Below are 72,089 nucleotides of genomic sequence, written 5' to 3'. Positions count from 1 at the left end.
TTATAACATTTAAAAAATATAAAACAACATATCGTATTTTGATATTACTAACAAATACTCTTGTAGCACCACATTTGTTAATTCTCATTAACTGAAATTCATCATTTAAACCAACTATTCCTTAAACTGTCAATTACCGTTTGTGTTTTACTGGAACACTCCTCAAGAAGCTGCAAAGCAAAATACTGAGTGTCCATTGAGTCAAATAAAAATGAATATGAAAGCCACCTTGTAGTACAGTAGCGTGTCTGCAGAATTATGCCGCAAGAAATCGGGTTTTAATACTCGAAGTGGGCCGAGCCCAGATAGCTTTGTGCTTAAACACAAACAAATTTTCAAGAAATTTAATATCAGTAATACAATGTCTTTTATAAACCACCGAAAGTAAATAATATTAAGTACTATAGAAGGACAGTGATTATGCAAAATAAATATAAAAAAGTGTTTGTCAACAAAAATAAATTATATTGTTTGTTTTTAAGTTTTGTGCAACGTTACACATAGGTCATCTACGCTAGCAGTCCCTAATTTAGCAGTGCAAGACCAGAGGGAAAGCAACTAATCATCACCATCCACCATTTACTCTTGGTCTACTCCTTTACCAACGAATAGTGGGATTGTCCGTCACATTGTAACGCACCTGCAGTTGAAAGGGAAAGAATGTTTGGTGTGACGGGGATTGGAATCCGCGACTTTCATTATATTACGAGATGAGTGCCCTCACCATTTGACCATGCTGGGCCTAATTATATGTTTCGACTGCTATATAGAACGTTCCAAATTACACCATAAATGATGTGAGTGACGTTAAATCTCCTAGTTAGACAAAAAAATCAATCTTTCATTTTTCAAACATAAATAATAATTCCTGTATTGTTCTGTGCTGTTGGTTTGTTGTTACATCGTTTTCAGATATAAAAGGCAGTTTGGTATAAGTAGTATTCATTTATTTATTTTGTGCGATTTTTTTTTCATAATCAGAATTAAAAGCAGACGATCGTTGGAAGTTGTTTGTGAGTTACTGATCTAAATTTTAACTGCCTAGTGAGAGCGAGATATAAAAAGGCTACTACCAAGCGAGTGAGCGGGAAGAGAGCAAAAAGTAAAGTTAGTTAACTGAAAGATAGTTTCGTTCAGAGGAAGGTTAGAAAAAGTAAATTAAACGTCGTAGGAACGAATAGCCAAACGGTTAATATGTTAAAGGGAGATTAACAATTTTATTCCATTTTGAGAGAATAACTTGTATCGTCAAAATGTTTTCTAAGACCACTGAACCTGCCTTTCGTAAAAACAGAAGACGTGCATCAAAAGTGAGAATACGGTTATGATAAAAGGAACCACATAAAGGTAAAAGAAATAAGAGTTATACACTGTTATTGTTTAAATTAAAAATAATGAAAGATAGTTCAGCTTTTCACCTGGATTCTAAAGCAGTTTGTTGACAACAAAGAGAGAACTCTATAGTGTAGGATTTAAAATACAACTATGATACACAGTTTAAATTATTTTTGTACATCTAACTATACACTATTTTAAAATAAGCAACGTGCGTACTGTTCATTTATTGCCAAATTTACTACCACTAACAAATTAGAAACTTTGTCCATCACACCTATATATTTCACTGCATTTCTGTAAACTTCTAGACAAAAAAATGCTTGACAAGCATAAATTGAGTTAATCACTATAAAAATATAAATTTTAAACAAGTAACCCTGACAATTAATTTATGCGATAACCACCAATAAATAAATCGTGTAATCGTGTTTAAATCAAAGTTTTCTTCAATTGGCTAAAGGATTATCGGTAAAATTCCAATATTAGGCGATTTGAAATAAAATCTTACCTTTAATTCCTCGAGTATGAAAACACATAATTCAAGACATATGAATGTCGTGAATACCCAAAAGATGATCTTAATGTGTCTTGAGTACTCGGAAAGGGTATCCACGACTGAGCATTGATGGTGGTAGCTCTCAAGATAACTGATAAAATAAAGCGATTCAAGGATGTCAAATTTGTAATGTGTTCGTAACAAGTTGAATAACTTATTATTTTAGTATACATACCAACAATAGACATACACATCTTTACAAACATCCGTAGGACCAACAACTGATTTACATTAGCGTAAATATACTGTAAATGAGTAATTCTGGGCCCGGCATGGCCAAGAGTGTTAAGGTGTGCGACTCGTAATCTGAGGGTCGCGGGTTCGCATCCCGGTCGCGCCAAACATGCTCGCCCTTTCAGCCGTGGGGGGCGTTATAATGTTTCAGTCAATCCCACTATTCGTTGGTAAAAGAGTAGCCCAAAAGATGGCGGTGGGTGGTGATAACTACCTGCCTTCCCTCTAGTCTTACACTGCTAAATTAGGGACGGCTAGCACAGATAGCCCTCGAGTAGCTTTGTGCGAAATTTAAAAACAAACAAACAGTAATTGCGAATTATACAAATTAACACCAAAGGTGTGCCTCAATAATTATTTATTGAAAAACAAATTTAAGGATATTACTTCAGAATTACGGATTAAATTCACTAAAGAGAGACAATATAATCTTTGTTGCTTTAATTCCACGTTTTTCGCAATCAAATACTTTTTTACATGAACTAACCAAGCCAATGGTTTAAAATGAAACTCATCACTTACACAAACTTGTTAATGTTTGAAATATAAATAACACCACCACCAATTCCTACAGCAACCATCAACAACAGATTGATCGTAATGAAAAACTTGTCAGATTTTATCAAAAGCGAAAAGATTTTCTTAAAACAGATTACTTAATAAACTTTTTAACGCACCGTTTGTATTTTACATCGATTATAGCTATTTTTTTTAGTTTCTAAGGCTTTACCCTTAGTAACGTGACGTGCCTACAATATCAGATAGATAATTGTTGTATGAAGAAAGTTCTATTTTCTATTTTAATGGCAATAACAACAATATATAGCTCTCGATGTCGAGAAAACCCACTTGTAGAGAAATATATATGCAAAAACGGCTTATTTGGGTTGAGAAAATATAATATATAGCTCTACACTAAACTTGTGACAATATATTACAATTTACAACTTCGAAAATTCAATTCAAAACGAAGCTATTACGAAAGAATATTTTAAAGACATATAGTTAAAGCCGACCAAAATATATTAAACGAAAGATCGAACAATCGCCGACATTTCACACACTATACATGCAGTTCTTATCATTATATGCATGCGCCTTTGTTGAAAACTGTAAGATCTGACGAAGCTCGCGAGACCGAAACATCACCTTTCTTTTAAAATAAAAATGTATAGAAATTTAGCAATTGTTCAACCTTTTATTTAATTTTCAAAGTATTGGTTTGTTTTGAAATTCGCGCCAAGCTACACGAGAGTTATCTGCGCTAGCCGTCCCTCATTTAGCAGTGTAAGACTAGAGGGAAGGCAGCTAAATTGGGCTACTCTTTTACCAACTTACAGTAGAATTGACCGTAACATTATAACGCCCTCACTGCTGAAAAGGCGAGCATGTTTGGTGTGATGGGGATTCGCACCCGTGACCCTCGGATTTGGGGTCGAGTGCCTTTACCACCTGTTTATGCCGGGTCTTTACGAATTATAGTTGAAAGCAGAAACATAAGTTTTGAAAGTTGCAAACTTGTGTTAAAGCATTCGTGAGAATAAAAATCGTAATCAGAGTAATGACTGACCTCTAATCACACAAACAGTTTTGTTTGTTTGTTTGAAGTTAAGCACAAAGCTTAACACAAAGATATGTTACCCACAAATTACACTACATTTAGGATGTAAGTCAGCATTTAAAATTAAAAGCGTGTTGAAAACCAGAGACACCATATCCATCTCAATGCGCTCATGGGGCATATGCAGATACATTTGTGGTAACTGTAGTAACCAGAATTGTTAAAACTTACACATCAGATGAACAGCCATGCAAAACAGTGAATTTTTATATTTACTGATATTATTTTTGTTGTGTTTCATTAGGATGATACGTTTAAAGTAAAACAAAATAGCATAGCAAAATAATAATAATTTATACCATACCTTTAACAGTTCAGAGGCTGTGTATTATTTATCTAGATCACTTCTAAACATTTGTCTTGGAAATCTTGGAAGACTGTAAACATATTATTGCTTTTCTTTAATGTCTGTCTTTCCATTTGTTATTGTAAGATACAATGCTTGAAAAAGAAGTGTAAATTGGTGACTAAATAATTCTGATAATATAAAAAATACATAAGTATTAAACAATGTAGCCAATACTGTCACTAACATTACCATTACAGAGATAACATACCTTATGTAAAAAATATACAAACTGTCTACTTCATGTACTATTACTGGATTCCTGCCCTTGATAACCATGATATCAGTATGTACAAACATTTGGGAAGCTCACACAAATAATCTTTAAATTGTTCCAAAATTCCATTGCAAAAATAATTAATCCCATAATCTACAGCAAGAACTGTGAACTTACAGCAAATTTGAACAAACAGTGCTCAAAATACGGTAGGAGAAACTCATTTGTGGCAAAAAGAAAAGAAACCTTACAAGCTTTGTTCTCAATTCCTTCTAATGATGAACAAATACAAGTGTGTATAAAATGCTGAATGTAGTAAACACTGTAACATAGCTTATAATTTTTCAGCAAGCTATATTGAAGATGGTAAAATATTAGACATAAAAATTTATAAAACTCAAACATTTAAGAAAAAATTAAGTTACACATAAAACAGATGGAGTCAGTTTATAAAAGCAAACAGAAATGATAGGATAATGCAAAGATTGTAACAATTTCAGACCATATGTAATTGTAGCAAAGCTATGTTATATTTAAAGTTGTGGGTTCATTTATAAAATTTTGAACTTGATAAACTTCTATACCTAATATTTTACACTATTCAGTATAGTTTGGTGAAGGTGAAATATATACTTTTGTAAACTTCAAGAATTAAATGTTTGTTGCTATAAACACACTGGACAAATATTGATTTTTGCTGCCATTGTTCATCAATATTTTCAATACATCTATATGTATGAATATTATACAAAGCCTTCTTTTTATATTTATTATAGCTTTACCCTATAGTTGCTGGAAACCATTTTAGGTGAAGCATACAACTGTGTATTCAAGTAAAAAATATAGCTTTTAAGAATCTGGGTATTGTCAAACAATGATAACGTTTATGAGCAATATTAATGTAGAACCATTTTTCTTTATAAAGCAAGGCAAATAAATATCTTGAAGTTGCTGAAATTTTATCCACAGGAAAATTCCATTAGATTTATTAATCAATTTTGATTTTATTTTTGCCCCAGATTTTATAATCTTGTTTCTAATTCAATGGTTTTATAAATTTTAAAACCTAAACATTTACAAAAAAGAAAAGGTGAGACATTCAAATAAGGAGAAAGTTGAAATTCTATTTACTCCTACTCTTTGGCTGTAATACTGTTGGCAACACCTACACTGAGAGGATTATCATTGCCACAAATCTGTTCATGTTTGTTACTTAGTTCCAATGTAAATAGTTTGTAATCAAATGTTTTTTAAAGTTGCTGGTGTTAAAAAAATGTAAAATTCACTGATATACACAATTTATTTTGTAATTTCCAAATATCTGAAGTCATCAGTCATAAATACAGTTTGAGAGTGGCATTATTTTCTTTTTGCTGTGAAACTTCCTTTCTTCCTCGTATTGATTATACATTTCAACCAGAATTAATTCTTGTTCATACACTTCAAATAATCTATAATAATTTATTTCAACAAAGTGTGCTGGTAAGACATTTGGCATGTGATTGTATTTTTGCTAATAAGCATATGTAAAACCTGGTTTTTATGTCAAGTTATAACAGTACAATACATAGCTATGTGATGTAATTGGTTTTACTTCATTGCATATCATAAGTTTACCACAAAATAATCAATTCAAGATTAAACAATACTCAATGTTTTACACAAATAAAAAAGAGCTTACTTTTCATTGATATTTAAAAATTTAATATTCCAGTAAAAATGAAGAAATAAACAACAACAGCATAAAATAAAAATAGTAAATATAACAGCAACTATTTAAATAAATAAAAGAAAAACATGGATATATTCCAGCCAAACTGATGAGAGACAAAGTTTCTATTAAAGATTATCTACACATGTAATTCAATAATTTAAATGTTGTAGGCCACTGAGGTACTGTGAGTTAAACATTGATATAAAACAAGTAAATTGCAGATTTGGAACTACACATGTGTACAAAGTCATGTCTCAAAACTTAATTTAACATTACCACCCATTTCAAGTAAAATAAAGTAGAAACACTGAAAATCTGGAATTCATTATATTAATGAAAACATGGAGTTTGTATTATTTAATGTTTAGAAACCATTAAAAATGGAGAGGCTTTCTCAAAAGTAATGTGTTCATAATCTGTAGTCCTGGGTTGAGAACTTTAAAGGTTCCTAAAGGTATGAGGTGTGTGGTTGTTCCAAACGTGGAGTTGGATACAACTGTGAATTAGGTGGATTATTAGCTTATATCTGCTTCTTGCTGATATTTTCATGTGCTCATGTGCCACTTATCTCTATATATGGAAATATGCCATCATCACAAAACAAAAAGCTACAGAATAATGCATATTATTTTGTTTTTACTGCATTGTTCTTTTTATTATTTTTGAATTTTAACATTACTTATGTGTATGAACACTGTAGTTTTATTTTGTATGGAAACAGTTTTAATTTTATCTTATCTAAGCCTAAATGAACTGAAAGAATGTTCATTGCCATAATAAATAATTTAGCATTACAAATGAATCATTGAAATTTTTTGTGCATGTTTTTATTTCTAAATTAAATGTGTAATTCAACTTTTATACAAACTTCAATAGTAGTTAATAATAATTTGGTGACCTTTTAGTTACAAACACCAGATTTTATAAGTTAGGTAAATAAAGTTTGTTTGTTTTTTATGATACAATGAAATGGGCCCTATCTAAGGTAAATGTTCAATTTGTGAAAGAAAGTTGTTGCTTAATCATTATTTACATAGCTACACAAACGGCTATCTGTGCTTTACTCACTCCATCTATCAAAACCCAGTTTCTAGCAGTATAAGTCCACAGAACGTATCACTATCAGGCACGAATGAAAGCAAGCATTTTTTACTTGTTTTGGGGCTGTAACAGGGTATATATTTGTGTTCAAAATTCGTGTGTAATGTTTATTTACTTTAGCTTAATGAATGTGGCATATGATTTGATAATGAGACAGTGTGTTTGTTTTATTATAATCATTGAAAAGATCCATGTCCATAAGTGAAAATTTAAATTATTATTATAAAATAGTAATGCAAATGTGTTTTATAAGAAGACAAATTGTTAACAAATTGAAATATTTAATAATGATCAGTTGTTCTTCATCACTTGGCTTAAGATTAACTATATTGAATTTAAAAGCATACAGTATGGGTCTAAAAATGACTTTTATTTATGCACTTCCTTACAGTATGTATCTCAAGATTAAAAGTATTGTTACTGGTGCTTAAAAAGAATAAATTCTGACAATTCTCAAATTATGTTTCGTCCTGTTAGTTTATCATTGAACTGTTTCCATAGATAGTGTAGTATTATCTTAACAAATATTTCAGAAATAACTTTTACCAGAGATATGAATGGTTGTTGATAACAATATTATCAAACGTGCAGTCATTAAGTGTTAGAAACAGATTCACATTTGAAAGATTGGAGAGTACATCAGATGAAATCAGAGACAAAATACAATTTGGTTATGAAAGGTTATCACATGCAGACTTTAATAAATGATGAACACATTCTGCAGTTTCCTTACATATATTTGCAACACTTGAAGATACCTTTTTCAAGCCTCTCTGTCCTCTATAAGTACTAAAGCTTTTCTTTCTTTATTAGACAATGTGTACACACAACACGAGCTTTCTATTTTTTTGCTGACCATACAAACTTTATACTCTGCAATATAGAACACTGATATCTCCTTGTAAAAATACAGTTTATTAAATTTGGTACTTAGCATAATCATACCCAGTTATGACTGACTTTTAATAAAGTAGGTCATATTTTTTGATGACTGAAATATTTGAAGGTGCAGTGACAGTAAGAGATTCAGCTACAACATCAAGTAACACAGTAAAAATGTTTGTGTTGTTGAGAGTATAATTGCCCAAGTCTGCTACTATACTGTGATGCAAAAGTGGTCTTTTGTATGCAGCCATGAACTGTTGTTGATCAGTGGGATTGTTGTTGAAGCCAACTTTAACAAGAATAGCTGAAAAGAATGGCTCAAGGTAAGCCTGACCCATTTTATAGGTCGATAAATACCTTATATATTGACTTGAATCTCCCACAAGATCACAAAACACATCATGAATACTTTCAAGACAAATGAGGACACCAATTTTAACTGCTTTACTTAATTTACCTTCCAGAGAAATGATGTAATTCTCAGTTTCCTTAAGTTCTCCCATCCTGTTGTTATTAGTACAAACGACAGATCAAAGTTAAATGCTCATGTCAGTATTTTGATGTTAAGTCATCAAAATATCTAACCAGTCTTCTAATAAGAAATCGTATGATTAATGTTACATGCTCGAAAAGAATTGAATTTTAAAAGCAGCTAAAACAATTATGAAAGAAGTTATATCGAACAAGTTTTTTGATTCATTACTTATTAATCAACTATATCTTGGAGAAAACTTAACCTAGAATCAGTAAATTTTAAAATAAAGCACATTAAAATCATTACAAGAAGGCAACGTATAGCATTGTTTTGTATATTATATGAGTGGTTTAATTAAAAGTTTTTTTTCTCCTACACTAACCTCTTATTTACACTGAGTATTTAAAAATACACGTATAATACACGTCCAATTAATTCTTGTGTATAATTTAGGAAGATAAGATGTCCAAATTAAAAAACTGACATGCAGCCAAGTTTGTCATCCATTTTAAGAGTTGAAGAGTTTAAGAGTTGAAGGAATTTTAATATTGGAGATAAAATATCGTGAAAATTTATTCTGTAACAACAATTAAATCTCTATAAAGAAATATATTGAACATTGTTTTTTAATCTCATTAGGATTTTAATCTTGTATAGTTAGTTATCGATGTTTTATTAGCCTCCCAGTAGCACAGCGGCTTGTCTGCGCACTTATGTCACTAGTTACCGCGTTTCGAAACTAGCCTTTAAGGCTAGTAGGGGTGGTTTGAAAAATTCAGGAAAAGAAGTGGCATACATAGTGTGGTGAGACATAGGGAGGGTGCTAGTTCTAACAAAGACACTGCTGATAAATTTGTTAGGGAATTTAAGGACTTTGTAGAAGCTGAGGGTTTTATTCCCCCCAACAAGTGTTCAACTATGATGAGACAGGTCTCTTTTGGAAGAAAATGCCAAAGAGGATCTACATCACCAAGGAGAAGTCACTGCTAGGACACAAGCCAATGAAGGACGGGCTAACTCTATTGTTATGTAGTAATGCAAGTGGGGACTTAAAACTTAAGCCTTCGCTTGTGTACTATTCTGAGAACCCGAGAGTTTTTAAGAAAAATAATGTCCTGAAAAGTAAACTAAATGTCATGTGGAGGGCTAATAGTAAAGCATGGGTAACCAGGCAATTTTTATGAAGTGTTTGCCCCAAGTGTAAAGAAGTACCTCACAGAAGAACAGTTGCAACTCAAGGCCCTCCTTGTGATGAACAATGTACCTGCTCACCACCAGGCTTAGAGGATGGGTTGGTGGTGGAGTACAGTTTCATTATGGTGAAGCTCTTGCCCCCTAACACGACTCCCCTCATTCAGCCCATAGACCAGCACGTCATATCGAACTTTAAGAAACTCTACACCAAAGCACTGTTTCAAAGGTGCTTTGAAGTGACCTCTGACACAGAGTTAACTCTCAGAGAGTTTTGGAAAAATCACTTTAATATCCTCCATTGCTTAAGGATCATAGACAAAGCCTGAAGGGAACTGTCTTTGAGGACCATGAACTCAGCCTGGAATAAATTGTGGCCAGACTCAGTAGCAGATAGAGATTTTGAAGGCTTTGAGGCTGAGCCTGTTGCCGAAGAAATTGTCTCACAAGGCAAGTGTTAAGAATATTGAGATAAGTGCTGCCACCTGTAGTTAGGAATAACTTTTTTTTCTGTACATGTGCTCTCAATGAATAAACACGTATCAACAGGTTATGGGCCCAGGAATCCTCTAATAGTGCTTAAACAGATAAAATTGTTTTAAAATTGTTAGTACAAGTAATCCATGAGATACTGAGGATTACTGTGGAACAGTTTTGGATGGCAATTTTTGTTGGATGGCACAGGATTTACATGGATGCTTATCACAAGTGCTACGTGATTCGTTTCCTTTGCCTAGAAGTCATTGTAAAATACCCAGATAAACTGTAAGTAAAATATTGATTGACACTCTATTTTTCAAGCCATATAAAGGGAGAAATAGATCTAAATCAAAGAAAGGAATATTACTGTTGTGGTTGAAATAGTTTGACAATGGAAGATAAAATATCAATTGATAAGTTGAGAGAAAATAATTGGGCCATGTGGAAATTTTAAATGAAACATTTATTGAGAGGAAAAGGCCTATAGGGCCATGTGATTGAAACAGAGGTATTGGCAGAGACAGCCAATGTTCAAACAAGGGCAGATTTCAACAGGAAAAGCAAAAGAACATTTTCAACAATTGTTCTGAATATTCAAGGTGCACAACTCTATCTTGTCATCTCATGCACAACTCCTAAGGAAGCATAGAATGGAATGTACTGCGTGCTCACTTTGATAGGAACATACTAGCCAGTAAATTATTCCTGAAAAAGAAATATTTTCGATGTGAGATGAAAGAAAGCATGACGGTCCAGGAACATTTGAAACAAATGAAGGAATTAGCGAATCAGTTTGCTGCAGTTGGGGCGGAAATAGCAGAAGATCAGATTGTTTGTTACCTTACTTGGTAGTCTGCCAGCTAGCTATGATACAATTGTAACAATCCTGGAAACCAAAATTAATGATATCTCATTAGAATTTGTGCAACAGGCACTGATTAATGAACAACAAAAGAAGAAAAAGACCACATCGAATGAAACATCATCAACTGCATTAGCCACTCGTAGCAACTTCAAACCACATGGAACACAAGAAACAAAGAAAAGAGGTAACAGCTTCAAGTGTTACAAGTGTGGCAGAGAGGGATATATAAAACGCAATTGTCCAACACTGAAGGAAATGGTCCACAAAGCTAAGAATGTGGATATTAATGTGGGGGAAGATTATACTGATGGAAACAATGGTGTTGTCTTTGTCACAAACCAGGATAAAGGAAGAGGAAATGGGGAATGGTTGGTGGATTCTGGTGCGTCTAGGCATATGACACACCAGAGGAATATATTATCAAATTATCACAATTTTAGCACACCTCAGCAAGTTAGGATTGGTGATGGAAGAACTGTTGAAGCTCTTGGAGTTGGAAACTGTAAACTAGAAATAACATTTAAAGCTAGTAATTTAAAGCATGTCACAGTGCAGAGTGTCCTTCATATATCAAAATTAGCTAACAATCTATTTTCAGTAGGAACTGCTACTGAAAAAGGAAATATTGTGCAGTTTGGAGTTAATCGCTGTTACATCCGAGGTAAATCAGGACAACACCATGGCATGGGTACAAGAAAGGATGATGGTCTATACCAACTGGACTGTAAGACCAGTGTTATTGAGAATGCCTCAGTAGCCTTAAACAGCAGCATGAATGGCTTGGATATATGGCATCAACGGTCTAGGACATGTCAGTGTTTCACAGTTACAGAAGCTTCTCAGGAGTGGAAATGTAAGTGGAATCAAATTCCAGAAGTCTGATGAAGCCAGCTTCTGTGAGGGATGCACTGAAGGTAAAATGCACAGGAAGCCATTTAAGTCAGTGGGAGAAATCAGATCAAAGAGAAGACTGCAACTGGTACACAGTGATGTCTGTGGTCCTATGCAAACTCCATCTATTGGAGGTAGCAAGTACTTTGTTGCATTTATTGATGATTACTCAAGATGCTGCAGAGTGTATGTCTTGAAACAGAAGTCAGAAGTCTTTGAGAAATTCAAGGAATTTGAGAAGTTGTACTCAAATGAATCTGGAGAGCGCATAAAAACCCTGTGCACAGATAATGGCGGAGAATATACATCAAATGAGTTACAGCAATATTTGAAGTAAAGAGGCATTCATCATGAGATGTCAGTAGCATATTGTCCAGAACAAAATGGTGTTGCTGAGAGAAGGAACAAACTCTTGTGGAATCAGCAAGAAGCATGCTGTTACATGCTAAATTACCAAGAATGTACTGGGCGGAAGCTGTAGCTACTGCAGCGTATGTGGGTAAAAGAATATCCACATCGGCAATAAAAGATGGTAGTACGCCATATGAGAGATGGTATGGGAAGAAACCAGATGTAGAACACAAGAAAGTGTTCGGATGTCTTGCATATGCACATGTGCCAGATGCGTCAAGACAGAAATTAGACATGAAGTTTATGGAGGATATAATAACTGCACCAAGGGATATCGACTGTATGATGAAAAATCCAGGAAGATTTTCATACGGCGAGATGTTGTCTTTAATGAAACAGAATTTGGTCAAAAGCCTGTGACAAATGAGTATATCTCATCAAGTGAACAAATAGTGGACCAAGAAACAGAAGTTAAAGCTAAAGATAAAGCTAAACGACCAGCAAGAAACAGGAAACCCCCATCCGCTATGGACATGATAAGTATGCTGATATGGCAGCAGCTAATGAATCAGTTTGTCACACTGCAAACTTATGCAGTATGTTAGAGCCAAGCACATTAAGTGAAGCAATGTCAAGTGACAATGCAAAGGAGTGGAAGCCAGCCACAGATCTGGAATTTGAGTATTTACAAGAAAATGACACCTGGGATCTGGTGGAATTACCAGCTGGAAGAAAACCTATAGGTTGTAAGTGGGTGTTCAAAGTTAAGTATGGAAATACTGGAAATTTAGAGCGGTTCAAGAGTAGGCTGGTGGCCAAAGGTTACTCACAGATTTATGGTCTGGATTATAAGGAAACCTTCTCCTCAGTGGTGCGCTATGCATCAATTCGCTCCTTGATTGCATTTGCTGTGAAGAACAACTTGAAAATTCACCAGATGGATGTCATAACTGCATTTCTGAATGGAAATCTGGATGAAGAGATGTACATGGAACAACCGGAAGGCTACGCTGTTCCAGGGAAGGAAAACCTTGTGTATAAACTGAAACAAAATCACTGTATGGATTAAAACAGTCACCACGCTGTTGGAACAAATCATTTCATGAGCATATGATGGAACTGGAATTTGTTCAGAGTTCAGCAAATCCATGTGTTTACATATGGAAGGTTAAAAATATAGCAATAGTTGCAGTATATGTGGATGACATTATTTTGGTTGCTGAAAGTGATCATGAAATAATCACTATAAAGGAAGCACTGAAGGAAAAATTCCGCATGAAAGACCTTGGAAAGATCCATTACATTCTTGGACTCAGTGTTGTTCAGGATGAAAAGAATGGCTGTGTATGGTTGAATCAGAGACAGTATAATCAAACTATGCTGGTGACATTTGGAATGACTGAGTGTAAGACAGTTGCAACACCATCAGATGTAAAAGTGAAACTGCTAAAGGATGATGGTGTTAGCACTCAGGTTGACCGCAGTTTGTACCAGTCGTTGGTAGGCAGTCTTCTGTATGCTGCAATGGGAAAAAGACCAGATATTGCATATGCAGTGGAAGTAATATCGAAATATTGTGCTCAGCCCAACACAGCACATTTGACAGCAGCAAAGAGAATCCTACATTATTTGAAAGAAACAGCTGATCTTAGTCTTAAGTTTGAAAAGGTACCAGGAAACGTCATTACTGGTTGCTCAGATGTAGATTTTGCTGGAGACCTGGATGATAGGAAGTCCACATCAGGAAATATCTTCATTCAAGCAGGAGCAGCTGTAAGTTGGATTAGCAAAAGCAATCCATGGTGGCCCTGTCCACCTCAGAGGCAGAATATATAGCCTTGAGTCTTGCAGCACAGGAAACAGTATGGTTGAGAAGACTACTGCAATAAATAGGTTCCGAAGTTGATGACTCTGTTCGTATCATGGAAGATAACCAAGGAACAATCGCCATTGCACAGAATCCAGTGGGTCATGCAAGAACAAAACAAATTGATATTCGTTACCACTTCATTCGCCAATGTGTGCAGAACGGATCAGTAAAACTGGAGTATTGTCCCCCAAACAGTATGACTGCTGACATTCTTACAAAGCCACTTGCTAGAAATGCATTTGAACGGTTCAGAGATAATGTTGGACTGGCACCAATGGATAAATGAACTAGATAAAGTGACGATTGTAATAACAGATTGACAGGAATTGTAAGTTTGTGTAAAACTTAAAATTAAGTGGGAGTGTTAAGATTATTGAGATAAGTGCTGCCACCTGTAGTTAGGAATAACTTTTATCTGTACATGTGCTCTCAATGAATAAACACGTATCAACAGCAAGTGTATTGGCTTGAATGTGAGTGGTGATGATGTGGAGGAGTTGGTGGAAGACCGCAACAACTGAGCTCACTACGGAAGAATTTCAAGGTTTTCGGAAGGAGCAGCAACAGAAGGCAACTGAGGAAGTGTCTTCAGATGAAGAGGAGGGAAGGGAGGATGTTCCTAGTTCACTAATCAAGGAAATGTGTGGAAAAATGGGGAGAGTTACAAAGTTTTGTGGAAAATCTTCACCCTAACAGAGCTGTAGCAAACCACAGCATAAACCTTTTCAATGACAATGCCATATCTTACTTCAGAAACATTTTAAACTGCAGGCAGAAACAAACCTCATCAGAAATGTTTTTAGTGAGAAATAGGTCCAGTGAGTCTCAAGCAAGTTGTAGCGGTACAAAGAGACAGAAGAGAGAAAGAACCTCAGAAGGAGAGTTACTTGACGTTTTTATGGAAGGTGACTCCCCTTCCAAAAATAATAATCCTCCTACTCTCCACGTTTCTCACCACCTTTCACTTACGCCATCAACTCTCCTCAGCACAGGTAAAGTGCAGTTAAATTTTCATTTATTGTTTTTTATTGTGTTTATAGTTTTTGTGGTTGACTTTATGCATGTAAGTATTATTATACAGGTACAAATAAACAATATTTTTACTTAAAATGCTTCATAATGCGTAATTTTTGGAGGTCGGTAGCGGATTAATTTAATTTACAGTATTTCTTATGGGAAAAATTGATTCCGTTTTCGAATAGCCTTCTGGAACGGAATAAGTTCGAGAACCGAGGTGCCACTGTATATGTATAATAAAGGGACTAAAGAATCTGATTATTCTACCTAAGATCACAGATGGAGAATATAATTGATAGAGCAGAGCATTGAGTAAAGAGACCTGGCAGAGATTCAGTTTTTGTGATGCATGTAGGGAAAGACAGGTCAGAGAAGATAAATGACAGGTTTAGGTTAGTATTATATATGAACAGATTTGAGTGTTTGGACTTTTGGTTTCAATTTAGTCGATAGAAGCTTCATGAAGTGGATGGGGGTCATCTTGTTTATTAAGGCTATTAACTCTTCTGTAATGGAAGTTTTAACTTAGTCCTGGACAGTGATGGGGGCCAGGAAAAACTAAATGCAAAAAGAATAAGAACCAGAGAAACGTTTAGTTAAAGAAATGAGTACAGTAGCAGTTACAATGGTAAGCTTAATTGTTAATACTGCAATGCTACAAATATAATAAATAAAATAGATAACTTTAGAGCACTGGAAGGAATGAAATATTTTGATAAAATGGGAATAATTGAAACATAGTTAATTATAGATAACTCTTATGAGAGAAATTTATTACAAAAAGGGAGGAATGGCTTAACACGTAAAATATGTGTTACATTCTGTTGAAGTTGAGCATATAAAAGATGATAACAAGGAGACTGAATCCATTTTGGGTTTCTATTAGTAGATATAAAGGGAAAAGACTTTTAGTGGGAAATTATTTCAGACCACCAAATGGTATTAATGAAATTAGTGAGAACTTTTACAATGAGATTAAGATTTCAGTTATTTGTGAAGTTATGATTGTGGGTTTTTTAATTTCAGCCATTTAGATTAGGAAATGCCTGAGTCAAATCATTAGAGAGTACGATTTTTGGAATCTGTTCAAGAAGACTTCCTTCATCAATTAGTTAGGGAACCTGCAGGAAACAATGCTAATTCAAATTTATTGTTAACTTCTAATATATGAATGACAGAGGGTGGATATTTGGGAACCTCTGTATGCAAGTGATCATTACTGTATTAGGTTTAATGTTTTTCTGCATGTGAAGAGATATTTGGAATACAAATTTGAAATAAGTAAATTTTTAAAAGTTGTGACAAGAATTATCTGTTGTGAATTGGACAGCTAGATAATTTTGAGATATTAATAAAATGTTGAAAAATTAAATATTCAATATTCCTTATAGAAAGAAAATGGAAGCAGCATGTAAAAACTAGGTTGACTCACAAAAAGTGTAAGAGCTAGAATTATAAAAAAGGAATCATAACTTTAAGAAATTTAAATTAACTGGCATGACAGAAGATTTGAAAGATCCAGATAATTAGTGAAACATCATATTAAGACATAAGAAAGGATGTAAGAGAAAATGTTCGCTAAAAATGTAAATATTAACAGTAACGATTTCTTTAAGTATTTTAAAGAGTAAAAGAAATGTTAGGACTGTTGTAGAATCATTGAGGGACAATGATGGGAGGTTTTGATATGGCGATTATGAGGTGATTATGTTGTCAAATTTTGCATTATCTTTGTTATTATTGTGCAACAAGTGATAGAAAATTGTTGCTTTGTGTAGCTACTGCACAGAGTTTTGCATTAAATAAGTATGCAGTGAAAATGGCAAAGCTAAGTGTGTTTGTGTGTTTTTCTTATAATAAAGCCATGAACCCCTGAATTTAGCATTGTAAATCCATAGACTTACAACAGTCCTAGTGGGGTATGGCATAGCTAAGACTAATATTGAGTTAATCAGAGCTAGGCAATAAATTGATATAACCTAGAGGTAGGGATTACTTTGACTCATGTTTCAAAAACTAATCTAGTAATGTCAGAGAAATAATAAGGTGAAATAAATTGGTGTTTCTGATTATTACTATTTTCATTTATTTCAATAATCAAGTAATAAGAATTGTTTTTACAATGATTTCTTCAAAAATATTCATAATATTGAAATTAACTGTTTTGGTTGTTACTGTTTATAATTATTCCAACAACTGACTTTTATGAGACAAACTTTAGAAAGAGGTATACTGTTTACTAATATTATTTCTCTTTTACAAGTATCATTACAAATAACAATAACTTTAAGTTTAATGCAAAAATTTAAATCATTTATTTCTATTTCATTTTTCGTATTAATCACCTTAATAGAAATAAGGATATAAGCTTTGAAACTGTTGTATTGTAACTTGGTTGAGTTAATCATTTATAGAACATATTAAAATTATTTATTAAAACCTTTTTTGCAAAAACGAAAGTCAACCTTACATGTTAATTCTCAATATGTACCAACAAGCTTTACTCAATAATATTTTGTAATTATCTGACTTTGTAGTGTGATTCATTAAAAAAAAGTTCATTTGAATATTTCCACAGCTGCATACCTTTTTCCTATAAACAAAACAACCTGCCTTTTGATCTTTAAAGACATTTTTTTTCTGCTAATCACAAACAATAACTTTTTTTTTAAAAGAAACTACCACCCCTTGAGAACATATTATTCATGCACTAATCATTTCTTCATTTTACAATAGTTTTTATACAGGTTGACTGAAACTGTGTTATAATGACAAGTCATTTGTTCATTTACTAATGAAACCTGCTCTGAAATTCTTTATTGAATTTAACTGTGAATGGGTACAGCTTTAATTATTGGAGTTATAACTGTGTATTTTGTTATTAAAATTTAACCAGAAGTAAGCCCTATTTGTGTCTAGACCATATCATTACCAAAAAGCCCACACTTATCACTTCCAGAGTGTTGTTAAAACTAAAACCACAAGTAGAACTACTATACATGTTTGTTATGCATTGTTCACTTAATGTATGCAGTACTTTATTATGGTATTTGGCGACATAATATCTAAAAACTGAATAATTAAAGTAATGATTCTTTTGTTCTTTAACTTTTTTTTTCATTAATAGGTTGTGCACTTAGAAGATGCAACTGAACCCACTGTTTCGTCCATTTAGTGAGAAAAAAATTGTTACCATGATCCAGGCCAGTAAATGGTAGACCATTTCAACAGCAAGTATGTTAGATATAAATTTTATATTGTGTACATGACTACATCTCGGATTCACCAATAAATACTGAAACACTGTGAAGCAACTCTGATTGGGGATTTTCTGCAAATACTTCTAGATTTTCTGTTTGACCATCAAACAATAAACATTGGTACCAGCAAGTAGTCTTTTAACTGAAAAGAGACATTTCATTTGCTAGTTGAAGTTTCCATGGCCTTTATATAATTTTGTATATTGCTTTGTAAGTTAACTTTAAGCATTATAAACATAAAATGGAACAAAAATAGTAATGTGTATTTTGTTTGTGAAAAATACATAACTTGCACAAAACTGGAAATTTGGTTAAAACATTTTGGATATAAGTATAGCTGGTTTCTATAGTCACATTTATTTGTAACCACTCTCTTAAAGCCATTGAGAACCTTGACATCATACAATAATAGGATACTGTTAGTTGATGACAAGCTGTGCTTCATGACAAAGTCTAGTTGTAATATATGGGAAAATGTCCAGAAGTATAATTTTAAATTAAATCAAATAAAAATATTTGTTATAAAGTTTCATACAGTAACATTCATTTTTTTATTTTAAAATTAAAAAGAATTAATAAAATTATTTCTTCAACGGTTAGATGACATCACTTAACCAGATAATATCAGCTGAATACTAGTGAAAGAGTCGTTTATTTAGATTTCTAAAAATTCCAGTTCTTTTATACAATTATCACATTTTGTTGTACAAGACTATCAAATCTATTGATTTTTATCAAGAAAGATAGCCATTTAAAGATTATATTTTGTGTTAGTCTGTCATGTCTTAGGTTACAGATTAAACCTGAAGTACTGAACACCTGCTGTGGTACGACAACTTTTGCCTAGTTGAAAAGGAAAATCTCTACAAGGGAAGATAACAGTGGTTACCCTGTCCAATAGTTTTCTCACAAAAACTACAGAGTTGCTCTGAGCATCCTCATTAGGGAAGCTTTTTATGTGCTGCTCATCATGTTCAGATGCTCTGATATGGTTTGTTTTCTGGTGATATAACGTATTTTAGCCAATACTTTCTGTCCTCTGGTTTTTCAGCTATTTTATTTTTGGGCATTATTCTGTTTAGTAAGATTGTAAGAACAAATATTGTATGTTTGTTTTTTTAGATTCTCCACAACCATCTTTGCCTTCAGTAGGCTATATACATAGAAAAAGTTTTGCATTTGATTGTGATGTTTTTGGTCTTTATCCTCAGCTGATAGTGTATAGGTTTTAGGTTTATATGCAAGTCAGAAGCAGATTTCAGTTGCTTTTCAAAATTGTTTTTGTAATTTTAATAAGATTCAAGATAAGTAAGAGAGCTTTTTATCTATGTAATTTCAATCCTATAGTTTCTTTTTTCTGTTCTGAAAAACTGTCTATGTTTTTCACTGCCAAAGAGTCTGTTTCACAGCACTAGCTTCACCAAGTATGTTATATGTTGTTTACCTAAGTTAATATGTAGAATTATATATAACTTTTCTTTATGTGAAAATGTTTTTTACTTCTAAGCTATTGGACCACTTACAAGACCCTTCAGTAAAAAACAATATATTAAGCATTAAATATTTGTTTATCTGTGGAACACTGCTTTAAAATAGATATCTAGGCAACAATTGTAACAGTAACTGACATTTGGTATTACAGTTATTAAAGAAATAAAAAATATTTTAACTTGGAGAAATGTCTCTGTCTAAATCTACGTAGAGTTATTAAACTCTTAATCTCAATAACTAACACACCTATAAAAAATATTTCATTTTGTATTATTTCAAATATAGCAGTGGCAGTCTTTCTTGTTTTCTTTATTGTCATTGACAAGACTTACATATATGGTTTGTTGTTGTACTAGAAGTCTTTCATCAACCATTAAGTGGTTTGTTACACATTGTATGCTCATCATGTATAGTGTGATGATTAGAGAGATTCAAGGATGTCAACAGTAATTTATGAAATGAAAACCCTTTGTTGCTTGGGTAGTCTGAAGTATGATGAAAACAAGGAATTTAAGTGTATTATGTAAATGCTGTTTTATTACTTGATGTATTGTAATTTGTGACAGCTGTCATGAAATCGCAGAACAAATTACAGTGTTCTAGCATGTCCAAAAATCCCTCCTCATTAATGCCATTATCTGTCTAACCTTTGACATCAGTAAAGAAACCCACTTGATATTTCTCCAGATGATTTAATATTGCTGCTTCTATTTTTTGATTTGTCTTTCAGTTGCTTTTCTGTAACTCAATATTAGCAGCAAGGTTTCCATGCATATCACTTGAAAACCAAAGTAATACAGTAATGTGCTGGAAACTTTTTTACAATGATATTTAAAACTGAATGTGTTTGAAACTGACAAATTATAAATGAAAGCAATCAGAATGTTTTGCTTTTCTGAATATCTTGTCTGTTGAATGACTCTTGTAATTAAAGAACAATGTTGATCCTGGTGTTAGAATATTTTTCATCTAGATAAGTTAAATAGATTATATGCAAAGTTATATTTACAAAAGCAAATACACCTGATTAACCCTCTTTTATACACAGGTGTTGTTAGTATTTGAAATATTTTTTTATTTATTTTAAATAGACAGCTTAGAACACAAAGTATTAACACACAACATAAAAATTATTTTCGAAAACTCTACTTCAATTATACAGGGTGGCCCATAAGTCCCTACCCATCCACATATCTTATGTATCCAGTGTATCTGTGTGCTGTCCCTCATTCTTGCTGCATAATATTATGCGACGCCATGTTCTGTGAGACATTTTCAAGTATAAATGGGCTTACATAGGCCATATTTCTCTGAAAAAAAAGAAACAAATTTATAATACATGCATAATTAAATATAATAAATAAAAATTAAATATAATAACATATGGATGGGTAGGGACTTACGGGCCACCCTGTATGGTGTGAGTGGTTTTTAGAAGTTGATTATAAATAGTTATAACTGTCTTAAACTGTTATGTTCGACCTATTGTATTTTTACACTACCTTGTTTATCTGTTCCCTTAGAAATTTTCAAGAATTTGAAGAGTGAATAATACTAATATTTCAGTAGTGATTCACCAGCTTGTAAAAAGCATTAACACTATTACAGTTACTGTTACAACAGATGGACTATGTAAATAGTGTTCCAACCACTACTGTATTCCTTGTATCTCAACCAGTCTAAAGTGTCCTAGATTGAACAAAACTCATCGTCGGCAGTGGGTATGACGAGTAATTAAAAATGTCTTATTTATAAATATAATATGTTTAACATAATACATTGTTACAAGTATAATAAATTTTAGTTGAAACAGAAGGTGGTATCTCATACTACAACAAAATACTTGACATTTCCCACATTGCATCATTTTATACGTGTTGTAAAACTGAATTTACATTCAGCTTAGTTCCTAGTCAATCACACCACAATTTATTTAGTGTAACTCAATTATGATTCCATAATTATAGTTCTTAAACCTTCTATACTATCTACCATAGATCAGAAGAGGTCGAAATCAACCAGTAATTAATATATCCCTCATTAGAACTACATATATAATGATTTTTGAATGATGGGAAATCAATACAATTTGAAAAGGTTGACTATGTAACAGATAGGATTTAAAATGTGTGATTTATTACGGAACACTGGGTATTGGTGACCAGAGAAAGATAAGATACTTACTAATGATCTGGAGAAGATGAATACCAGCTTTTGACGGAAGAAAGAACATCTGCAAATGCCAAGCTAAGATTTAATGTTATCTTTCCTCTAGCTAATGATTGAATACCTTAGAATAAAAATGGATGGATAACAGATACCAAAAAATTATTGGTAGGATATAAAGATAGAAAAATGAAGAATTGTACATCTGTCAATGACATAAAAGACGTTAAATATTAAACACAGAAAGGATGTAAACTAATCATAAAGAAGTAAATGATATTCATCATTATTTTGTGAAAATAGAAATTTTATGTATTAACGAGAAAGCACTTAACTATCCTCCTGTTATGACAAACAGAAGGATATCACCCAGTACTCAAGACTATTAAACGTTGGCTAATAGCTATCTTCAGTTTCATGTACATACTATTGATCTAAGAAAGCCAAGTTTTGTGTATCAGCCACTAATAAAATATAAGTAATTGTTTTTTTTCAATTGTTACGAAAGCTACAGAATGGATATTTCTGTTCTGCATCCCAGGAGCATCGAAACCTGGTGTTTAATGTCATGAGACTGAATACTTACTACTGACTGAACCACCTGTGATGGGAGTAAAATATGTTTTTGTTCGTTTGTTTGCTTTTTATAGACAATAATTAAAATGATGTTTAACACAAGGCAGTGTTTAAAATGATAGAATGCACCCATTGAATAACGTGTTTTAAATTAGTTTTAAACTAACTAATTATATATACGGTATTTTAAGTTGTTTTTTATGGCTCAACAAAATAAATGTATACTAATGTACGTTTTCCATATGACACATTTTGAATGTGTAAATTTCTTGAGTTTAGGTGAACAGCATGTACCTCAACCACCTCTGACAACTTTCTTTTCATATATTTTGTTACATTTGAAGGGCTAGAAAAGAACCATGTGACTATTAATTTCTTTTTTTGGAAAATAGATTTCTATTCCGTATAAGAACATTTCTAGTTTTTGTTTCCTTGTAATAAAGCACACAGCTACATAATGGGCTGTTTTCGGCCACCCACAACATGTATCTAAACCTGGATTCTTGTGTTGGAAATTCGCAGACATATCTTTGTGCCACTAAGGCAAGAGAACTTTCTAGAGACATTATGTTCTTAACATAAACTCCATGCCTCGCAACAGAAACACACAACTGAATATTGTAAAATGTTCTCTCAAGGTGTTACTCGTGCTGGAAAGGAAGTTTGACGTTTTTTCTCTAAATATTATTTTCTTTGTTTGTTTGGAAATTCTTTCAAACGATACCAGTGCATAGTTGCCTTTAATGTTGAACCTATATTCTTGGTCTACTTGTTTTTGTTGTTACTCTATTAATGTATCGATGGTCTCAAAGTGTTAATAGCATGTTTGTAACAATCCTAGAGAACAGGTGCACATTTTCATTTTATGTACCCTGAAGATAGTTTCTCATAAACAATAACACAAATAAAATATTTTTAAACGTATAAAATTTAGACTCTTGGTTTATTGTTGGACTTCTTATTGCTTGACAATAGTCTGTCTGTGCTCTGTTGCTTTATAAAAGTAACAGTTAATTTCGTCATTCGGACAAAGACTCAAACAAATATTTGGTAACAACGGATGATTCTGGCTAGCTGCTCTCACTCTGGTCTGTAGTCAAAAATTAGAAGCAAACCCTACCTAAATCTTAAGTGACCTTTGAGGATATTTAATTATACAGGGTGGCCCGTAAGTCCCTACCCATCTATATATCTTATGTATCCCTGTGGTGTCACCAATATTCTTGCGCTCATGTACCCACGTACTTGTCACAATACGCTCTTCAAGTGTAAATGGGCTTACATCGGCCATATTTCTCTGAAAAAAAAAACAGAAACAAATTTATAATACATGCGTATTTGAATATAACATAATAATGTATGGATGGGTAAGGACTTACGGGCCACCCTGTATGTAACTTGGGATCTTTTTTTTATGTAATTTTTTCTGAGATATATTTTGTCAATATAAATCATATATCTTTAAAATTAGGTAATCAATACTTTATTTAAATATCGATCATAAATGTACTAAAAAGTGTTTGATTTTAATCAGTGATGACGAGAAAACCCACTTGTAGAGAAAAATATATATGTAAAAACAACTGGTTTGGGTTGAGAAAATTTTTATGTAGCGAACAAAGAAAGAAGAAAGAGATAGCTGACCACATGTTTGAAGTGGGTTGTGTAACTAAGTGTAGGAATGTATAGGGTGTGCTTACTGAGATTATATTCATTAATACAGGTAGAAAGATGTTCCTTTGTATTGGCTTATTTTGGGCTTGAGTTATTGTGTAAGTAAGGCTTCTTTAATTTTGCATTTGTTTATGTTTGTTTCTTGATTTAGTATTTGGGTGTTTTCTATGTTATGTTGTGTTTATTTGATTTGCAGTGCTCGGAAACGTGGGAAGGTGACTTTTCGTGTTCTTTGAATCTGGTTTCCATTTTTCTACTTGTTTATCCTATATAGGAGTCGTGGCAGTTATCACATTATATTTTATAAATAATGTTCGTGTGGTGTTTGTCAGTGTAGTTTTTACATAGTATAGACCTCAGTTTGGTGCCTTGTTTTTGAATAAATTTAGTATTAACTGGAATGTCATATTTTGTTACTAGTTTTTGCCTAATGTTGGTTGTTTTTCTGCTGTTGTCGGGAATACATGGTATGCAGCAGTATATGGTTTTGTGATTTTTTAATTCGTGGGATATTTAATTTTGCAAGTTGATTTTGCTTTTTGTCTAGGTGTGTGCGTATAATGTTTTCTACGGTTTGTGGAGGAAACTTATTGATGTTGATGAAATTGTTTTATTTTGTCTAATTCGTTGTTAATTTTATCTGGTGAGCATAGTTTAATGGCTGTGTTTATTTGGTTTCTTAGTATGTAATTCGTGGGATATTTAATTTAGCAAGTTGATTTTGCTTTTTGTCAACTAACAAATTTCCAGCGTTTTGTAGCTAGTCTTGTAAGTATTAAGAAACTGCAAATACTTTAATAAATTTTGTAATCGTGCGAGTGAAAAGGGGATTGGGATCATAGGATGCTGAAAAGAATATTCCCATCTATCCTGGTGGAAGCTAAAGGTCAAAGGTTAGTATATATAAGGAATACTGTACCATTTTTGAGAAGGTCGATGATAAGTCAGGAAACATCAGATGGTAGTCTTTTTCTTGGACTGGTTTTTCTTCATCGGAATAAAAATGTTAAGAACACGGGACAGTACTGAAAGATTCTGTCGAACACAGCATCAGTACTGTCACTGTAGGGTAACTGAGACTGTCTCGATGAGGAATCTTCAAAAGTCATCAACAGGTTGTATCTTTTTCTCGGTTCTTCAGGCTGTACTGGAGATGTGTGTCTAGGTTTCAACGTGTTCATTTGGAATAAAGCAGTCGATGTATTAGAGTGCTTTAGTGATGGTTAAGTTTTGATTGTATCCTTCTTTCTATGGATGGTCTGTAAAAATTTATCTATTGACTTGGATAGTTTGTAGACTTATGTAGTCTCCGTGAACATGTCTTGTAAAATTTGCTTCTGGTTGTCAGTGTTTTTTTGGCAAGAGTGGCTTGAATGGTGACGGCAGGTGTTTCTCAGGTTATCTTCGTTACTTTGTTGATGTGATGGATCCTCTGGAGATTTGACTGGAAGAACTATAGAAGGTTGAGTGCGTAGTCTTGATTTTCCTGGTGTAAAGTGGAAAAGCCAAGAGTGAGAATACGTTCAGTTGTACATTTGGGAGCTGTTACTACCTTGAATTAGCTGATCGGTTGTACGGTGTTTCTGACGTTTACGAAATGATCTGTGTGAATGAAGCAATCTGGTGTAGTTTGTAAAACAGAGTATATACCTGTAGGTCTCCTGTCACTAAGACAGTGGTAAGTCTACGGATTTACACGCTAAAATTAGGGGTTCGATTTCCCTTGTGGGAAACAACAAATAGCTCATTGTGGTTTTGCTATAAGAAAAAAAAAACGGACACAAGTATAGCTTCAGAAGAAATCTACTCTGACCGGCATGGCCAGGTGGTTAAGGCACTCGACTCGTAATCTGAAGGTCACGGGTTCGAATCCCCCGTCACACAAAACATTCTCGCCCTTTCAACTGTGGTGGCGTTATAATGTTACAATCAATCTCACTATTTGTTGGTCAATAAGTAGCCCAAGAGATAGCGGTGGGTTGTATGACTAGCTGCCTTCCCTTTCGTCTTACACTGCTAAATTAGGGATGACTAGCGCAGATAGCCCCCGTGGAGCTTTATGTGAAATTTTAAACAAAATCCTTGAGGAATAGAGATATGTGGAATCTTTTGGAGTAAGAAGTTAAATACAAATTCTACCCTTTCGTAAAAGTCTTGTTTTGGTTGGGTCGATGATGGTGTGTTTGTATTTTCGTAAAAAGACGTTGATCTGGTCATCGGAGAAGCCTTTAATGATCCCGTTGATGATCACGTGTGAAACCGTCGATAAAACTTGAGAGAGTTGTCTTCCTACGGGTAGACTAACCACTTGATGACGGATCTTTGAAAAAAAAAACATCTTCGTGCTCTGAGTATAAACAAGGATTTTTATGACACCTTTTAAAATACTGCTAGTTATTTTGATTTAAAGGCTTCTTTTGGAAGACAACCATGGGTGGTCGGAAACACTTTCTGTTTTCCTTATTTCCACTCAATGATAAGGCGAAGACATGGTTGGATCTGATGTCTAACAAACGGCTTTTCAGGACAGCATGGATTTATAAATCCTATATAAAGAATTTCATGTGGATTGAGAGACATGAGTACCCAAGAAAGCCCACTTTTATTGGTAAAGTTCCGATCCATTACAAGCGCCCGGTTAACGTGAAGAAGTAATGTGGAATTAGTCAGAGTGATAGCCTAGTATGTGGATGTTGGTCAGAAAGTTATTCATGTTGGGAGAGAATCTTATCAAGATTGAATCTTCTTGGTCGCTGGTAGGCGGGTGAAATGTGGGGTAGGTCGTATGGCTGAGTAGAAGAATGAGTGAAGAAATAAATGAGTAAAACGTTTGACGAGAAGGGGTTGACAAATGTGGGGCTTGCATGGTTGTAATTCATATAGATGACTGGTTTGTTCAGATTTATTGGAGGTGGAACTGGTTGGTCCTGAGTGTCTGAAGCTAGATGGGTTTGAGTTGTTTTCTCCCTTCCTGGTAAAGATGTTTGTGTTAGCTTGCCTTTTATGGTCGGTTAGAGTTTCATGGTTAGAGGTGAGTGATTGTGACAGATGAGAGAATCTGGGTAGAGAAAGGGTGTATAAGTCCTCTGCTGAGCAATTCTGCTTTGAAGTGGAGATAGTCGAGGAAACAGGTGTTTGATAGGGTGGAGTTCACCATCAGTTGGACAAATGTTATGATCTTGACGAAGTTGGTTGGTATTCTTGATTTTTTTTTTTTTAATATTATGCCATGGACGGCATGTATCTTAAAATAGATGGAAACTTCAAGGACTTGGAGAATTTGGTCAGCCAAGAAGTGTTAGGGAGCGTTACTTAGAGACAGTGTATGTAATCTGGAGCTACATCTGCATGCTGCTACGTAGATAATAATAATTTTAGTTGGTGAGAATCAGATGAGGTATTTTAAACTAAATGAAATAACTTTTGAAATCAAACACAAAGCTATCTTTAGGTTATCAGTGCTGTCCCCACTGTGGGTATCGAAATCAGGTTTTGAGCATTGAAAGTCATTCAGACTTGCTGCTTGTCCACTATTTCACAAAGTACTTTTATATGTGATGCATAAAATATTTTAGCTTTCTATGTTTTATGGCTAGTACGCAATAGCCTAATGTTAGTGAATTTTTGGCCTGCCATGGCCATGTAGTTCGGGCGCTTGTCTCTTAATCTGAGGATCGCGGATTTGAATACCGGTTACATTAATCGTGTTCTCCTATATAGCCGTGGGGACATTATAACGTGTGGTAAATCCTACTGTTCGTTGGTAAAAAAGTAGCCCAAGAGCTGGCACAAGGTAGTGATGACTAGCTTCCTTCCCAAACAAACGCAGTGATTTTTGAGCAGTGGTAAGATGCACATTCCACTGCTTTCTTCTATGAAATTAAAAAAGGCCATAAATGTAAAAAATCACAACTTCATTTAATGTTAATTTGTGACGAATTTGATATCGTGGATCGTGATACATACAAGTCAAAACAATGGCTTCAAAATAGCGCAAACTTTGTCATGTTGAGGTGATAAAATCATATTTTAGTTGTATTTATTGACAATGTACGAGCTGTTTTCATTAACTGTTGACACGTTCCTCGTGACAGCTACTTTTTGGCCCGGCATGGCCAAGCGCGTAAGGCGTGCGACTCGTAATCCGAGGGTCGCGGGTTCGCGCCCGCGTCGCGCCAAACATGCTCGCCCTCCCAGCCGTGGGGGCGTTATAATGTGACGGTCAATCCCACTTTTCGTTGGTAAAAGAGTAGCCCAAGAGTTGGCGGTGGGTGGTGATGACTAGTTGCCTTCCCTCTAGTCTTACACTGCTAAATTAGGGACGGCTAGCACAGATAGCCTTCGAGTAGCTTTGTGCGAAATTCAAAACAAACAGCTACTTTTTCAGTGTTGGTTCTATATCTGGAAATTCTAATGGCTGGATAAATATTATGTGGACATATTTCCTGTGTTGAAAACGAAAGTTTATCTCGTTATTATCGCATAAGAACCAACAGCTTATTTAACTTATTCATTAACATGGTCTTTAAATAGCCTTATGCAAGTTAACCCTATGACTGAAGTATATTTCTATTTTTAAACAAATATATCATGAAAAGTCTTTCTGTGTTCAGAATTGCTCATGACAGCGTAATATTTCAGGCCTCGTTCATATACATTTCAAATGTACTAAAGGAATTCAACAGGAACAAAAAAAATCATAAAGAAACTGATACTTTTCCGTATTCTATATTAAATAAAAGAAAACAGTAGTTATTAGTACAATAACGCTCTAAGTTTAGGCCTTGTGCATTTATCTTTGATACATGTTTTCGTGCTAAGGAAGTAATATTTACCATAAGTCGTAGATTAGTGTTATGGTCCTCTATTTTGTTTTGTTTTCATATACGTTATGTAAACCACAAAAGCTTTTCTTTTACATTAGCAATTTATTAAGAAGTAAACTGATATGCATCTTCAGTCTTGACAATTACCCTTTTCAAACTTTCAGAAACATTAACGCTATCTTCTCACGGGAAATATTTACTGCCATTTTGTTCAAGGTTTCTTCAATCTCCTGTAGAAGAAACCACATATTTTCTACTGATTTCAGAGGAAGCGTTCTTGTAATAGTCAGCCATCTACTGGAGACGTATATTTATTTTAATAACTATTTCAGTTCAAACTTTATTGATGAAATAAAATTAACCGAAACAATTTAGATATAAATAATAGTTTACAGAAAGTTGCTCATTAAAGACAATATTTAACTACGTATTCATTGACTGAGATAAGTCATTGAATAATAACGATATCCTGTTAATAAAGGCTTAAATGATAGTTTTCTTTTAGCACTACCGTTGATGATAATATCATGTTAATAAAAGTTTAAATGATAGTTTTCTTTTAGCACTACCATTGAGGATAACATCATGTTAATAAAAGTTTGTATGATAGTTTTATTTTAGCACTACCGTTGATGATAATATCATGTTAATAAAAGTTTAAATGATAGTTTTCTTTTAGCACTACCGTTGATGATAATATCCTGTTAATAAAAGTTTAAATGATAGTTTTCTTTTAGCACTACCGTTGATGATAATATCCTGTTAATAAAAGTTTAAATGATAGTTTTCTTTTAGCACTACCATTGATGATAATATCCTGTTAATAAAAGTTTAAATGATAGTTTTCTTTTAGCACTACCATTGATGATAATATTCTGTTAATAAAAGTTTAAATGATAGTTTTCTTTTAGCACTACCATTGATGATAATATCCTGTTAATAAAAGTTTAAATGATAGTTTTCTTTTAGCACTACCATTGATGATAATATCCTGTTAATAAAAGTTTAAATGATAGTTTTCTTTTAGCACTACCATTGATGATAATATCCTGTTAATAAAAGTTTAAATGATAGTTTTCTTTTAGCACTACCATTGATGATAATATTCTGTTAATAAAAGTTTAAATGATAGTTTTCTTTTAGCACTACCATTGATGATAATATCCTGTTAATAAAAGTTTAAATGATAGTTTTCTTTTAGCACTACCATTGATGATAATATCCTGTTAATAAAAGTTTAAATGATAGTTTTCTTTTAGCACTACCGTTGATGATAATATCCTGTTAATAAAAGTTTAAATGATAGTTTTCTTTTAGCACTACCGTTGACATTTTACGTTTGACACAGTTTACATATTCATTAAAGCTGGGAACTACTTTTAAATTAACAAGAAATTTAAAGATAATTTGTATGAGTGTTTATCTTCGTATATTTTTATCCTTTCATATCATATGATAATTGCTCAGAGAGGCTTTGCAGTAAGCTGAAAATCTCGAACCAGGATTGAGCCTGAAAGTTTTAAATGTTTACCAAAAGGTGATGGGAAATCAAACTTCTACACGTCATCACATCCGCCATTCTAGGTGAGTTTGAAATATTTTCGTATGATATACCTAAAACAATTACACTTGTTTGATCAAGGCAAAATATAAGACCATCGTCTCAACATGTGTCTCAAACGTATTTGCTTTCTATCCTGCTTAAAAAGTAAACAGTATTTTTAAGTACTATTTGCATTTGCAGTTTTATTTATTCTTTAACCGCAGACTTCATGAAGCTACTCGAAATTTAGAAAATCACTCGTGCAATAACAGACTTTCTCTCGCACACAAATTGATAACCCAAGCTTTCTCCTTTACAGGGAAGAGCATATACATGTCATTTGTCTGTTTTTTAAGGGTAATGTAAGCTTAATGAAACATTTTGTAGGATTAAATACCTATCATGAGCCTGACGACGCTATAGACAAATATGACTCTCAAACAGAGGTTACCCTATTGTATAAAAAAAATTTTGAGCAATAAAACATTGTTATCTATCCGGTTACTAACATATTTAACCAAAACTATATTGTTTTTCTTACTTTTTGCGTTGACATAATGCCACTAGTGCGTTTCAGTAACTTTGTAATATATCATCTGTCTCGAATCTTCTTAACTAAAAGTTAATCTGATATGCTTGTTAGAACTAATTGAGATACTTTAAACTTGAAATGTATTGATCTCATCCGTCATATTAAAATATTGCTAATATTATATAAAAAAATTAGTGTCTCTAAGGTACACTTGTTTTGTAAATGTTTTTAAAATAGAGTACTATATCTTAAAACTTAGTATTTTTTGTAATATAAGTTATACTGTAATGAAAACTTTGTAAAGTTGTTTATTACATGTTTGTGACTTAAGTTATGCCGCATTAAGTCGTCTGTAGCAATTGAAGACATTAAAATCACACTTGTGGTTGCATTCATTACCTCAAGCGCAGGTTGGACATTTAAAAATGTCTTCAAATAATTTCTTTACAATTTCTTGCTTCACATAGAGGTTGTTCCATACACCGAACCTCAAAGAAATACGCTTAATTTGCTCAGAAATCTGTATTCGTCTTATATCTGTGATCGTCTTTTCACCAAATGCAGTATTGGTAGATTTTAAATAATCTCTTGCCTATCTAAACCACAAGATGGCGTTACAGTGAAACTTGGTCTACTTACAAAAAATTGAATACTGATATCTTTCACTTTAGCACAGTTTAGGGTAGGAGATGAAATATGAAACGTAGAGATGTTTTGCAGAAGTTTGTTTTGAATTTCGCGCAAAGCATGATTCTCACTAATTTGGTATGGACGACACACACGTTGGTGTCTTCGAATAGGCCCACCAAGTTGGCCACACCGGCCACTTAAAGAACTGTGACGGTGGAGTAAAAGCATAACCCAACAGTTGGCGGTGGGTGGTGATGACTAGCTGCCTCCCCTCTACTCTTACACTGCTAAGTTAGTGACGGCTAGCATAGCTACTCCTCGTATAGCTTTGCATTAAATTAATAAAACCAACAAATAATACCTTTGTCACTGTTGTCAATCAAGCTTTTCACTGAACAATGTTACATCAGTTCATGACGTCACTCAAACAAGAATATTTTATGCGCATAGTAACAGAGATATTTCACTTAGAAACAGAAAAGAAAGTTAAATATAAGGCGTACAGTGAAAACAATAATAATTATCTGGGGCTATTTTAAGTGAATTAATGTATATTTACGTTAGTTTACTGCTTGCTTCGTGTTCTACAGTAGACCACGAAATTATACATGGTTCTACTGTTACAATAATCTGTTCAAAAGATGTCCATAATACAGAAAGAAAACTAATAAATTGGTATACACCTCTGAATGAAGTAGTGACAAGAAGGGAGAGGATACAAAGGAAAGATGGCGGCGAATTAGTGTTGATTGATGTGCAATTTGAAGACGCGGGAATTTACATACGTGGAAATGGTGAAGATGATTACAAACATAGTGTCGTAGGTAAATTAAAAGTTTTTTTATTTTAGGTCTTTAGAAATAACATTTAAATCGAAATCACCTATCTCGATTTTGAATGTACTTCAACCGTTACCTTTGACCTTGATATTTCACCCACCATGTGTATTGATTAAACAATAATTTATATTATCTATGTATACGTAAGGTGATGAAGATGCTAACAATAGTATCATCTTTAAAATTTTATATTTCTTTCTGTAAACAACCAAGCTAGATGTTGATACAAAAAAAAAAAAAACAGAACATGAATTCGCTTTGTATTTACTGTTCGGAAAACACTTGAAATATAGTTTAACTGACAATATTGATTATGAATGTAACCATATGTTAACGATATTTTGTTTAAGCTCATTTGAATGCGTTGGTTAGAGTTATGCAAAATGTGATTCTTCTGTTTTAACAGTTAACAATGTTAAAAGTAAAGATGATGCTCTTCGTCAAATCAACCTCACGAATACAATGTTTTCTTTAAACTTTCTAAACCTATGAACGTAAGGTATCTCACTTATACACATAACGTTCGATCTGTCTTTAGCTTGTATAATGTGGTTTCAGACTGATAATACAACTGCTGTACGACTCGAGTTTTCTGAATTAGCTCTACATTTATATTTACGTATACAAATTAGATATTTTCGTTTCAAACATAGAGTTTTACCATGAACGTTTGTTTTTTAATAAAAAACAAGCACATAGCCCTCGTGTAGCTTTGCGCGAAATTCAACAAACAAATGTATGTATATTACTAGTTCAATGTTTTTCATTAAGTGCAAAGTATATGAATTAATTTCAAAATATAAACATTTCAAGGCTTCCAATTTTGGATCAAAAGTGTTGAAGTAATATACTTTATCATGAATTTACAGACAGGATAAAGTATTTCACTAATAGTTTCTTTCATCTCACAGAAATTAAAAACGTCATTCTAAAGAAAAAGAAAATAGTTTTTAATGTATGAACGGTAATGTTGATACCTATCAGAAAACCATACGTTTTGTTTTATATCATGTAATTCTAATAAGATATGAACTATCACATTTTGATATGATAGGGTTTAACAACTTTAATAAAATTTCTTATTACTACTATCTGTCTATCTCTTAGTACGTTAATTCTCTGATTCGCTAAGATTATTATTCCATTAGTTTTATCTGGTTTCACTGGTCTGTTTTATTAAATGATTGTTCGAATGTTATTAATTAACCTAAAAATAGAATTTACAAAATGAAGAAATGGAATATCCTCGACAACTGTATTTATCACATGATAAAATAAATTTCCGTCTTCAATAAACACCAGTTCTACCTTGTTGTCTTCATGTATTATATTTGTTTTAACGGATTCAGGCACATCTGTTTGTTTGTTTTTAATTTCGCGCAAAGCTACACGATGGCTAAACGTCCCTAATTTAGTAGTGAAACCAGTTTTACATTAAACTTTGCTAAATACAAATTTTGCAAGGGAAATACCAAAGGAAATGAAACGTAACTCATGGTGTAACATAATTGATAAAGAGACAAATTCTGTGCGCTTTCATAAAATTTCAAGTTTCTGTGATTAGTTTAATGAGTTGATTCAGTTACTAAGTATATAAAGAAATAAAAGTTTGCTGTTAAGAAACCGTTTTGAAGAACGCGTTTATTTTTCTCACGAATCTCGCACTGTGTAAAACTTTCTATTCCTATCGGTGACAGTAAATGAGCTAAGAAAGATTTAACTTTCTGTTGTTTTCTCCAGTGTATGTTCCAACAGAAAACCTCACTTGTACTCGAGGATATCGAAGAGATGCTGACAGGTGTTGTAAGTATATATTACACACAATAACGTTAATAGTTTTCATTAAACACAAAAAGATGTAAAACTTTTAATAACATGGAGTTTTGATACAATAAAAATGTTTTTGATAATAAACTCGTTGATAGGACTATAAAAGTTAACACTGAGTAAATAAATGTTAAGCTGTGTACTTTTAACGGTTTTAGATCCATGTCCTCCTGGTCACTATGACAATGGATTACAAACTTACTGCCTGCCGTGCCAAGGAGGGACTTATATGGCACATTTTGCTTCTGACACCTGTATACCTTGTCCTGGAAATGAAATTACTGACGAAGAAGGAGCTGATACTAAAGATCTTTGTAAAAGTAATGGTTTTTTTTATTGATTCTTTAAAAGTTAAAAAATGTTTATTTTTGTTAAAACACGTTGTTATAATAAGACACTTCTTCATAACTTCCATGGTTTTTATTGTATTAAACAGCTTTGCTTTTTTCCAGGAGGTGGAAACAATTGTAACGATTTAGAATGTTAATATTTTTTGTCAAAATCTTATATTTACATAAAAACATATATATGACAGAGTGGTGTTGTTTTGGTAAAATAGTTAACAATTACATATATATATATATATATTTAGAACTACGAATTATTTCCCCTCTTTTATGAATGATAACATGACGTAGACATTCTATTTACCTCATGTTATAACTGAAGTAAAAGTTCTTATTGAAACATATCTAAATAGAGCTTGTTTGGTTTTGAATTTTGCGCAAAGCTATACGAGGGCTATCTGCACTAGCCATACATAATTTAGCAGCGTAAGACTAGAGGGAAGGCAGCTAGTCATCACCATCCACCGCCAACTCTTGGGCTACTCTTTTACGAACGAATACTGGATTTGACCGTGAAATAATAACGCTCAGCTGAAATAGCGAGCATGTTTGGTGCGACGGAGGTACGAACCCGCGACCATCACATTACGAGTCGAATGCATTAACTTTCCTGGCCATTCCGGGCGCTGTTTAATATGAAAATGCATTATAAATGTATTTGTATCTCACAACGACTGGTACGTGTATTAACGTTTTAAAACGTTATTCTCTGCTTATCAATAAGTGTTAATACCCATACCAGCCGTTCTGAGATGCATTTTTATTTCAAGTGGATTTCTCGTCGTGAAGAAATATCGAATTAATTGAATTAAAATTTTAAATATGTTATATCAACATTAGTGTTGGGCTTGAATAATTATACACATTACTAATATTGTTAACTTACATTTGAAGTGTTTTTTTCCTGTTTAACGAAATCGGTAGAGTACGTAAACTGATTTTAAATACGACTCTCTGTTTTAAGATCCAACTGAAGTGGTTCCGAAGGCTACGCTCCCCTCGGTTTCAAAATCTACAGTTACAAGATATGCTTGGTGGACAGCACTCATTTCGAAATGTCTCATTGCTTTGTGGTAAGTTACACGTTATCTTCAAGTTCTTTATAATTAAAGTATGTGGAACACAGGGATTAATTATTTGATGATATTAGGGAGGGGAGAGTACCTGGCCTCAAAATCCAATTATCTTTTAACTCAACAGTAAAATTCAGTGTTCATTTTTTGCGCTCCAAATTTGGTTTCTGTATTCACACTGCTGAATACACTTACCCAAAGAATCCATACAATTATTTGTTGTGTAAACATGAAACACATTTATATTTATAACTGTAACGCATTATTCATAACTTATTTAATAATAATATGTATTTTAATGGTCTTGAAACACGTGATTCTTATTTATTTACTTTTTGTAATGATCATGCAGCGTTCTTTGTTGTTTCTACAACTGGAAAGAAAAACCTCGGGAAGAACGGAATATTTTAAGAAACCGTGTTTTACACAAACACAGCTTGGTGCTAAAAAGATAACCACCAATGAATTGGATATATTGGAGGCTGTGCCACTGATCCATGAATGTGAGAAGAAGGTCCCCACAAAGAACGTTAAGAAGACAAAAACTAATATACTAAGAAAGCAAAAACAGATCAAACGAACAACCCTGGAGACGATATATGAAAACGACCTAGAACAAAGGAATACTTTGGTTCGAAATTCAATTAAGTTCTTATTCATCTTACGTTATAATTAATATTTGGTACAAGTAAATTCACATTTTTACAGTTAAGAACATTTTATTTTTATACAATGTATACTACGTCAAACTACGTGTGCAATATCAAACAGATGTTGCATGTTTAAAATCAGTGTTGTGAAAACCTTGGGTTATCCCAGCTACTGAGAAAGATGCGTTCAGAGAATCTTTAATGTTCAGAGTCGTTTGAATACATGCAATTTATTTTCAAAAATAGACCTATATATGTTCGATACCATTAAGGTCTAATAAGTCTGTAGGCTAGTTAAACTGGTGAATCACTTCTTCTTCACTCTTAGTTCATGTTGGAAGACAGTTACCATCCATTAAACCGAAGCCAGAACCAAACGTAACAGTATATGATAGTGTAAGAAGTATGCATCACCTTTACTAATGTCCATAGTATTAATAACATATGGAAAACATAAAGATCAGAATGCCCTTTCGTAATTTTTCATTCACATACATACTACTACTACTGATAATGAAAGCGAATTATTTTGTGTATTAGTGGCACCATAATATATCATTTCGGCTCATGTTGCTCTGTTTATTTCGTTTTGTAACCATATGTACACTGAAATGACGTCATGTTGGAGCTTTGAACATCGAAAAGAATTTGTTTCTTATGTAATAAATTTTAATATGTAGAAACGTCAAGGCAAAAAATTATACTTCTATGCTAAGATGGTTTCTGAATTTTCACCATAACATAAGTGTACAGTAGAGGTGGATGGACTGAACCCTTTTTTGAGGGCCATGCCATTTCATTATGAGTTTGTTCCCATACCATGCCACCAGAAATGACAGTCATGTATGACCAATGCGTTTCTAACGACGAGTGACCATGTGCCATGACACATGGTTAGTTAACGTCTGTCACTTCGAATATAACAATGTAATAACCTGAGTACAGCTGGGCACTTTCATTTATAAAACGACACTGAATGTATAGTAAAGCCAATTTGATTCACTAACATTCCTTTGTAACAATGGCTTTCATGTCATGTCACTTAGCTACAGAAGTATGTTTTAATATCGCTGTTATTCTGTGTACTGAAAATACATGAAATGAAACATCTAAATAACAAAACTGGAAACTATTTGTTGATTTTTTTTTCAATTTAGAATCTCCGCAGGTTAAAGAAGGTTTTTATTGTCGGTGATAAACAGAAAATACTTTAATTCAGAAATGATTTGAGTTTAAAATTGCACAGGGGCAATTACTCAAGGTGGTTGGTCTCAATCTAAAAAGCCCACGCTTTTCTCGTAGCCAGTCTTATGTTAGGTGCCCCAGTGTCAGTGAGAACTTTTTCATCTTGGCAGCAGATGGCAAAACAACTAATATATCAACCCAATCAAAGCTTAGTACTTCTGCTAGTTATAAATTTAAACAAGCTTTAATATTTTTTGTTCTACTTGATGTTTGTATTGTTGTCTTCAAATTACATTATATATATTTAAAGTATTGAAAACAACAAACACACTGAAATTAAATCATAGTGATATTTAAAAATATTTATCTTTGAAATAAATTTACATCTCATGTAGGTTCTTCAGGGAATAGAATTTATTCACGTCAACAATGTAATACATTGGAGTATCAAAAGTTATAATATATTAGTTGAGATGAACTGGAGCATAAAACTAGGTAAATTTTAAGACACATAATGTCAGATTTGGTCATTAGAAAAACAAGTCAATAGCAGATGTTTTCTTTTTCCAGATTCCTAATAATTTGTCCAATGTTACTGAAAATCAGGTGTGTCTAAAACCCTTCAGGATTATCTTTTATACACCTCTAATTTGTAGCCAAAATGTAGAAATTAGATGAATATGTAAAAGGAATTACACCTGCAGCTATCTTGTTTTACAATAATTTTGAGCTTGTACAATATTTTATTAATTTACAGCATTTAGATTGTAATATTTAATAAGTTTTACACCATTTGTATAGATGTTTTCATAGAAACTTTTGTCTCTCACCATCCAGCCAAAGTGATAAGCTATCTTATTGAATAAAATCTTTTTTGGCTCTGACATGTAGGAGACAAAAGATAGAATTGAAATGATGTTTTCGACACGCCACTGGTATTGAATCACAATGGACAAACTGAGAATAATGTAAAATAAAAACACGCCATCTGCATTTAGCTTGTTTTTATTAGTATTGTGAAATCAGTTGGTTTTCAATATTGTGCCAGCATTCAGTACTTCTGCAATGAATTTTGTTACTAAAGCCATTACTTTCATTCCTACGTGAACAGAAACACATATATTATGAAGATGTTGAAACGTTACATGTAAATCATGTTTACTCAGAAATATAAAATATTTACGTATAAGAATTAGTGTTTCCAGATCTCATTTTCAGTACAATATTTATACATTTTATAATTTAATACATCTTCATAATTTATTTCCAAGAGAACATCTCCAAGTTTTTTTTTATTCGTCTTAAATAGTTCCTGTTATTTTTCGTATTCTTATTGTATGCTGTGGTTGTTTATTTCTTCATTTTTATTTTAATGTCAAATTTTTAGGTATTATTGAAAAATAATTCATTACTAAAAATACTCTTTCTAATTGTGTGAAGCATGAATATTTTCTAATCTTAATTTATTTTTTCGATAAAGTTACAATATATAAGGAAATAAAATCAACTACATAGCATAGCTATGTATTATTCTTTTAATAAATGTGTATATAATTTGACATATAAGTCAGGTTTTACGTATGCTTACTAGCAATAACACAATCATGTGACAAGTAATTTTCTAGCCTTCTTTAGTGAAAGAAATTGTCATATATTACTTGGAGGTGTGTAAGTAAATAGAATTCAAAAGAGAAAATAATTTTACTTTTATATTGTCTTTATAACGGTTAACCCAAGATATTATTAAATGATATAATAATTTAATTGGATATTACGTTTATTTTAATACAAGCGTCTTCCAAACACATTTTATTAAGAATATTTGTTCTGAAAATAAGCGGTAAACATGTATAAAAAGAACAGATTTGTAGCAATATTTTGTACGTTGAAAAGGTTTATTTGTGCATTTGGATGATTAAATATTTCTATTTTTCTATCAAAATTTGCAATAGAAGCAACACAAATCAAAATTACAGTTAACTATTTGAATATTTCTGTTGTCAATTTATATGTAACAAATGATAATAGAATTTTATTTCATTATGAATTATATGTCTGAATATTGAAAAGATAGGAGATTGGGCACAAATAATGTTATCTTAATGTTGTCGTGCTCTAAAAAAAGAATATTACACAACTAGCTGAAAAAGTAGTTTTAACAGTTTTAAAATTTTACTACCTAATTGATCCTAACATACTGACTACAAAACTGTAAGAATTATTAATATACTTTAAATTCATTTTGTAAGACTATCTTGAAATTCTTTTTAAATCATTTCTGTCTTCATTTTTACTGAAATTAAAATTTTATTCTTGGTTCTTTCCATCATGTAGCTGACTTTGGATTATGTGCCGTTATAACACCACAACAAAGTAAACGAACATCAACGGCCGGCACTCCGTTTCTTGTACAAGTGTTTAGAAGTAGACGTACAGAAACGATACACAGCTTCTGAACTCTTGAAGGTATGTCGTGAATTACTGTTACTTTACTATTTTGTTTTGCTTTCAACCTTTTAACCTAATGACATACATCAAAAAAGCAATATTAATAAGTAGAGGAATTCGTTGTTGTGCTTGCATGTTCATTTTACAGTTTGAGTACATCGACTTAAAACATCACTGTATAATTTATCATTTTTATTTTGTAATATCCATCAATCCCATACAATATCACATTTTACTGCTGGTACAATTCTTACATCCCTCACCATCTGTTGTGTAAATATTTTGATATTGACAATTTTTTGTTCACGTTTTGATATTACCATAACATTAGGAATTCTACAAGAAATTATAGAAAGACTCATGTAGGATTGCTAATGAGTAGTGAGTTGTATTTTTAAAATTTTTTGTAATAATCTTTTTCTGATGCTTTTTATGATAAAGTTTTTCTAACATTTTTATGGGTAGAAAATTCAACCTTGAAGACATTTGTTTAGAGCTAAATGGAGGCCTGGCATGGCCAAGCGCGTAAGGCGTGCGACTCGTAATCCGACGGTCGAATCCATGTAACACATACTCAAGGAAAACGTTGTTATTCTTATTGAAAATTCTGACAGCCAAAATACGTTTATCATTGGAAAAGCTCGGAAACCAACCTGATTTTTCTTCAAAACTGCGAAATAGAATTAATAAACGAATTTAAAAAAACGCCATTGTTAATATGTTCTCTCTAGAGTTAAGAGAAATCAACATAGTTTTAATCTCCACACTATACAGTTACACGAATGTAATTGATACTTACAAAATTATACAAAATTTGTAAATTCACTATCATTGATATTATTGGTTTAACAGAAACTTACGTGAGTAATTTAACTGTTTACGTTTATTTACAAACAAATTAAATATAAACTTTGAAAACTTAAAATTTTAATATTTTATCGGAACATTCATAACTATTATTTAAATTTAAGAGACTGAGGCTTCAGTTCAACAATTCACAAGCGTTTTTTTCATGTTTTTTTATTATTTCCTTTCATGCAGTATTTACTTATTACAATATATAATGTTAAAACTTGTGTAAAATATTAAACCAAAAGTAATGAAATGTTTGTTTACATATTTGTCGCCTATTTAAATGTAACCGCTATGATACATTAAATGTTTATTTCGGTAATAATTGTGTTTTTGTTTATATTGTTTGTGATATAGCTGTGAGTATATTGACTGTCACAATGTAGTCCAACAATTCACAGTTGTTACACTAAGATTTACATGCGACATTTTTTATTGAAACACAGGATCAACATGAACTTCTTCAATTCCTACGTTTAATGTGTTTGACATCATTGATTACTACGCTTAAGTCACGTATTTGTTCTTCAATTATTACATTGTTATCAGCTTGTGACATTTATAATTTTCTCGTGCTTTGTCTACATGTTGAACTACGTATTAGTTATACAACATTTTCAGTAGAACTGTTGTGATACGACTATGACATATTCTATTCTTATCCTACAGTTTATTTTTATTGTTTTCAAATGGTATTCGGTGATTAACGTGTAGCACTGTTAAGATATAATTTACATGCACCATTTTCAGTTATTAAAGTATTATTGACATGTGTCATCTTTCAGAGTGACGTGTAGCTATTAGAGGTTGGGTCACACTGATTGTTACAATTTATGCCTGAGTTCAATAAACTGAAAGTTGAAATACATTTTTACTTCGTGTCCATCAGATGTGCTAGAACTCTGAATAATAATAGCTTAACTGACTATCAACCATGGCTAACTGGTTCACGTGCACGTAAAGCGTGTCCTCTGCATAAGGAACAAGACTCTTTCCATCATCTGATAACATGGAGATATGTTTTGTTTTCTAGAAAAGAACGCCAGTCTTCCATTGGGAGTTCGTGTTTTCAAAATCAGCGTTTACGTTAGATTATTGTAGATTGGGCGCATCTACATTCTAGAAAGTCAATCAAAATTGCAAACAGGCAACTATGCTTTAAATCTGTTCTTGTCGGACTACATACAACTTGATGCAGCATTTTACGACTAGGCAACATTCTGGGAGTGTAAGTTAATAATCAACTAGTGCAGAATAATTCTAATAATTTAACTACTAAAGATTGCCATCGTGCTATTAAACAGAGGAGGATAGATTCAGAAATACAGATGCTTCATTATAAAGTGGTTATTTCTAATAATTTTTATATTTGATTAAATATTAAGTTCACTACTTTTAAGAGAATTGTTAGGAATATTGGACAAATCTAATAACTGTAAAACAGGAAGCTTCTGTTTTATTGATCAACTGCCTGACCAGATGTGGTCAGTTGATAAATAATTTTTGTTTGAATTTCGCGTTAAGCTATACGAGGGCTATTTCCGTTAGCCGTCTTTAATATAGCAGTTAAAAACCCACCGACGATTGTAGGGCTACTATTTTAAGAATAAATAGTGGGATTTACCATGACTTTATAACACCCCCTACCGACGAAAGGGCGAGTATGTGTGACGTTGATTCGACCATGCGACCCTCAGATTATGGGACGAGCGTCCTAACCACCTGGCCAATTAATGAATTATGAAAATTTTGAAAAATATCGTCCAACTTGATAACACAAAAATATATTATTGTATTTAAAACAAAAAATCATGTAATCCACTTTCCTAGAAACGTTTATCATTTATACTTAAATAATTAGGTTGCTCCCTTACCTTCAGTCAAAACACAATCATATTCAAATAATGACGTATTCCACTTAACTTGAACAAAATTATCTTCCCATTATGCTTCAAAATTTGAATTGTATTTTATATATTGTATTTTTGTACATGCCATAAATGTATTTAGGTATTCATGTAAATTATACAATATATTGTAGAAAAAAATCATTTTTCAGAGTGAAAAATTAATCAAACAACAAGAACCTAGAAATGAATATTTTTTTCCATTTTATTTTTCTTTACCTTAGATACTTTTTATCATTTCTTCACAAATGTATAATTCACAGTGGACAAAAAATCAAGGCTGACGGAATGTTCTCGCGCTTTCGTGAAGTGTCAGCGTATCTGGAGGGTTCATTATTCGCGTTCCGCTGTCAAAAACTTTCTATCACATTTTAGGAAAATGGATCCGCTTCAAGAGGGACAGTAAAATTCCAATATTTGTCAAACAGTTGGCAATGAATACCTTTTTCTAGCTGTCTTTTCTCCAGTTCGAAATAAGACTGCTGAGCTCACAAGGTCCTTGCTTAGCTTCACGCTAAAATTATGAAACAAAAAAAAATACCTTCACTACGTTTTTATGAGCCTTCAAACACACACCAAGATTATTTATTATACTTTTCGTGATGACACCTTTGTATTTTATGTTTCGTCAACCACATCATTGTAACCTCGGCTTCACAAAAGGAAACATTCAAGGTTATTTCACTTCATTTATAAGAGAGCTTCTTTTTTCATAAATCACGTTTTTCATGAACAAAATTATGACGAAAATAAGGAGTGTCTTTGAGGTCTTATAAACATGATAATCTAATTCTTTCAATTTTATTATGATATTATACATTATAAAACATATAAATATTGTGAAATTTAACAACCAAATAACATTAATAAATATAAAACAAATCAGCAAATTTATACTTCATAAATATTTAAAGTGCCAGTGTTTACAATATATAAAAAACTACAACACATAGAATACACACATAAAAATTCAACGAGGATGAATATTTGGCTCACATCACTTTTTATAAGTTATGAAGTTCACATTCCTTTGATCGTAATATGAAAGGATGCTGTGTGAAAAAAAAAATCATTTGTTTACAAAAAGTACCAAATCTACATCATAAACATGTTGTTAAATCAGTCTCTGTATACAGACAGTACTGTGCAAAAGTGCTAGGACAAGATAATATTTTGTCACTATTTCCATTTTACGGATATAATTCTCTCATGCGGTAACTGATTGTGAATTTCAACACAATGGTAACTCTTCACTGATCCCTCTTGAGAACTGAATGAGCCAGCGTAAGAATAATCAATATTCTTTAGAATTCCTGCTTGAATGAAATATAGGGCTTGAAATAATTGTCATAGAACCACATGCAGTGTCTTAACAGAGAACTTAGCATATAAAACATTTATATACTGGGAAGAATAAATTTAATAGCAATCCACAAATAAACCTTCATTAAAACAGTGTTTAACACCATACATTAAGTTTTGTTGCCATATCACAGCCCCCAAGGCATGAAGGATTGTCAGGAAATCATAGAACTTGCATAAAAGCTTTATGTGATGCTAGTTGGACTCTCCGACAAATTGCTGCAGAATTGAACTGTTCCTCAATCGCCATTAAGTACACCATATATCTTGAGGTCAAGACAGGTTAATTTGAACATGGGAAAGGAAGAGGCAGAACAGTTAAACTCACTGATACTGATGTTAAGTACTTTTGTTTACGGAGCATTCGGTACAAAAGGAAGACTACCACTGATCTCAAACATGAGGTAAATGAGCAAATATTAAATGACAGAAAAGTGTCCTGATGTATAGGATCAAGAAAATTCCATGATAATGGAATATTTGGTTGTGAAGCAGTTAAAAGAAAACTGATAAGATATTTACTTTAACAAAATTACACAAAAACTGGACTGCTAATAATTGGAAAGAGGTGTTATGGATGGATGAGTCCTAGTTTGCAGTATTTAGGTCAAAATTTAGGTAGTATGTCTGGTGGAAGATAGCCAAAAGATAATTATCTCTATGTATAGCACCTGCCATGAAGCATAGGAGAAATGGTGTGTGGTTTTTCTGCTGAGGTGACAGAACATATCTACAATATAAATGGAATAACACTTGCACAAGGAACGTCAAGTACTGATCCATCATAGTGCACCCATTTGTTTGCAAATTATTGGTAAACATTTCTACTTCCAAGATGACAATGTCTCAAAACACTCATACAACCTATGCAGAAATTACTTAGTTAAACTAAGAAGCTGTTAGAATCATTCAAATGATGCATTAGCCCATACAGAGCCCCAATCTCAATTCAACTGAGCAGATTTGTCAAATAAAAAATTGAGAAATCAAAAGTTACTTCTAAAGACGTTTTGTATGATTGTATTAGGAACAATTGGAGTAAAATCTCAAAGGTACTTTATTTAAATATCTTACAGTAGTATCCAAAAGGCTTTCTGTAGTTATTAAAGCAAAAGAGAGAGACATATAAAATGTTAACTGTTTCCTGTACTCAGTCACTCTCACTAAGTTTCTATTGTGCTAAGTTATGATAATAATATTAATACAATTTGATATTTCCTTGATATTTACCTTCCTTTGTTCTTTTGAGGAATCTTGAAATCTATTTTTGACTTTGTTCTAATGCTTTTCCACAGTTCTGTATGAGAAGTTTAATATATTTTACAAGGCACAGTATACTAAAGATATTATGACAAATGAAGAGCATATATATCTCCATATGTTAAGCTATAATTCTCTACCAACATGATTTGTATGAACAATAAGAATGCAAGTGTAGTGTAAATCCAACTGGCGTTGTAGATGAATATATAACAATTAATATTTATCCATTTATCTCTAAACAAATGTCTTCAAGGTTGAATTTTCTACCCACAAAAATGTTAGAAAAACTTTATCATAAAAAGCATCAGAAAAAGATTATTACAAAAAATTTTAAAAATACAACTCACTGCTCATTAGCAATCCTACATGAGTCTTTCTATAATTTCTTGTAGAATTCCTAATGTTATGGTAATATCAAAACGTGAACAAAAAATTGTCAATATCAAAATATTTACACAACAGATGGTGAGGGATGTAAGAATTGTACCAGCAGTAAAATGTGATATTGTATGGGATTGATGGATATTACAAAATAAAAATGATAAATTATACAGTGATGTTTTAAGTCGATGTACTCAAACTGTAAAATGAACATGCAAGCACAACAACGAATTCCTCTACTTATTAATATTGCTTTTTGATGTATGTCATTAGGATAATAGGTTGAAAGCAAAACAAAATAGTAAAGTAACAGTAATTCACAACATACCTTCAAGAGTTCAGAAGCTGTGTATCGTTTCTGTATGTCTACTTCTAAACACTTGTACAAGAAATCTTGGATCACCAGAGACATCTTATCTTTTTCTTTAATATTAGGCTTCCAATTTTTCACTATGAGATCAAATATCTGAAAAAGAAATGGGACATCATGACTTTATGTATATCTATATGTGTGATTAATGGGCAAGCCTTGTTCTGTCTTTTTTATTAGAGTCGCTGGAAGACATTTCAACCAAATCATACATTTGTGTTTTCAAGTGAAAGAAATCTCACTATTAAGAAGTTGGGTATTGTGAAACAATGATAATTTTTATGAGTAATATTATTACAGAAACATTTCTCTTTAACTAACGCAAGCATTAATTCACCCAAATTCTTAAAAGATCTCGAAATTGATTACGAAATACTTTAAATTTATCCAGAAGGAGACTCTTATAGATTTATTCAATCATAATTTTCTACTCTCATCTCATCAAAGTATTTACATACAAAAAGGAGAATACATTCAGATAAGGAGAAAGTTGAAATTCAATCTAATTTTTTTCCATGGCTGTACGGTCTGGTTGGCAACACTTACTATGAGGGGATCTTCATTACAATAAGGAGGCTCCCCATGAATCATCTCAATAACTGTAATACCAAAAGACCATATGTCGACTTCACGTCCATATTTTTTCTTTTTAACCATTTCGGGGGCCAACCAGTACGGAGTGCCGGCCGTTGATGTTCGTTTACTTTGTTGTGGTGTTATAACGGCACATAATCCAAAGTCAGCTACATGATGGAAAGAACCAAGAATAAAATTTTAATTTCAGTAAAAATGAAGACAGAAATGATTTAAAAAGAATTTCAAGATAGTCTTACAAAATGAATTTAAAGTATATTAATAATTCTTACAGTTTTGTAGTCAGTATGTTAGGATCAATTAGGTAGTAAAATTTTAAAACTGTTAAAACTACTTTTTCAGCTAGTTGTGTAATATTCTTTTTTTAGAGCACGACAACATTAAGATAACATTATTTGTGCCCAATCTCCTATCTTTTCAATATTCAGACATATAATTCATAATGAAATAAAATTCTATTATCATTTGTTACATATAAATTGACAACAGAAATATTCAAATAGTTAACTGTAATTTTGATTTGTGTTGCTTCTATTGCAAATTTTGATAGAAAAATAGAAATATTTAATCATCCAAATGCACAAATAAATCTTTTCAACGTACAAAATATTGCTACAAATCTGTTCTTTTTATACATGTTTACCGCTTATTTTCAGAACAAATATTCTTAATAAAATGTGTTTGGAAGACGCTTGTATTAAAATAAACGTAATATCCAATTAAATTATTATATCATTTAATAATATCTTGGGTTAACCGTTATAAAGACAATATAAAAGTAAAATTATTTTCTCTTTTGAATTCTATTTACTTACACACCTCCAAGTAATATATGACAATTTCTTTCACTAAAGAAGGCTAGAAAATTACTTGTCACATGATTGTGTTATTGCTAGTAAGCATACGTAAAACCTGACTTATATGTCAAATTATATACACATTTATTAAAAGAATAATGCATAGCTATGCTATGTAGTTGATTTTATTTCCTTATATATTGTAACTTTATCGAAAAAATAAATTAAGATTAGAAAATATTCATGCTTCACACAATTAGAAAGAGTATTTTTAGTAATGAATTATTTTTCAATAATACCTAAAAATTTGACATTAAAATAAAAATGAAGAAATAAACAACCACAGCATACAATAAGAATACGAAAAATAACAGGAACTATTTAAGACGAATAAAAGAAAACTTGGAGATGTTCTCTTGGAAATAAATTATGAAGATGTATTAAATTATAAAATGTATAAATATTGTACTGAAAATGAGATCTGGAAACACTAATTCTTATACGTAAATATTTTATATTTCTGAGTAAACATGATTTACATGTAACGTTTCAACATCTTCATAATATATGTGTTTCTGTTCACGTAGGAATGAAAGTAATGGCTTTAGTAACAAAATTCATTGCAGAAGTACTGAATGCTGGCACAATATTGAAAACCAACTGATTTCACAATACTAATAAAAACAAGCTAAATGCAGATGGCGTGTTTTTATTTTACATTATTCTCAGTTTGTCCATTGTGATTCAATACCAGTGGCGTGTCGAAAACATCATTTCAATTCTATCTTTTGTCTCCTACATGTCAGAGCCAAAAAAGATTTTATTCAATAATTAGCTTATCACTTTGGCTGGATGGTGAGAGACAAAAGTTTCTATGAAAACATCTATACAAATGGTGTAAAACTTATTAAATATTACAATCTAAATGCTGTAAATTAATAAAATATTGTACAAGCTCAAAATTATTGTAAAACAAGATAGCTACAGGTGTATTTCCTTTTACATATTCATCTAATTTCTACATTTTGGCTACAAATTAGAGGTGTATAAAAGATAATCCTGAAGGGTTTTAGACACACCTGGTTTTCAGTAACATTGGACAAATTATTAGGAATCTGGAAAAAGAAAACATCTGCTATTGACTTGTTTTTCTAATGACCAAATCTGACATTATGTGTCTTAAAATTTACCTAGTTTTATGCTCCAGTTCATCTCAACTAATATATTATAACTTTTGATATTCCAATGTATTACATTGTTGACGTGAATAAATTCTATTCCCTGAAGAACCAACGTGAGATGTAAATTTATTTCAAAGATAAATATTTTTAAATATCACTATGATTTAATTTCAGTGTGTTTGTTGTTTTCAATACTTTAAATATATATAATGTAATTTGAAGACAACAATACAAACATCAAGTAGAACAAGAAATATTAAAGCTTGTTTAAATTTATAACCAGAAGTACTAAGCTTTGATTGGGTTGATATATTAGTTGTTTTGCCATCTGCTGCCAAGATGAAAAAGTTCTTCCTGACACTGGGGCACTTAACATAAAACTGGCTACGAGAAAAGCGTGGGCTTTTTAGATTGAGACCAACCACCTTGAGTAATTGCCCCTGTGCAATTTTAAACTCAAATCATTTCTGAATTAAGGTATTTTCTGTTTATCACCGACAATAAAAACCTTCTTTAACCTGTGGAGATTCTAAATTGAAAAAAAAATAAACAAATAGTTTCCAGTTTTGTTATTTAGATGTTTCATTTCATGTATTTTCGGTACACAGAATAACAGCGATATTAAAACATACTTCTGTAGCTAAGGGACATGACATGAAAGCCATTGTTACAAAGGAATGTTAGTGAATCAAATTGGCTTTACTATACATTCAGTGTCGTTTTATAAATGAAAGTGCCCAGCTGTACTCAGGTTATTACATTGTTATATTCGAAGTGACAGACGTTAACTAACCATGTGTCATGGCACATGGTCACTCGTCGTTAGAAACGCATTGGTCATACATGACTGTCATTGCTGGTGGCATGGTATGGGAACAAACTCATAATGAAATGGCATGGCCCTCAAAAAGGGTTCAGTCCATCCACCTCTACTGTACACTTATGTTATGGTGAAAATTCAGAAACCATCTTAGCATAAAAGTATAATTTTTGCCTTGACGTTTCTACATATTAAAACTTATTACATAAGAAACAAATTCTTTTCGATGTAGATCTTTTGATAGTTTCCTTCTTTAAAAAGATCCACATATACACCTGCACACATGTGTTGGTCTGTCTGTGATTTGTATTTGTAATGCAACGAACAGCTCCTGTTCTATGTGATTTTTGTTAATTTACTTCCTTAAATAGATGCATATAACGTGGACAAATAATACTCAGGTGCATATCCTCAGGAGCATCTTGGTACAGGTGCAAAATATTTGGTTTTTGGGTTCTTTCTTCTTCAAGCTATGACAATTTTTATTTACACGCACAGACACGTGCTTTTATTATTATTATATATAAGCAATGTTATTAATATAATAATGCTTGATAACAGACATGGGAAAGAAACTGTAATAATTATTGAACATATTTTAAATAAATTGTAATCATTAGACATCTGTTAGAAAACAAAATTACAAGAACCTCTATTTATAACTGTCAATATAACATACTTCTTTACAAACTGATGATATTTCATTTACGGACAGACGGGTTTTGGTCAGAACATTATCCAAAGAGCCAAATGCTAAGTATTCCATTATTACCCAAACAAACAAAATTTAAAATTTCAGTTACATTTTATTCTTTAGTAAAATCTCTCATAAAAAATGAGACATAATATTTTTTCCTGACTTAAGATTTTGTCAGTAATCATATACGTAAAACAAATACCAAAACCAAAATAATTTTTCACGAGGTAAAAATTAAAGTAACTCTTGAAGAGTTAGATTTTTATTATCTAGAATATTGTCTCCCGATCATGTATTATTTAGAAACAAAATTTTTAAAAAGCAAGCCTGTTAGGATGATGTGTGAAACTATTCTCAAACCACTACTGTTGCTCGAAATTGATTTAATAAGTTTAATAAAGATTAGTACCTTAACGTGCACTCAATGGAATGTAAACTTGAAAATACAAGAGAATTGACTAATGTGTAACACTAAGAACACTTGCCTAGAGTTCATCTCCAACGAGGTAACTGTCCAAGTAGCTGACTACGTTTGGGTGTTTCATTTCGCGTAGGACTAATAGTTCAGTAATTAAATCTTCTTTATATGGTTGCCGCGATAAATAAATCATCTTAACAGCAACTGTCAATCCGGTTTCTCTGTCTGTGGCTATATATACAGCTGCTGACCCACTGAAATAATAAGAAATATGAATAGAATATGTAATCTACTGGTATGTAAAGACATACCTAAATTCTAGTGATAAAATTATTGTGCTTTGAGAAAAACAAACACAATGGATTAACATATGTTTCTGAACTTTGTAGCCCCCCGCTAGTACAGCGGTATGTCTCCGGATTTACAACCCTAAAATCAGGGGTTCGATTCCCCTCGGTGGGCTGAGCAGATAGCCTTTGTGGCTTTGCTAAAAGAAAAACACACACACTCTATTATTTTTACTATTAACTACAAATTTACCTGTACATCCCTAAATCGTTCTTTTGCAACTTTTCACAAAATGTTAATTATTTATTTTTGTTGGACTCAATTTTCCGAACAACTGACAAAGAGAATTTCAAACCAAAAACTCAAGTACTAATAAGAGTTTCTACAATATTCAAGCCACCACACTTTTCTATAAGTTTAAATGCAGAAAAAGCTCCTGGTGTACATATTACATTTAAACTTACCCTTGTCCAATATTTTTATAATAGTATATTTATCGGTGGGATCCCCCACAGAAGTAATACTTTTTATTTCCTCCATAACTTTTTCTTCTGTCATTCTATTGTTATTTGAGAAAATATAAAACAAGAATTACTACACCACACAAATACGTGTTTGTCAACAAGTATTATTTATAATGTAATGATTGTTGTGTAGAACATTCGACTTTACACTATGAAAGCTACTCGAGGGCTATCTGTGCTAGCCATCCCTAATTTAGCAGTGTAAGACTAGAGGGAAGGCAGCTAGTCATCACCACCCACCGCCAACTCTTGGGCTACTCTTTTACCAATGAATAGTGGTATTGACTGTCACATTATATCGCCCCCACGGCTTAAAGGGGCGAGCATGTTTGGTGCGACAGGGAATCGAACGCCTTAACGCACCTGGCCATGCCGGGCCTTTATAAAACTGGGCAGGCATAATATGTTCTTGGGGAAGTCGGAGAAGTCCAGGTAAAGGTGGTTGACCCATACAGTAACCTATATCTTGGATAATAATCACGAATACATCCGTTGCATTACCCTACCTGCTACCAATGAAAAAATGTTTTGTAAAACGTGTGGCACTCAAAGTGGTAACATTAACCTCGAAATTTATGGTGAGCAATAAATCGAACAAATTGATTGATAGATGAAAACAAAGGTGCGAGGGAAAAAAAACCAACTACAAAACAATAAAGATTGGACAGTGAGTTTAAAATAAAATGTCAGATGCATAATTAAAAACGATTAATAAAAAGCCCACTTCGGAAATTAAACTATTTAAGTTAGAAATAGGGAGCGCACTAAAGAAAAACTTCAAACGTTTAAACAAGAGCCCTTCCAAAAATGAAACGATAGTGTTGTATAACTGAATATGAATCATGTGCGTAACAATAATGTGTAGCATTTATACTGGATGATTTTCGAATAATAATTTGTATGTGTGACACGTTGCAATAAATTATTTTCTGTGGAACGGAGGCCGGGCATGGCCAGGTGTTTAAGGCACTCAGAACGTAATCCGAGGGTCGGTGGTTCGAATTCCCGACACATCAAGCATGCTCGCCCTTTCAGCTAAGGTGGTGTTATAATGTGACGGTCATCGCATTGTTCGTTGGCAAAATAGTAGTCCAAGAGTTGGCGGTGGGTGGTGATTTCTATCTGCCTTTCCTCTGGTCTTACACTGCTAAGTTAGGGACGGCTAGCGCAGATAACCCTCGTGTACCTTTGCGCGAAATACAAAACAAACCAATAGAACGGTGGTAGGGGGCTTGTGGTACACGTAAAAACCTTTTTACAAATAGAGGGCAGCACCAAAGGAAACTAGTCCTTCATGTGAAAAGAAGTAATGTAGCGGATGGAAATAAGTCATTTCAATGAATAAAACGTATACATTTGCAATTTATAATAATTAACTCATTATGCCAATCAAATAAATAAACTGGTAACTTTCAGTTTGGGCTAGTACATTTCTTCTGACTACTAACATGTTTACAACTCTGGTAATTTATTTTCTTCTACAGACGGAGGAAGTGAAATATTGACAAAGTTGGAAGTGTTATGTAGAAATTCACAAAACATCTTGCTTGACATTTCAATAACAAGTATATGACAGTTACTCAGACCTTGTTTGAAAATTCGAACTTAGTTTCCCGTTGTATAAAGGTATTTCAAAGAGAAAGAAAGAAATTTTGATGTAAAATTTACAAAATTAAGACTGATAGACGGTCTATCTCCACTGCTGTGTGGCTCCTACTTTATCACTCGTCTACAAAACCTAGGATACACTTTATAATTCCACGTTGTAACTTGTACCCTATTACCCTCTTTTTTTAAAATAAAAATTGTGCAGCGTGTTTTAAATATATATATTTTTTAGTTTCATAATAATGTGTTTTGGTTTATGGCTTGAATATTTTTTGCTTTATATATAAATACAGATATATCAATAACTTTTTTAAATTTTCAATTTCATAAGTGTTATTGCTTTCTACCTGCACTTAGACCCTCTCAAATTACATCGAAAGCCATTCATCACAAATGACTTGTCTGTTTTCTTTCTTCTTGTTAGGCGTAAAGCTACGCAATAAACCGTTTGTGCTGTTCCCTGCATTGGTGTGAAAAACCATATCCAGCTACAAATTGCTATTTTAACTCAATTTTATAAATTCTAATAGTTAGAAGTGTCAAAATAAATACTTGTAGCTTGCAGGAATAATGTTAATTCTAGGCCTTAAAGATTAAGTTTAATTTCGTACTCATTTTTTTGCTATTGTATTTTCACGTTACACTACATGTCTTATTCCTGTAATTTTTCTGTCTGTTCTGTTTTGGATTTCGCGCAGAGTTAGATTAATTTATTTTATTTGTCTGAACATTTTTTATAGACGTTTTACTATATATTTTAGTCATTAAAGCCTTTTACAAAGACATAAATGATGATGCATTTTTGTATTAAATTTTCGGACATTACTTATTGGATGACCTGATGTATACGACCAGTTAAAAATAGTTGTGATAAAGATATTAGTCTTGAAATTCAACTTTCACGATGCTTTGAGAAATGAGTAGTTACCTAATGCTATGTTGTAAATGTGTAATCAGATATAAATAAATATATAATACAAAACTGAAAAATTTTGTCATCAGTCTTTGTTTTAAAGAAATGGGTTGATCATATTAATTTTTAAAAACATCAGATATAATATTTATATTTTAAGTAAGACCCAACAATTGACTCTCCTTATGTATTACCTACAAAGACAATAAAAATTTAGTAACAGAAAAATCTCAATCGTGATATTATAAATAATAACTTTATAATTCTTAATGTTTCTCATTTATTACCGATATTTTAAGCCTCCTAGTGGCAAAGAGGCATGTCTGCGGACCCTCACCGCTTGAAACACTGATTTGATACCTCTAGTAAGCAGAGCACAGACAGTCCACTCTGTAGCTTTGTGGCTAATGGTAAACAAACTGATATTTTAAACGGAGATAAACTTGCCTGAAGATAAAAACAGGGATTTGTGTGAATATTTCCCAGTTGTTCCCTACTGACTGCTTGTATAACATTAATACAGGTGTTTGAATAGTAAGAAGTAATCCTGCTAGTATTCAGAGTTATAGTTTGTAGTTGAAAGAAACAAACTAAACTGACATGTCTGTTTTTCTCACTAAATGAATTTTGTTTTTCCATCTGAAAATATTTCTACATTTCGATTGATATTTAAGCATACAACAATACTTCAACAAGAGTGTTTCAAGAAAACAGATCAGAGATTTCATTTGTAAATTTTCTCCCCTAGTACAGCGGGATGTCTACGGATTTACAACGCAAAAATTTGGTGGTCGATTTCTCTGGGTGGCTTCAGCAGATAGCACGACGTAACTTTGCTGCGAGAAAACACACACACACACACAAAGCAATTATAACTTGACAGGTGGCAGTGAGTTTGGTATGCACTAACAGACGTTAATGTTTAAGCGAATAACAAAGAAGTATACAATGAAGTTTACCGTATGAACAGATAATAAACCTTGAACTCGTTAATTGGTACCTTATAACTTTCTGCACATTAAAAAAAAAGTACGCGAATGAAAAACTGGAGTGGGATTATTTTCTAGAAGGAACTTTTTAACGTAAAGAAGAAGCGAAATTAAGCACGATGTAGGGATACAATTTTGAATCCCATATTTGTTTCCGACATGGAGTATGATACGTTATAAAGCTCGCACAGAGAAAACTACAAATAAACTTAAAAAAAACACTGTTTTCACAAATTCCAATTTCCGAAAGGGGAAAACATATCCGGAATTAGTTTAATGCTATCACTTCCTAGGCTATGCCCCCCCCCCCCCAGTGAATCAGCGGTATTTCTGCGGATTTATAACGCTAAAAACCGGCTTTCGATACCCGTGGTGAGCAGAGTACAGATAACCCATTGTGCAGCTTTATGCTTAATTCAAAACAGCAACAATAACAACAATCCTAGGATATGAATACAGGTAGAATTCATTTCGTGAGTTTTTCTGAGTAGCGTTTTCACAGTTCCATCATTTAACTGTCTTTTTTTAATGCCTCCTTAATCTATATTACATTCATAGTTCTGGCACGTGGGTTCTGCTAAAAAAACATTTTCGTTCTCTACAAACATCTTGATTCTTTTCTGACAGACATTTGTGAACTATCTCTTTCTATTGTTCCATCAGTGTACGTTTAGTGATATGATGTACGGTATTTTAGCAAAATGTTAAATCTGATCAAAAAATAGTTTTATTGCATTTTTATGAATGAATCAGAGCAAATGAAAGCTTAAAATCATGAACAAGCAGCCATACTATTACACTATGTAATAACATTAACAAGCAGCCATACTATTACACTATGTAATAACATTAACAAGTAGCCACACTATTACACTATGTAATAATATTTTTTTTACCTTTTATTGTTCCTAGGCAGAAATTGTTATATCCCAATTGCTTATGTTTGAAGTGAATGGAAACTTTGCTTTTATGACTTGGATAATGAAATTTTCAAATTTACCCATTCTCTTGATCATTCCAGAGATCTTTGTTTAACAAATAGATCATATACTGAACTATTCAATATTTGAAATCATTTTGTTTACAGCTTTTACTTTTGCAAAGTACGGTTCATGCTGTTAGAGGAACACTTGTGAAGCCACAGTAGAGAGAGAGAAAAGAGTGGCATCAGATTTGTGGTGCCAAAATTACTCTACAAGTAGTTGCCAAAATTTACAGTCATGCTATCCACGACATTGAAATTATTACAGTGTTTTGACTACAATAAATCTTTTATTGTGCTCTATTATTATCAAAGGTAATATACTTTAATTGTCGTAACTTTTTATTTATTGATTCAGAGTATTAAGCCATATTATTACCGAAAATACACCGTACAGTACATCTTACAATTTTAATAACTGGCATTATTGGAATATGTACGTCACTCTCCTCTAGTCAAGACTTGGTGGTATTACTTCCATATTCCAACCTATGAACACAAAGGTGAACGATAACTGCGGAGACAGTGAGCAGAACAACAATTTTCCATCGTTCACGAAGCCTCCTCCTTGGAATATGTCTCCTCTTACCGCATCATTTATAATCTGATTTTCAAGATGAAAGCGTGAACTCCATGACTTTTATGTTTAAAATGGGTTATCGTTATTTTTTGTTGAGAATGTAACATAATGACTAGACTGTGAGAGCAATATTGTGTGGGTTGTATGCTAAAATTTCGTTATTGGTGGTTTTATGTTGAACTATGCTTTACAATGTTTGTTCAGTCAGTTGATTTAGTTGCTCGACTCGCAATCTAAGGGTCGTAGGTTCGAATCCAAGTCACACCAGAAATGCTTGCCCTTTCACCCGTGAGGGTGTTGTAAGTGACAAACAAACCCACTATTCGTTGGTAGAAAAGTAGCCCAAGAGTTGGCGGTGGATGGTGATGACTAGCAGCCTTCCCTCTAGAGTTACACTGCAAAAGTAGGTACGGATAGCGCAGATAGCTTTCATGTAGCTTTGTGCGAAATTAAAAAAAAATAAACAAACTGTTTGTTCTGTGTGGGGTATGTTAAGTAAAAATGATTACTTTCTACAGATTACTCAAATGGACTTTGTTGTTTTTCTTAGTGCAAAGCTATACAATGGACTATTTGCACCCGAGGAAATCGTACCTCGGATTTTTGCGTTGTAAGTCAGTAAAGATACCTCTGATTCACCAAGGGACAATCACTTAGAATCATAGTTCATATAAACGAAAGTGCTTACACGTAAAATACCCGTGTATTCAATGGATATATATATGTCTCCTAAAATGTTTGATTTACAGATAAAAAAATATTGTGTGAATAATGTTTAAAGGATAGACAAACGGTTGATATATATAAAATATGTTTTAACAAAATTGGAAGTTGTTTTCCTTAATACAGAACCTAAGACTAGGCACCTGATTGAGTGCCATTCAAAAAATTCACCTTTTTGTAACCTTCAAATCAAATATAAACTATTTTTAACTTTTCTTCCTTGAAGCCCCCATCTTCTTTATTCGAGAGATTGACAAAACTTTGTTGGATAACATCTAGAAAGTGACTATAATTTTCAAACCAAGAAATATTACCCATAACCGTCACTGTTTTGTTTCACAACATTGAGAAAGTGACAGGAGTTTTCAAACTGAGTCCTACTGATATGATTAACATTGTTTAGTTACATAATGCCAACAAAGTGACAAGTGTTTTAAAACTTAGAATTATTACCCACAATGCTTGTCATGATGGATATTCTTCTGCTACTAGAATTCGAGTTGTGCAAATTCAGTTCGCCAGCTTTAATTTTTCTCATGTTTTTATTTACGTCTTTTGATCGTTTCGGAGCGAATGGAAATGTCCAGTTTCAGTTCCATCTACCTTCTTCCTACCCATGGCCTTAAAATATTTTCGCTTTTAAATCTGTAAAATCAGAAAGTAATCACTGCTTTTGTGAAGACCATTGATGCTTATAATCAACAACATGACATTTATCGTCTTTCGAGAATGTGTTTCTTATTAGACTTTGTAACCGTGAAAGTAATAGAATTGAAAAAAAAAACCTTTCTCAAATAACAAACTGAAAGAGTTTGAGATATGAAGTACCACATCGCCATTTTATAACACTAGTCATTGTAATTAAATAATTTAAATAAAGTAAAACAGTTGGTTAATTTGCTAATGTCATTTGACAAATACTAAAAAAATAGTAGATTATTCAGCACTGGAATGGTGTTTTCCTATGCAACAATTTATTTTTCTACATTACCTGAGGATGCATTGCCATGGACACGTAAATTATACGAACAGTACAACATTGAGTGTTTGTATGTTAAAATAACATTAAATTTTTCAATTAAAAATTCTAGTGTCTAGCTAGTTCCATGGTTGTCCTCATTGCTGCAATCGTAAAGAAAGGATTATAATTAATTACTCTTTAAATAACGATTAGAATATTAGAAGTATCTCCACGTTATGATTGTAGAATATGAGTAAAATCATTGTGTGTTGATTCAACACATTCAGTTATGCATCAAATAACGTATCAGATTATTAAATAACATCAGCCACCGAAGGGAGATGGAGTTTTTGTATGCCATCCCTATGTATATTTGTTAGCAAAATGTCTCGAAAATAGCTGAATGCATTTGAAAAAATGTTGGTAAACATTGGGGTTATGACACAACTTAGAAGTTATTTATTTTTGGAGGGTCAAGGTCAAAGCAAGGACACGAGTATTCAAAAAATCCCTATCTATTAACATGGTGGGCATTTATACAACATTATTCTTCATTGTCCTTACAAAAATAGTTCGTGTCCCTTGACAACAACAAACATACAAACATATTTTCGTATTTCTTGGGAGCCGAATATGATCGACGTTATGTATCAGAGATATGAGTGACCCAATAGTTAAGTCAGATGTTTGACTTTCTCAAGGCTTTCATAGTCCACGCGTACTAAACTGTTTAGTTCAACAAAGTTCATTGTTATATATTCTACTTATGTAAATCAAATGTAACCGATAAAATCAACAAAGTAAAATTTCTTACACTGAATCGAAAACGTTCGTTTTTCGTTGCTCTTTTTCTAATTGGACAAAATGATCTGAAAAATTCGAACTCAAGATTTGACTAATGTGAATGTATAACATTAAGTGTAGATGAAGTAAAAATATTCCACTATGCGAAATAAAACACGTTTTTCTTCTAGTAATACATATATTAGTTCTCATTTCTTTGTTCATTCTTCCGTAAACAAGAAAAAGCCATCGTATTCTTCTTTATTTTTTTAATTCTCAAATCCAAATAGCATTACGTAATATATTTTTGTCGCTCATGTGTTGTAATTTTATTTACCATATTTCAAGTACACTCAATGTTACCTTTATCAAAATAAAAATCCTTTAAAAAGAGAAAAATTTATTGTAATTTATATGTTGTTTGTTATTGCTATATTTAAGAATGATGTTTATTAATAGTGCTTTTACGCCCCCTATCACACAGTGGCAAGCTTGAAGGCTCATAACGCTACATTTGGAAGTTTAATACCTGCGATGGGCACAGTACAGACAATATATCGTACTAACCTGAAAAGTATCGATGTGGAAATATTCAAAGGGTCGTGTTTAGGGTTTATCTAGTTAAACAATAAATCTGTGCATTTGTTGTTATTGTTGTTTTATGGTTTTAAAATAAATGACGAAACTACAAGCGATTGGATGTCCAACCACACAGTAAAAACCTGGTAGTAAACAAAACTAAAATACTTAACTAATAGTTTCATCTTGATTGAATCTTTACATTCTCATATTGTAATGTTTTTTCATGTCTACTCTTCAATTGAGAGACTAACGACTTAACCTTAGGATCAGTTGGATGAGTAGCAATTTCCTTGTCGTCCTTATGAATGATGTTGAATTTGGCCGAAGCTACCATAGAAATAATTGTGAAATCTTATAACCAACTTTATTTTCTAAAGTATTTATAAAGAGATTCCGAAAGCCCTTGTGAACGGTAACACTTGACCTATGCTTCTTGTACTACGCTATTAAAGGAATGACACTTTGGCAAATTTCAGACTCCGATGGAAGGTCCAAACTATCGGCATACTTCTTTGCCAGGTAGGTTATAATTTGAGTTGGAAACTGAACCAAAATAATCGCGAATACCAATAGCGTCAATGGTTTCGAATGGAGCATTTCGTCTACAGTTTATATGGCATTTCCGAGAAACAGGAGTGGTACTTACATCAAGGTCATCCTGAACTTCTCAGCATCATTCAGAACCGGAGGTTCAATCACATCATCAGTATCATTCTTATATTAATTAGCATCATTACAATCTTGAAATTCAATTCATTCTCATCAAAATCATTGTTTTTTCCTTGTTCAATGTGTGTTTCACTTACAATTGGTTGCTTTCCCCCACATTTACAGTGTAATTCTGTATTTTGATTATTAAAAAGCACCAGATCATCCACAAAGACTACATTTTATACACGAAGTTCATTTAGAACGCTTGCATTTACTAGTTTCCCCATAATTAACACTTTATCTCGATACTTTAATGCTTTTAAGTGGGCGATAGAGATTTGTCGCCGTTCTAAATAATATGTCAAAAGTAATCCTTCATGACCAGTCAAATCTCTAATACATTTTCAAAACAGTTCAACAAATGCCGCAATGGAGTGTTGTTGGTTTTTTCGTCACCAAAAAAATAAATATAACAATTTTCTTGGCTCGTTTTAAAATCAATAACTTCTAAACTTGCAACAGAATTAAGGAGAGCGTTAAAATTTAATTTATTCCACACAGCACTGGTATATCACATGAACGGACCCCCCCCCAGTGGCTCAGCGGCACGTCTGCAGACTTACAACGCTATAAACCGGGTTTCAATACCCGTGGTGGGCAGAGCACAGATAGCCTATTGTGTAGCTTTGTGCTTAATTCAAAACAACAACACACGAACGAAACAATCATTTTAACAACGATCGAAAATTATAATAATAAAAGTTACAGCTTTTACAGTAAGGAAGAATATTTTTAAAACAGGCACAATGTCTCGATCACTGGTGAAATGGTTCCCCGTTGGGATAGCGGTAAGTCTTCGAATTTACAACGCTAAACTCAGGGGCTCGATTCCCCTTGGTTGAGAGAGCAACTAGCTCTATGTGGTTTTGCTATTCGAAAAACACACACACTGGTGAAATAATTCTCAAGTATACAAAAACTATAGCACCAGTGATCGAAACGTTGTGCTTGTTTCAAAAATATTCTTCCTTACTGTAAAGGCTGTAAGTTTTAAAAATTCGTAACGAATTAATTAGCAAAGCAGCTCAAAACAAAAGTATTAATGATATACAACTTACTACAATAGCATAAAAGCCTTTAATAAAGACTTATTCTCATCCATGATATAAATCACAACATTTACTTATAATTTTAAAATGAACAGCTTGTTTGCAGTTAAGCGCAAAGCTACACAATGAGCTATCTGTGCTTTGCTTACCACTGGTATCGAAACCGGGTTTCTAGAGTTTTCAGTCTACATACATACCGTTATGCTACTAGGTTTCTTTAAAATATTTGTTTGTTTTGAATCTTGCGCAAACCTAGATGAGGGCTATGTGCTCCCGCCTTCCCTAATTTAGCAGCGTAAAATTAGAGGGAAAGAAGATAGTCATGACCACCCACTGCCAACTCTTGAGGTGCTACCAAACGAATAGTGGGATTAACTGTCACATTACCACGGCCAAAAGATGAAATGACAAACACGTTAGGACGAGAGGTGAGGCAAACTAGTAACCTTCACGTTACGAATCGAGAGCCCTAACCACTTCGCCATGCTAGAGCTGATTTTAAGTGAAACACCAAACATAAACCCTTTAGTTTTAATGCAACCATTCAATAAAATCATGAAAAAGAGAAACTCTTTGACTGTTTGATGCGGGAAATACAATACATAATAAACTTAGTCAAAGAAAATCTATTTAAGCATATAAGACACATTTACACACATACATACGATCATCAGCTGCAAAACAAAAGCTGAAAAAGTTTGCTTGTTTTAATACAATATAATAACTTACTTGTGCTATGCTTTTAGAGGTTTATAAACCCAATTTTAGTATTTGTAAACCCTCTGACTTAACCCTGAACGGCCTGGATGGCCAGGTGGTAAAGAAACTCGAGTTTTCGTCGCACAAAACATGCTCGCCCTTTCAGCTGTGGGGACGTTATAATGTGACAGTCAATCCCATTATTCGTTGGTAAACTAATATTCCAAGAATTGGCGGTGGATGGTGATGACTAGCTGCCTTCTCTCTCATCTTACACTGCAAAATTAGGGACAACTACCACAGATAGCCTTCGTGTAGCTTTGCGGAAAATTCAAGAGAAAATTTCGCTTTCACACACTCTGCACGATCACAAAGTGACGCGCCAAATTCACAAAATATAGTTCTATAACTTTATTCTTTTGTTCTGTAGATTCTTTTAAATTAGATAGTGAAAAAAGCTCAATCTATACGATGATAAATTCCTTTATTTCTTCTGTAACGTTTCTATAAGATGTCTTAAATTGTAAATTATTCTAACGTGTAACTTTACAAAAGATGTTCAAACGGAAAATTGTTCGCGTAAGAATATATAGATAACTAATTCTGATCCAAATACAAATCTCCTATTTAGTAGTTTCCCTAATTACATGGAACCTATTTTTTGTCCTTGCCATCTATTGGTTCCTGTTCTGTTTCAGAGCTAAATTGATTTGGCATACTCTAGTATCGTTTCGTATTATATTCATCAATATCTTTTAAGGTTTTCCTTCCCCTTTTACATTCTTCATTCTCCTAAACAACATATTCCTCTTGTCTTCTTTGTAAAATGTAGTTACCTTCAACCTCTTTCTTTACATTTTGTGTCGTCTATCTTTGATACCCCTGCCACCCACCTCACCATCTGCTCCTCATTTCTTAAACTCCAACATTAATCGCCTTATAATTTTTTCTGTCTCTATTTACATGTGACTGTAAGACATCACTCTCAGTGGCGGATTTAATATTGTGTGGGCCCATAAGCGAATAATTCTTGTGGACCCTACAACCCATGTAATTTTACATAGAATAAAATTCTGGGGCTGAGCCCCCTCTAGCCCCTACGTAAATACGCCACTGTCACTCTAACGACTTCTCCCCATGTCATCCATGCTTTATCTATACTTTTCTTGACCTCTTTACTCAGTATTCCATATGTTGTTCTGAGATTTTTAAACGTCCTCCCTTTCTTTAACTCTTCGCCATAGTGAAGTACCTTGCCATTCTCTCTCTCTTCTCCTCTCTTTGGATTTTGTTATCTTGTTGTCTGTTTTCTCCTACTTACATTCGGACTATATTTCTATAGACATTATATTCACCATTCTATTTCCACTTTACTTTACTTTTGTTTTCTCCACAAAGTACAAAATGTACTGCAAATAATATACACCATTGCATTTGTCTTTGTATGTTTTGTCAAGCACTGTTATGAAAGAGAGAGGTGTGATTTTGAATCCCTGATAGACTCTACCTTTCAGTGGAAATTTCTCTTAGTTTCCTATCACAGTTTTTCCAAATGCTTCTGTTACTTCCCATACATTATGTATGAGGCTCACGTACATTCGTGGGACATTCCTTTTTCTTGCGCACCACAGTATCATCTCTCTTGGCACTCTGTCATTAGCCTTCTCTAGGTCGATGAATATCATGTTCAAGTCTTTTCTTTCCTCCACATACTCCTTTATCAATCTTCTCAATAGAAATATAACATCTATTGTTGAGCTAACAAACATAAAACTAAAATTTTCTGTCTCTTTTCTCAGTCTCTGATTTGTAATCCTCTCCTATATCTTCATTGTATGACACAAAATTACTATACATTGATAGTTGCTGCAGACATTCCTTTGTTCTATAAATACAATACTGAAAAGCCTACACATATGAGTATATATATATATGTATACCGTCTGAGCTGATTGCTCTCCCTTTTTCTCTAACTCTTTAACTATTTCCTCATATGTTTACACTCTTCATCTAATAAGTGTTTCAAGTATAATCCCCATTTAATTTTGGTATCTATCATCTTTACAATAACAATGGCATTATTATCCTTAATAAATTCACACCATACATATCCCTCGTTTTCCTTCACTTGTTTTGGCTAATCTGCACATAATTTTCTTCTTCCTCTATTCTTCCCTTCAAATTTCTCATAAAGCTTTGCACATGTTCTCTGTTTGGTAATATAGCCTAATATTTTTTTTTTTTCAATACTACGTATCAATCCAGATTTCACTGGTTCACTGCCGCCTCTTAAATTTTTCTTTCTCTTTTACATTAGTCTGCACTTACTCATTCCACCACTCTGGAAATATTTTCCCTCTTTGATCACCAAGTCTAACATATATTTTGACAACCTCTTCCCATGTATCATTCACATTTTATCCCATTATATATGCCTGCACTCTATCACCATCCTTTCTAAGAACTCCTTTGATGCATTTCTTTCTTTAAACTTCTCCACCTTATTTTGATGGTACACTGTTTAAACCACTATTCTGCTTGTCCCTTTCACTTCGTAATTTATCACTAAAGGCCTGTGGTGTAGCTTAAGACTTTGCGTAATATTACTTAGTAATCTGCAACTTCCCATCTCGGCACTTTCTCTCTCTAATTAACAAATAATCTGTTTGACTCTAACATTTTCATTTCTGTATGTCTTCAGCTTTTCTTCCTTTTGTGACAGCGACGCCACGTGCCTAAACCAATATAATCTGCAATGTATTATTCGGATCCTCTCTAAACTCACTTTTATTACTGCATTTTACTCATGGAGCAGAGATACATATTTTATTGAGTATGCCATATTGATCGGTGGCTGGATGCCATGAGATCTGCTTGGACCTTCACCAAGTTCTTAGCTTCAGCTACCCATCCTGTGAACTTCAGGTCTACCCTTACAACTGACGGAAGGTATTTTCATCAACCCATGTTTACCTGGTTTTAATGTGTCCAGACCTCTGTCCATTTGACTGCCATTTTTTTGTAATGACACTTAATAAATTGGGTCTGTTTCAATGTGGACCAGTTTGTGATAACCATAGGTGACTTGGAAAGGACTTCTATACTGGGTCTCTTCTGGAAAGCCTCTCATGATTGCTTTACTGGTGGTTCCTCAGACGCTATGGTGCTTGTTCTTTTTCAGCATGTCCACCCCTTTAACAAGGAATAAACTTTATTTTATCTATCACCAGACTGATGAAGTGAATTATTAGTTACCTTGAACATATCAAAGAACTTAAAATCTATATCAGCAATAGGCCCCTGTACAACTAGTTATTCGAGGTATCAGGATAAGGTGGTTGTCTCAAATCATAGTAGTACTGTAATATATAATTTTCTTCGCCGAACTCCCTGTTGGTACAGCAGTAAGTCTATGGGTTTACAACGTTAAAATCAGGGATTCGATTCCCCTCGCTAGACTCAGCAGACAGCCCGATGTGGCTTTGCTATAAGAAAACACACCCTTTTTCTTTCTTTTTTTTTACGGATGCAGACAAAGAAAGACCGATGAAGAAAAGTCTGCCAATTTTGATGATCGGTCAAGGTTCTATTTGCCAAGTTCCTAATTATTATGATTAGGATAAACTAGTAGATCAGCAGTTCAAATAATCATTTAATTAAAAAATCAAAAAGTGAAAGTTAGTGGCATTTTTTGCTTTCTGAGCTTTGAGGAGGCGGTATGCAGTAAAATGTCTCCAGAATGTCATGCTGTAACCGGTCGATTATTACATTGTTGGAATATTTTGTTGGTTGAAAGATCTACGGTTGAAAATGCCTTACAAATCTTTCTTTCTGAATTATAAAGCGAAATCTGGTAGTGATATGTTGGTATGGTGTCTTGCGTTAATCGTTCGATCGCTTTGTGTTGTAACAGAATCTTGGCAGAGTGTGTGTTTTTCTTATAGCTAAACTAGCTGCTCTTGTACACCAAGGGAAATCAAACCTTTGATTTTATAGTCGTAAATCTATTGACTTATCGCTGTCACAGCGAGTGATAAATTTCGGCAAACCAGTCGAAATTCTAGATACACAGCGAGGTAAACCGAAGTTATTAGATTAAAGTTATAGAGAAAGTTAAAGTAAGATTAAACTGTTAATGATGACCAGTGATTTTGGTAGAAAAGAAAAGGTAGTTCAAGATTTAGAAAAAAAAAACCTCATCGGTGCTTTATAGCTGATTAAACTTTCAGCTCAGTTTGTAGAGTATACTTGCCTGATTTGTGAGACGGAAAGGATTTGACATTGAAATATCTTGACAGAAGCTATTGGTTTCAAGACAGCCGAAAGTTCATATGCATATATCTAGGAGAAGCTAATATAAAGTGCAATTGATATACGAAATTTTACAGCTCAGGGTAAGTGAAGTGGTGTTTAGCAAAGAATAAAAGAGATCATGTCTTTCCCGTAAGATGAACTTGGTCATTGAGGATGAAGTGAAATCAGTCATTCCTGTAGCTGATTTTACTCAGCACTGGAAACGAGCTATGTCTTTCTCAGTAGTTCATATGTACCTGCCAAGTGAATCAAATACCAAAAAGACATATCCGGCTGAAAAACAGTTGAGCTAAAAATTTACTTTGATGCTTGCTGGGCGAGCCAGATTAGAGTGACAAAGGAAATGGTAAAGCAATTTGACTGCTTCATCAATACATTAAGAAGTAGAGAGTAGTTATCTGGAAAGGTGCAACATCATCATGATGGCCGATTACTACTGGTCGTTCAAATGATATGTTTAAAATACAATACATACAAAAACAACAACAATACAGTTTATGAGACTAAAAGATATAATTTCATTAAAACATCATGACGAATGAGGATGCATATTTTACACCAGTTTTGACCCTTTTCTTCAGATTGTTTATATTTTTGGGTACAAAAGTAATTACAAAAATATGTTCATTGTGTTGAACTAAATAATAATTTGATTTAAGTACGTTTTTTTCTTTTCTTCCCGATTCACAAATCTTCTTACATGACAGAAATACATTATTATTTTCAAATCCTGCACAACTGAATTACGGAAAATTGCTGTGTGCTTGTACTTCATAAATGTTACAAATATTCAGTAAAATAGAAAATATTTCTTAACTCGTTTCGCTTTGTTCGTGGTATAATTCTTTAATGAAATATTTTATTTTTCTTTGTTGGCTTATTGTGTACACAGTATGCTGCTGCTCATGGAGAAATCTGGTGAACACACACTGTAAACATACTTTTGCTAAAGTGATGCTGGCTTTGTAAACTGCTTCTTGCAAGTCATTTAAACATGTGTATGAGAATATTTTTGACATAGTAACGAGTTTTGAATATGTGTTTTATCATATTGCGTATTACACAGACGAGTCTCCGATTTATTATGTTATGTATCACGGTTTAAAATAGTCAAAAATTGTTATTTGAATTTGAAGTTAATTGAGTGTCAATGTGTATTAAATTTATGATATTTGCCAACGAAACTGATACAAACAATTGTCTTTTTAAACACAAATTTATTATATACACAATTCACACAATTTTGATACTTATATTACAGAATCTACAAATATACATAACAGGTGGGACATTTGCAAAACATATTTGACAATATACGTTACATATATTTATATAGATAGATATACATATACATACATATACATTAAACACATAGAAACATAGATATAAAAATAAATATACAAAATCCATTAGACATTCGTTGTCACTGCTCTGCCAGATTCTGTGTATAAAGTAAAAATATTTGTTCAGAAAATATGCTTTTTCTACATTATACCCATTTTATTAAATTAGTGTCTGTATATTATAAGTTTAATGTATTCTTACAGAGTAGAGCACTCTAATGATATGCTGACAAATTAAGAGTAAATAATTCTATATGTTAAACTACAAATTTTACCGACACGATTTCCACAAAAAAAGGGCAACAAGTTAGGCTAAAATACGACTAAACCATTCTGAACATTGATGGCATTTTTAACACTTGAAAAAAAAAACGGTTTAAGTTTTATAAGTCTGTAAATCTAACAAGAACTGTGTAAGAATCTATAAAAATTTATTTTCAACTATTCCTCCATCAGCAGATGTCTTCAGGTTTGAAATTTCTACTGATAAAAATGTTACATACACTTTATCATAAAAATAAAATAAATTCACTACATATCAGCAGTGCAACAAGTCTTTCTATAACTTCTTGAACCATTCCCAATTGTATAAAAATTTACGATATATTATAATATTTTCCTTACTTTGGAATAAAAGTTGAACTCTAAACAGGTATAAAGATCACACAAAAGTAGAAAAACAAAATCAACAAGGTTCTTTTAATTCCTTTTCTCAAACCATTAAAGAAATAAATTTCTCCATGAATTATTTAAAAAAATATTTAAATTTTTTTATTTGCATTTAAAAAAATATTTGTTTCACATTTTTAGTAGATTTGTTTATTTTTCTCTCACTCATGCATCTGAGAAAGTACTCAAAAATGTGGAATGATGTTATATTCTTTATCATGTTAAAATGTGTTCAGATATGCATAAATGGTTTCTTTTATAAGTATTTACATAACCAACTAACACAGTTTTTATGATTATTATTTTTATTTATAAGACATAAAAATGTCATTTATTTATTTTTGAATTTAAAGCATTTGCAATTGCAAAAATTTATGCAAATACAACAAACAGGAAAGTAACTCTTATTATTATACAATAAATTATATCTTATTAAAGTTACACATGTAAATATAAAAAGTTATTAATATTCTGCTTCACTGGAATCTTCTTTTTTTCTTAACATATAGAGAGAACTACCTCTTAAATGAACTGTACAAAATATAGTATAAACAAATGTTTCTATTAATAGTGAATGCATTAAAATTTAAGGTATCTGAAAACGATCTCCAACAAAACCGAGTTCTATAATGTCAGAAATTTTTATCATAGGAACATTACTATTCAGTTGAAACACTTCTTCCAGTTACAAATCAACTAAAGTAAATTGGAATGAATGGATTTAAATGTAGCTAAAAATTTTTATAAGTGAAAATAAATACATTGGTCACGGAGGCAAATATTATTCTATTTTTTCACCAGTAAAAGATATGGATATTACAAAATAAACAATATTTAATTATGAGGCGGTATTTCAAGTTAAAGTTCTCATACTGTTAAATGAACAGCGAAGCATAACAATGAACTTTCACAACTACTGTTATTATTTTTTATTGTGTGTTTATTAGGATGTTAGGTTCAATGAAGAAGAAAATATCTTAGTAAAATAATAGTAATTTATAACATACCTTTGAAAGTTAAGAAGCAGTGTATAGTTTATCTGCATTCACTTCCAGAAAGTCTCTAAAGAGCGGAGACAAACGAATTTTGATCTCTGGTTTCCCGTTTGTTGTAATGAGGAGATATATCTGAAAAAAAGGATGTAACTTAATGAATAATTCAATAACCTAACTTAACTGCTTAAAATAATTTTGATACTAAAAAATATGTCTGTATAATGAAATATATATGAGTATTTATATATATATCTATAGAACATTAAAAGTTCACATGGTAATGATGACTTTTTACGGAGTTTCCCAATTTACCCTTTTATATCGAAATATCCAATAATTTATAATACTTTCTGAACTATGATACTATTTTTACTGAGGCTAGTTATTTTGTAATGCAAAGTCTTGTTGATATAAAATGTACTAACTGTATTTGGATGAGATGAATCACAATACCCATTTGTAACTAATTTTTTCCTTGATATATCAGAAAATGGCAAGATGTTTCTGATGTTAAACAATTGAATATTTTCAAAGTTAAATCGTGTTTATCCATTGCATCACATATAGTGTAATAATGTTATGAAAAAAGTAACTGCAATGAAAAACGATATATATACATTTACAGTTTGTAATAATTAAGTCAATGTTTGTTTTGGAATTTCGCAAAAAGCTACTCGAGGCTATCTGTGCTAGCCGTCCCTAATTTAGCAGTGTAAGACTAGAGGGAAGGCAGCTAGTCATCACCACCCACCGTCAACTCTTGGGCTACTCTTTTACCAACGAATAGTGGGATTGACAGTCACATTATAACGCCCCTACGGCTGAAAGGGCGAGCATGTTTGGCGCGACGGGGATGCGAACCCGCGACCCTCAGATTACGAGTCGAACGCCTTAACACGCTTGGCTATGCCGGGCCTCTTGTAATAAGGGACTTTCCTTACAAGATTATTATTATTATATATAAGCAATGTTATTAATATAATAATGCTTGATAACAGACATGGGAAAGGAACTGCAATAACTATTGAACATATTTTAAATAAATTGTAATCATTAGACATCTGTTAGAAAACAAAATTACAAGAACCTCTATTCATAACTGTCAATATAACATACTTCTTTACAAACTGATGATATTTCATTTACGGACAGACGGGTTTTGGTCAAAACATTATCCAAAGAGCCAAATGCTAAGTATTCCATTATTACCCAAACAAACAAAATTTAAAATTTCAGTTACATTTTATTCTTTAGTAAAATCTCTCATAAACAATGAGACATAATATTTTTTCCTGACTTAAGATTTTGTCAGTAATCATATACGTAAAACAAATACCAAAACCAAAATAATTTTTCACGAGGTAAAAATTAAAGTAACTCTTGAAGAGTTAGATTTTTATTATCTAGAATATTGTCTCCCGATCATGTATTATTTAGAAACAAAATTTTTAAAAAGCAAGCCTGTTAGGATGATGTGTGAAACTATTCTCAAACCACTACTGTTGCTCGAAATTGATTTAATAAGTTTAATAAAGATTAGTACCTTAACGTGCACTCAATGGAATGTAAACTTGAAAATACAAGAGAATTGACTAATGTGTAACACTAAGAACACTTGCCTAGAGTTCATCTCCAACGAGGTAACTGTCCAAGTAGCTGACTACGTTTGGGTGTTTCATTTCGCGTAGGACTAATAGTTCAGTAATTAAATCTTCTTTATATGGTTGCCGCGATAAATAAATCATCTTAACAGCAACTGTCAATCCGGTTTCTCTGTCTGTGGCTATATATACAGCTGCTGACCCACTGAAATAATAAGAAATATGAATAGAATATGTAATCTACTGGTATGTAAAGACATACCTAAATTCTAGTGATAAAATTATTGTGCTTTGAGAAAAACAAACACAATGGATTAACATATGTTTCTGAAGTTTGTAGCCCCCCGCTAGTACAGCGGTATGTCTCCGGATTTACAACCCTAAAATCAGGGGTTCGATTCCCCTCGGTGGGCTGAGCAGATAGCCTTTGTGGCTTTGCTAAAAGAAAAACACACACACTCTATTATTTTTACTATTAACTACAAATTTACCTGTACATCCCTAAATCGTTCTTTTGCAACTTTTCACAAAATGTTAATTATTTATTTTTGTTGGACTCAATTTTCCGAACAACTGACAAAGAGAATTTCAAACCAAAAACTCAAGTACTAATAAGAGTTTCTACAATATTCAAGCTACCACACTTTTCTATAAGTTTAAATGCAGAAAAAGCTCCTGGTGTACATATTACATTTAAACTTACCCTTGTCCAATATTTTTATAATAGTATATTTATCGGTGGGATCCCCCACAGAAGTAATACTTTTTATTTCCTCCATAACTTTTTCTTCTGTCATTCTATTGTTATTTGAGAAAATATAAAACAAGAATTACTACACCACACAAATACGTGTTTGTCAACAAGTATTATTTATAATGTAATGATTGTTGTGTAGAACATTCGACTTTACACT

General features: G+C 32.6%; 1 protein-coding gene and 1 long non-coding RNA gene across 4 annotated transcripts; one reads left to right on the top strand and one right to left on the bottom strand.

Annotated features, from left to right (window-relative positions):
* The first annotated feature begins 15,409 nt into the window (after positions 1 to 15,409).
* On the top strand, positions 15,410 to 34,818 carry LOC143253594 (uncharacterized). 2 transcript variants are annotated; one of them, XR_013029724.1, is made up of 4 exons: positions 15,410 to 15,544; positions 18,280 to 18,386; positions 21,427 to 21,624; positions 34,675 to 34,818. It is a non-coding gene; the product is annotated as an uncharacterized LOC143253594 (long non-coding RNA). The 2 variants fall into 2 exon arrangements; XR_013029723.1 differs by lacking the exons at positions 21,427 to 21,624; positions 34,675 to 34,818 and having other exon boundaries at positions 18,280 to 18,667.
* An 8,325-nt stretch (positions 34,819 to 43,143) lies between these two features.
* On the bottom strand, positions 43,144 to 47,142 carry LOC143253593 (serine/threonine-protein kinase Pak-like). Of its 2 annotated transcripts, XM_076507708.1 has the most exons (4): positions 46,901 to 47,142; positions 46,313 to 46,450; positions 45,571 to 45,637; positions 43,144 to 43,492 (listed from the first exon to the last, which is right to left on the bottom strand). In XM_076507708.1, the coding sequence occupies exons 1-3, from the start codon at positions 47,009 to 47,011 to the stop codon at positions 45,602 to 45,604; spliced, it is 285 nt and encodes a 94-aa protein (XP_076363823.1). In that variant the 5' UTR covers positions 47,012 to 47,142; the 3' UTR covers positions 43,144 to 43,492; positions 45,571 to 45,601. The 2 variants fall into 2 exon arrangements, with proteins under 2 accessions (XP_076363823.1, XP_076363822.1); XM_076507707.1 differs by lacking the exon at positions 45,571 to 45,637.
* Between the last annotated feature and the right edge of the window lie 24,947 nt (positions 47,143 to 72,089).

The sequence above is a fragment of the Tachypleus tridentatus genome, chromosome 6 (assembly GCF_004210375.1).
Source record: "Tachypleus tridentatus isolate NWPU-2018 chromosome 6, ASM421037v1, whole genome shotgun sequence".
Classification (NCBI taxonomy): domain Eukaryota; kingdom Metazoa; phylum Arthropoda; class Merostomata; order Xiphosura; family Limulidae; genus Tachypleus; species Tachypleus tridentatus.
This window is presented reverse-complemented; position numbering and strand designations above follow the sequence as displayed.

Coding starts and splice junctions, on each gene's coding strand:
- LOC143253593 (XM_076507707.1), bottom strand. CDS start 47,011: ATGGTTAAAAAGAAAAAATATGGACGTGAAGTCGACATATGGTCTTTT. Junction 46,451..46,900: donor GTAATGAAGATCCCCTCATA/GTAAGTGTTGCC, acceptor TTTCTTTTTCAG/ATATTTGATCTCATAGTGAA. Junction 43,493..46,312: donor CAGCTTCTGAACTCTTGAAG/GTATGTTGTGAA, acceptor TCATAATTTTAG/CGTGAAGCTAAGCAAGGACC.